We start from the raw sequence: 70,886 nt of genomic DNA, 5'->3' as shown, positions 1-70,886 counted from the left end.
GGCCCCTCCTTGCTGACGGTGTGAAAGGCAGTGCCCAGAGATGGTTTACTACCTCTGGATGCAGTTCGCACACTGGCTGCTGCCTCCAGGTTAGAGGTGGTGGCTATAAAGACAGCACGTGTGATAGGCAACTTTAGGCATGGATCGTGGTGATGGTGAAGCAGACAGTCACCATTTAACGGCCTTTACTATGTGCCACATATGGTATAAAGCACTTTACGTCATTATTTCATTTCATGCTTAGTGTCTATTTTTATTCCCATCTACCAGGGTAGAAATTGAAGTTCAGACAGGTTACACAATTTGCCCAAAGTCACAGAGCTCACAAGAAGCTGGGCCAAGATTCAAACCCCAGTCTGTTTGTCTGGAGAGCCTGTTCCATAACCACCAGCCTCCACTGCCCATCAAGCTGCCGTGTTCTCAGATTGTGTTGTCTCGTCTGTAGAAGCCGGATAGGACCTCAGGGCAGTTAGCTTGGGGTACTTATCTGAGTTCCCCTCTAGATTTGTTCAACAAACGCTTGTCAAAACTCCTCTGGGTCAGGACTTGCTCTGTGCACGGGGTACAGAGGGGCGACCCAGCCCAATGGGGGAGACAGACCCTGAGCAATCACAACTCAGTGGCAAGTGCTGGGATAGTGGGACATAAGAGGTCATGAGGACGCAGGCGTAGGCATCAAAATCTGATGGGCCTCAGAAATAAGCTTCCTTGGCAACAGCCAAAAACATAGGCTGTGGGGGAAGGCACATCCTTTGAAGGGGAAACTCCAAGCCAAGAAAACTGCATATGCAAAGGCCCAGAGGGAAGAGTATGGAACATTCAGGAAAACACAAGTCATTCAGGGTGGCTGCAGGGGACTGGATCAGGGAGTGAAAGCTGGAGCATGAGCAGGGGCCACATGCAGACCACAGCACTGAGAATGCGCTGGAGCCCGAGGGCAATGGGACACGCTGGAAAGATTTTAAGCAAGGAAAGGACTTGGCCAAATTTTATTATCTTTCTAAAGTAATAATAATAACAACAACAACAACAGCATCTATCACTTGTCCAGTACTTGTTATGTCTCAGCCATTCTTCTAATCCTTCTACATGGATTAATTCACTTAATCCTCAGTATAGCATCATCACTAACATATAACATCCCAGTTTACAGATGAGGAAACTGTAGCACAGAGAGGTTGAGTAACTTGTCCAAGGTCACACAGCTAGTAAAGTGGCAGAAATTAGATTTCAACCCAGATGATCTGGCTTTAGAGCCCAGGTGCTCACTCTACTGAACTCTTCTTCTAGGAGGCAGGGTTTAGACGTGTCTGGATGACACCAGGACCCAACACAGAGCAAAGTAAAGAGCAGGAGGTATCCAGGAACTCTGTGCTAGGCTGCCCAGCAAGTGGGCCTGGCTCAGGGAGAGGGACCCTGCTCTCCAAGCTGCTCCTGGCCCAAGGCAGTCGGTTAACTACACACATCCCAGCCTGCCTTGGACTCACTGCCGGGCGCCCGCCCACAGTGCAGTGAGTTCTCAGGGCAGTGCCTTATCTTCCCAGATTTCTCTGGGTTTTCTCCCAACTCCACTCTTCTGGAAGGTCTTTCCGCTTTGCTGCAGATCCTATCTCCCCGCGTGCTTCCCATTAGGAAAGCGATTAGCACTCATCCATTTGCATAAGCACATGCCCCCCCCCCGCCCCCCCGCCCCTGGACCCAATTGAGCCGTGGCCTCTGCTTGGCTGGAAAGGGAATCCTTCTGCAAAACCTGCCTGATGCCTTGCTGGAAGCCACTTGCCTTCTTAAGGTGCCTCATTTTCCTCATCTTTAAAGTGGGGATAATGGATTGGATGTTTCTGGGAGTCTGGGGAAGAATGGGTACATGTAAATGTACGGCTGAGTCACTTTGCTGTGCACCTGAAACTATTACAACATTGTTAATCGGATATACTCCAATATAAAATAAAAAGTTTTTAAAAAATTATGACATGCAAAAAAATTGAAAAGTGGGGATAATGATACCACGTACTTCACGGGGCTGTTGTGAGGATTACATGTGATGATATATATGAATAATATGTAATCAGTAAACAACAGTATAGGAGGTGGGGGGGGATATTACTATTATGAATGTTATTATCACTGCCAATCAAATAATCGTTGCAATTAAAGAGATACACATAGAGTAAAAGTTCAACTCTGTTGTAGTCATTCTGAAAATCAAAAAGGAACAAACCACATTAATCACTGACAGGCTACTACTTGGCAGGCAGTGAGCTGGGAGATTTCATATGTCCTCTCACCTAATTTTCACAATTTCTCTATGAGATAAGAATTGTCCCCACTTTACAGATGGGAAAACTGAGGTATAGAGATCTGAGGTCACTTAACCAAGGTTACATACCTTAGAAGTAGCTTAGAACCCAGGTCTACCTGGCTGCATAAGCTTGGACTTGCTCTACTGGACCATGCTGCTCCCCAGATCCAGGTCTCCTCTGAAATGCAGAGAAAGCAGTGAACATCTGTGGAGCTGCTGCCAACCCCAGTCCTAAGACTCATAAGAGAGACTGACAGGAAGTGTTGTTGTGCAAAATAATACAAATGACTCTTACTAGATGCCAGTGTTCATGAAGTCAATCTCACAACAACCCTATAAGGCAGGTTATCCCCATTTTCTTGATGAGGAAACTGAGACACAGAGAGGTGGAGTGACTTGCCTAAAGTCATACAACTAGTAAGTGGCAGAGTCAGGATTTGAACCTGGGTACTGTAGCTCCAGACCTTGTGCCCTTAAGCTTAACCTCTACACACAATACTAGAGATGCTGAGAGGTGAAACATGTCCCTGTACACACACACACACACACACACACAGCATTCCCAATGACACAGGCCACTATACCTCCTATGGCCCCACCCCACCTTCCACTACATTATTTCCAGGATGTCCCTAGATGAGAATATGTGGGCAGAGGTACACACCCGGCTACCAAGACACCAGGTTCCCAAGGCCCGCTACAAAAGGAGCCATCTCGGTGCACAGGCAGCCTCGGGGCACCACTTCCCTGTCAGGCCTTGCTGCTAGTCAAATAACCATGGGCCTCAGACTGTGATCATGATATGAGGACTTGGCGCTGCTTTCCGGTGCCCGCACTGTGGTCCATCTGTTACCCTTTAGAAGGGACTCAGCAGTCCTGGCTGAGTTGCTGGAGAAGCAGATGTGTGGGGCACAACTCTCCCTGCACACATCCCCAGCTTTCAGCTGTCTTTGAGGAGAGAAAAGCGCTCCAGACCTCACAACTTCCTCCTTTCCCCACGGGTCCTGGGTATCTGAGCCCTGCTCCTCTTTTCCAGGGACAATCTGGGAACCCAGCAGTCCTAGGAAATGCCAGCATGCCACCCATCCAGTGCCCACACCTCAGACCCTTCCCCTCCATCCTCAGCATCCCAGGACCCAGGCTCCTCCCAGACTCTAGGGGTCACCCGGGAACCCCAGCACAGCAGCTCCAGCACCAGCAACCCTTGTAGATGACAAAGGACTCCTCCAGGAACTTCACCTACTGGCAGAACCAAACAACAGACAGAGGCTCTGTCCACAAAAGGAGCACAGTTTGAAACAAAGAAGAAAAAAATAACTATTCTGCAGGTGGAAACACAACTGCTGAGAAAATAGCCTACTAAGTGATGAGCCCAGAAGCCCAGGCCTCCATCATCTAATTTATCTACTTCTTGCTCAGATCAATGCCCATTGGACAAAGAAGTCAATGAACTAAACTCAGCACAAGCTCAGAATTCTAGCATCCGAGTTCTGTCACTGCCTTTTTGTGTGACCTTAAGAAGAGCCTTCCATCCCTGGGCCCCTGTAAAATGAGGGGTTGGTCTCTCACCCTCCAAGACTGAAGGATACAGATGTCGAGGGCTCTGGTCCAGCATATCTCTGCTCTTACTAGCTCCAGATTCTTGGAGAAGCACTCACTAGGGTCCAGACAGGATCATAGAAGGTGGTTGCTCCCCCATCTCTCATTCCAATTTGCCCACATCTTGTCTCTTCGGTAAGAAAAAGGAAAGAGGCCTGACTCTGAGACAGGCTGCGAGAAGATTCGCAGGATGGAATGTATCTGCCAGGGGGTGGACCTGTTGGCTAGAAGCCCTCAACCTTGAGCCAAGCAATTGTCCCCTTAATTAAAGACATGCCCTGGATCACGGAGCAGCCTGTGGGGACTGACTCATTCACACTGGGACCAAGAGCCAGGCTCGGCTAAGGAGCCTGCTCTCTGGCTCAGGGGAGGAGGTGGACCTGTTTATGGAAATGACTTGAACTTTTCTTCCCCCGGGAAAAACAAATTTTTTTTTTTTTTTTTTGATGGAGTAAACAAAACAGAATTCTGCCATACTCCAAACCAAGAATTTCAAGTCTCATTCCAGCCTCCTTCCCTGGGTTTCCCTCCTCTGTGGGAGTATGGGCTATGGGGACAGTGAGGTATAAAGGGACAGAACTCCTCAGGTAAAGCTGAGACAGTCATGGAGAAGGATCTCTCCCCATATACATCCTCTCAGGATTTAGCCGGGGTTGAGATAAGCTGACCTCAGCATTCCTGCCCTTACTTTCCCTCAGGGACTCCCCAGTCTGACAGGGGAGACACAAGCCAGCCCACCCCTAAGGAGAGGGGGATAGGAAGCCCTAGCCCCACACACTCATGACAAAAGCATTGGCTGTAGCTATAGTCACAGATAGAGATGATGGGTCTTGTGGGAGGAGGGAAGGAGAATAAATGGAAGGGGGGGGTCCCTGCTCATCCTGTTCCCAGTGACCCAGGCAAGAGGCTTGCCAAGGGCCCCCTCCCACTGAAAGAAGCAATCAGGAGAACCACATGTATATTTGCATAATATTTGCATTCAATTTGCTTCTGATTTACATAAGTCCCTTAGCCTGGGCCCATCCTCTTGGACAGTTCTCTTGGTGAACATATCCCTCCTATCCTGGAAAGGGCCAGCTTTGTCTCAGCACCTCTGAAGGCTCCTCTCTTAGCCTGCCTAGGTCACCTGGGACATGGGGTAGGGGGTTGGGGGGAAGCTGGATTCCCAAGGATCAAGCATGCCAGGCTGGTCAGGGGCCTGTATAAGGACACACAGCTAAGACAGAGGAGAAGTGGGAGGAGAAGAGAGGTGCCATCAGTCTCCACATGCTACCTCTTCCCAGTCCCCCCTCCATCTCCCCTTCAACAAAGCACTGGGACAATTAGAACAGGGAGTGGAAATTCTGACTGGGGCAGCGAAATCAAGGAAGATTTCATGAAGCACGTATCTGAGCAAAGCTTTCAAGGAAGAGTGGGGTGTGACTAGGTAAATGGAGACCACAGCGGTGAGGGACAGAGATCATTTACCCACAGAGTGAGTTAGTTATTCATTCCATAGATAGATAAACAGATTGATTGATATTAGACAGGCAATAGATAACAGATAGGTGATAAATGATTGATAGAAAATAAACAGATAAATGACTGATTGATGATAAATAATTGATAGATGACAAATGATGGATAGGTGATGATGATCATGATAGATAGATAGATGCTACTACTAGCCCAGCTCTGTGCCAGGTACAAGAAGTGCAGTGATGGGTTAAGCATGCTCCCTCCAGCCAGTGAGACAGACAAGCAAGCAATTAATTAAAATTCAGAGTGGTGAGTGCTGGGCTAGAGAGATGTACAAATTGTTGAGGGAGCACAGAGGAGGGGACTGTTAATTCAGCTGGAAAAGGTGATGTGGAAAGATGCGAAAGAGACAGTGTCACAAAAGAGTGACATTTGAACTAAGTGTCCTGGAGGATAAATAGAAAGTCACCAACAGGAAAGGGCATAAGGAAGAGCAGTCCAGGCAGAGGAAATGATCTGAGACAAGGCACAAAAGTCTGGATAAAATACAAAAAGGCCAGGCAAATGGGGAGAATTCAATAAGGAGACAATAAGACTGAAATTCTGGAAACAAACCAGGCCAAGGTGGTCCCTGGTGGAAGGACAACTGAAGAGTCCAGAAAATCCCCTCTGAGCTAGAAAAGGCGGTTACAGATACTCTGTAGAAGGTACCTACAATTTCAAACAGACATTTCTAAATTGGAAGGCTGAGAGATTGGGGAGGCCACTCAGAGAACTGAGGGAGTTGAGGTGAAGAAACGAGAGAGATATAAAGAAAATGGTGAAGGATGGATGGATGGAGGTATGGTTGGATGGATGGAAAATTAAATCCATTATCTAGCATACCATCTTTATAACAGTGGGTGAATTAAGAGGTCTTGGAGATTTTTTTTTTTAATCTGACACCAAAAGCAAAAACAACAAAAGCAAAAATAAACAAGTGAGACTACACCAAACTAAAAGTTTCTGCATAGCAAAGGAAACCATCAACAAAATGAAAAGGTGACCTACCCTACCAAATGGGAGAAAATATTTGCAAATCATATATCTGATAAGGGGTTAATATCCAAAATATATAAAGAACTCATACAACTCAATAGCGAAAAAACAGTCTGATTAAAACTGGGCAAAAGATCTGAATAGATATTTTTCAAAGAAGACAGACAGATGGCCAACAGGTACATAAAAAGATGCTCTACATCACTGGGAAAATGCAAGTCAGGACCACAATGAGCTATCACCTCATACCTGTCAGAATGGCTATTGTCAAAAAAACTAAAAATAACATGTGTTGGTGAGGATGTGGAGAAAAAGAACCCCCTGCACTGCTGGTGGGAATGTAAATTGGTGTAGCCACTATGGAAAACAGTACGGAGGTTCCTCAAAACATTAAAAATAAAATTACCATTTGATCCTGTAAGTTCACTTCTGGGTATTTACCCAAAGAAAACGACAACACTAACTAATCTCCATCCCCATGTTCATTGCAGCAATATTTACAATAACCATGATATGGAAACAACTTAAGTGCCCATCAATGGATAAAGAAACTGTGCAATATATAGACATAGACATAGATATAGATATAGATAATGCAATATTATTCAGCCATAAAAAGAATGAAATCTTACCACTTGCAGTAACATGGACAGCCCTCGAGGGCATCATGCTAAATGAAATAAGTCAGACTGAAAAAGACAAATACCATATAATCTCTCTTATTATGTGGAATATAAATAAATAACCACGCTTATAGATACAGAGAACAGATTGGTGGTTGTCAGAGGTGGGGGCTAGGCGTGGGGAAAATGGATGAACTGTTTTCGGGGGCGGGTTATTGTAAATAAATTGAAAAAAATGGTGAGTGGATGGTCGTTGGTGGATAGATCAGCATACATGATGGAGGAAAGGCAAGAAGGAAGGAAAGCAAGGAGGGAGGGAGGGAAGAAACTGATTGCATAAGCAGTTGAATGTGGATGAATGGATGACCCAGGTGCAGGAGCGGAGTCTACTTGTCTATAAGGAGATCTAAGAAAAGTGAAGCTTGATAGAGAAGGTAATTTCTCACCTTGAGAGAGATAGAGAGACCTTATTGATAACAGTAATAGTAATAGTGATGATGAAAGTTTACCTTTGAAGACAGCCCTTAAATTTGCAAAGAATGCCTACATATTTTTGTCTCATTGAAAATTTTCATAGCTGTGAAGCTCAGGTTTGACATTCTAGTACTCCCTCAGCTGAGGTTGCACAGCCATAGCAACAGGATTTTCTGAACTGAAATTCAGCACACCTGGCCAACTCCAGCCTCTAGGGAACAGAGTGACAACAGAATGGAATGTACGACAGGTATCGTCCTGGGGAATCTGGGAGTGTGGTTCCGGTCCACAGCTGGTCAGTGACAGCAAAGGTCTGACCCACAGGCAACCTCTGGGTCTGGAGGTGGGTAGGAGTGATGAGGGTACATGAAAGGACAAGTGGGGGCGCACACACACACCCTAGACCAAGGCCACTCAAGAGATGTCAGTCCAGGTAAGTCTGACACGACCAGAGGCTGGCAGAGCGAACGGGGGAGGCTTCCTGGAAGAGGTAACACCTAAGCTAAGGTGAAGGATGGTGTCATTTGCTGAGACAGGGACACCAGAGGAGGAGCACTTTGGTGGATGGGAGAGGCGACATCAAGTTGGGAAATATAAATTCATTTAGGGACCAGTTGATCCTGAAGTCTTTCTGTCCGTGCTTTCGCTTGTGCAGATCTCACCACCTAATGGACCCGCCCCTGTCCCCTTCTTTCCATCTCCTCCATCTACCTAAAAATCTTCCCATCCTTGGAGCGTTCCAAGGGTGAGGATGGCCCGGTAAGGGGTGACCACGAATTGTGCCCTGGAAAAGCAAACCCGCAGCTGGAGAGGGTAGGCTGCACACACATCAAGCCTCCTGCCTGAGCTCGCATGTCTTCTTGCACGTCTGGGGCTGGCCCAGCTGCCTTCCCCTCTTCCTCTTCCCCAGTCAGTAGCCCAGCTGCCCACACTCCCCAGCTCTCCTGGCTTAGTTGGAAGGGATTCCTCTCTCCTCCATCCAGAAGAAACAAAGTTAGCTGTGTGGCTTCAATCAAGTCAGGAACCTCTCTGGGCCTCAATTTCTTTGCCTATAAAACAAAATTAATAATCCCAGCCCTGCCTGCCCCCCAGGACTCTGATGAGAATGAAGTGAAATGCAAATGGTCACCTCCTGAACATCTGTTAAAGGTAAACAGGTTTTCAATGTTTCAGTAGAAACCAAATACATAATTATATTAAGCTGATTTTTAATTTTCTTCTCTTTGCTCATGGTAGTTTTTAATGTTGTTACAGTAAAGAATTATTTATTTAATAACGTGGGAAAACTAAAGTTTGAAAAAGTAAATTCTACTTAGGAATGGAGAAAAGTTTAGCATTTTGAAATTATACACAGGCATTTCCTGTTTTGCTATTTCTTGTGATGATTCTCATTTATAGGTATTGTTATTGTTACCATCATCATCATCATTGATAATGAATATTTATCCTCATCTTACAGATGAGGAAATCCAGTCTCAGGAAGACATACTTGCCCAGACACATAGCCAGTTACTGGCTGAGCCAGCACCCAAATCTTTGGTCTCCAAGTCTAGCGATCTTTACATTACAAAACAAAACACTTTTATATGACATCTTCCCGATGTTGGCAGTGCTTACATTCAATTTTTAATTATCATGTGTGTTCAACTGCCACATATCTAAATACACATATGGTGAAACTTCAGCTATCTAGAACCTTTGATTAATGCATTATTCCAGATATCTGAGCTTTTGGACAGCTACAGATTTAAACATCAACTTTGTTTTTTAATTTTAATAATTCTTAAAAATTGTTCTTTAAAATATGTACTCTTTCCCTGACTTCTTAATCAGCACATACAGAAAGTAAGGTAACCTTCCCTAAAGCCCAAAGGCAGCCATTCTAATCCCAGCTGGACCTGAGTGTATATAACCTCATCATGTCCTTTCTCTGACCTCCATTTTCTCAATAATAATAATAATAATAACAACAACAACAACTAACATTTATTGAGCACTTACCACATGCATTGTTCTAAGGAAATATTAACTCACATAATTGTCCTAACCCTGGAAGATAGATGTTGTGACTCCTGTTTTACAGACAAAGAAAGGGAGGCACCAAGATGTGGAGCAACTTCCTCAAGGTCACGGAGCTGGCAGGCCATGGACTCAGGATATCAACCCAGGCAGCAAGGCTCTGGCAGTGAGACCAGGTGCTTGCAGCCCTGGCATGGAGGGCCTTACCCTCCACACCCAAAGAAGTGTTTGATGGGCACGGGTGCCAACCCCCAGCGTAGCCCAGGCTCCGGAGAGAGCGTATACCCTCTCCAGACACTCCACATGGTCTTCCACAGGCCACTGCAGAGGCTTCGTGAAAATTCCTCTTTCTTTTTCTCCCCAGCTCCCAGCTGTTGCTGCAGCTTCTGAAACTCAAAGATCCTCAGCCCTTCTCCTGTTGGTCCTCCAGCCCTGCCAGTTCTGAACTTTATACCTTCAGCCTTTTCCTGGCTGTTGACAAATGGAAAAAAAAATCATTCTCAGGATTGATGTGTGTGTGTCTGCCCACAGAGGGAAAATGACATTTTTGTCCCTTCCATCAACACCCAGTTGCGTAACACCGGAAGAGACGAGGGGCTGGAAAGAAACTCAGGAAGGTGGCCGCAGCCTCCTGCCACACATCCCCAGTCTGCCATGGGCCACGCAGCAAACCCCGCTGCTGCCCTATCCTTTCCCCTGCCCTTCTGCAGGGAATCACTGCTGTGGCCTCAGACCCAAGCTGGAAAATATAGCATTCCTGCCCACCTTCTAACCTCATCGCCCACAACTCCCCGGCACACACTCTATTTTCCAGACAAACCAGGCTCCTCATTGATCTCAACCCATGTTTCATGCTTTCCTACCTCTGTGCCTTTGCCCACACTACTTCCGCTCCAGGAATGCCTTCCCTTCTCCTTGCCCTGTGTCCAAACCCACCATCCTTCCAGGCCCTGCTGGGGATACAGAGATGAATAAGGGAGATAGGGTCTCTGCTCTCAAGATAGTTATTAAAAAGTGATTGTACAATTGCAAATGGTGAAGAGCCTTCGCTGCTACACCTGTGCTCACATCCCCTCTGCCCCAGTGCCACCACCATCACCTGGCAGTGCTCAAAAATACCGTCAGTCTCTCCTTCCACCACTGTCTGCATTTAACGGAGATTCTCTTAAACCTTTAAGGCCTTCGACCAAAGCCCACTTCCTCCAGGTAATCTTCCAGAACCCCACTGTCCAGATATAATCATTCCTCCTCTGAACTTACTCCTTGCTGGTTTCAGTGGACCTTCTCTGTGGGTAGCCCTGTGCTGAATCTCATGATTCCATTTACACAGTGAGTGTAACCCCTGATCCCCACGATCTGGGGCTTCTGACCACAAGCCCTTTCCACTTACCCCAGTGTGCCATACAAAGACCAGGATGGTCTCCGGGTGCCATGTCGAGGCAAGGTTTGGATGCATCCAGTGAAGCCAGGATGTTCATAGGGCCCATCTGATTCTGTAATGTGCAAGCCTGCAATGTCTCAATGTTGACTGCACAGACTGAAGTCTGTGCCGAGCAGTGTCATTCTTATGGTTAAAGTCAGATCATTTATTTTTTAAAATTTTGCTCAAAATTATTATCTTGGGTAGTGTTCTGAAACCTTTTCAATAGTTTGTAAGGGGGCTACTTGACAGACAAAACACCATAGGGCGGACAGACGCAGCTTCAAGCAGCAAAAATCACCTTGCCATTGACTGGCCCCAAAATTGTTCAGGAATTGGAACAATGAAAATTTTTCATGAATGACTGCTGTCCAAAGATAATTTGGTAGGACAAGGTAACACAGTGAGTAAAAGGCCAAATCAGGGTAAGGCCATGTTCATTTTAAAATAAATTTAAAAGGAGGTGAAAGATAAATCAAATTCTGTAATTATGACAAGCACTGAGGAGGGGACTATATCACACAAAGGTAATGAAAATCCAATATGAGATGCAATCGTGTCCCAGAATTCTTGGAGAAACTGTTCAGCTTTCCTGGGGTGTTGGCTCCTCAGGGGAGTTAAGTGCCCTGCCCTGTTTGAAACAGGATGGATGGGAATGTGAGCTGGCGGGAAGTAGGGAGGCTTGGCCGCTGAGTGAAGTGGTGGCATAGTGTTGCTGCCAGCCCACCATACTCTCCTACAATGATCCCACGAGACGACCACCCAGGCAGCCGCGGGGGGACTGTGCACGGGCAACCATGTGCCACGCTGAGGATGATCTGCTCTCCTTGGCCAACTGCTTTAGAAGCCACTGTCCCGGGTGGCAAACCTTCATCCCACATCAGAAGGGCAGGTCTCGTGGTCCAAGGACTCACCTCCCTCAGTAACTTGTGCTTGGAACACTCCACACCCATATCCACAGGCAGAGAGTGCTCAAGACTCATCCAACAGACCTATGACCGAAGGTCCAGATGTCGTGGAGGAACAAAACACATCTGGAAGCCAAGGCTTCCTCTAGGATGGAAATCTCTCTCTGGCTGCTTCCAGCCAAGCACCTGTCCAAGACACCATCACCACAGACAGGACTTCTCACAGGTGAATTCAACACACAAAAGCCAATAATTGGAAGAGAAGCAGGACCGCTCACAGGAGCACTGAGAAAGTGGTCCTTCTTGGCGCTTTCACTTCCAGGGCCTGGGTTCAAAAGGGGAACTAAAGATCCCGCAAGCCAAGTAGCATGGCAAAAAAAAAAAAAAAAAAAAAAAAGCTAAAGAAAAAAGAAAGAAAGAAAATGGTCCTTCTGAAAAATGGAAAGCTGTAGAAAGTCATGGTTATTATTTTAACTATTATCACGATTATTAACTTGAGGAAGAGGAGGAGAGAGATTCACTGCATCCTTACAAAAGAAAGCAAATAGTCTGGTGACAACCAACTGCCTTGAGCCCTGGAGAATGGGCTGCTGGAGAACCTTCCATCGTCCTGGGAACGCCCTTCCTCAAGGGGTCTGACCAGGAAACAGTTAACATGGTGCAGGAGGAAGCCAACAATAAAAGCTAAGCAACCACAAGACCTAGAAGGATCTTGTGATAACTTTCCATAGAAATGCAGGAAAAGACACTATTGCTTACAATATATGATAATTATATCAAGTTGTTCTGAATAAAAACAAACATCTCCAAGGGTATATATAGTTCAGAGCGTGCTCAGAAACCAGTGCAACTGATGCAATAATTCCACTCTCCCAAAATCAAAACAGGATCTCAGAAAAAGTAGAGGATAGATGAAGCAAAATGTTGATAATTATTGAAACTAAATGATGGGTATATAAGAGGTTCATTGTACTGTTCTCTCTGAAAATGTTCATAAAAAATTTTGTTAACAAGTATTCTCAAAAATTCAGAGGCCTGTGACAACTACTGCTCCTACTTTTTAAACACTGTTGAAGTCTTTGTCGTTTAGGAGACTGTTGATTCTTAGAACTACCCTCTTTTGTAGTACATGCAAAATAAAGATTCTTATGTAATTGCAGAAAAAAAGAAGGAAGAGAGGGAGGGGAAAGGGGGGAGAGGGGAGGAGGGATGGGAAGGGCAGGACAAAGCAGGGGAGGGCATGGCAGAAAGAGCTTGAGCTTCCACAGGAGCTGGACCCAGTTCCCATCGCACCTTTAGCTGTGTGACCATGGGTAGGTTTGTGATACTCTCTATGCGTCTATTTCTTCTTCCCGAAAATTAGGATATTGTCCTCCACAGGAGGAGGCTATATTTAAGTAATAGATGTTGAGGCTATAATTAAGTAATAGATGTTGAGTATTCAGCACATAGTAGGCACTCAAGAAATCCTGACTATTACTACTTAATAACTCTCTGTGCTTTACAAAATAGGTACATTCAGGAGATGCTATGCTTTACAAAAGAATTCACCCCAGGGTCCCTTTAAGCTCTCAGCCCTGCTAGCGCATTTTAAACGGGATTGAGTTTGCAGGAAACCATTTACACAGGACTTTTCAAGAACGCAGCAGCCAAGGCACTAATAAAGGCAGGCAGATCTACAGAGAGAGCTCCCTGGGCAGACTCTCTCAGATCCTGTCCAGCAGGATTCTCTGAAAGACTGGAAACTAAAAAACATCTTCTCTGAAAACCCACAAAGACCCACGGGCTGCCCTCTGAGAAGCCTTTTTTCCATGCATATTTGGAAGGGCTGTGGTACCTCCAGTTACGGGTCCAGGCTTACGAAGACAATAGTACTAGGCTAACAGCATTGGTTAATGTTTATTGAGAGCTTCCTATGGGAGGGCCACTGTGTTCATTCCCATGCATTATCCTACACAAGGCAGTAAAAGCTAATGTCTCTATAACTTCAAGTGCTTTCAGATGAAAGAAGTTCCTATAATTCCTCACAAAGATCTCTATTGGTTGTTTTTTTTTTTTTTTCCGGTAGAGAAACCGAGGCACAGAGTAGGTAAGTCATTTGCCCAAGGTTACCCAGCTGTAAATGATAGACTATCAGAACCAGTCTAGCTCTGAAGTCCACCCCGTTACAGACCCACTGCTCTGTGCCCCGAACCCCCTCCCCACCAGCACTCGATCCAGCAGAGGCAGGACTGTAGGGCAGAGCATCCCTGCAGGAGGCACTGTCCCTCCCTCTGTCCCCTCCCTATCTCCCTTAGCCCTCCGCAAGCTGTTGTCAATTGCACTGAAGTATTTACAGCAACCAGCGACCGCTGACACCTCTGTCCACGTGGGCTATAATTTGATGCTCAAGCTGTTAAACAGCCACTTTCGAGCGCTGAGCTCTTCATACCTGAGTGTCTCTCCCAAGAGCCAGGCTGGCTGCCTCTCAGCTTCTCCTGATGCTTGCACAACTCTCCTGCTGGCCCCAGGCGTGCACACACGTGCACGCATGCCAAATAAGCCATCACACACAGACACCCCTCACACACACAATTACCATCACAAACTGATCCGAGTTCGCTGTTCAGGACACACCCACCAACACATGATATGTATCACAGATTCCCAACCCACCCAGTTCACACCCCTCTTGTCATCAACACTCAAGACACTACACGGATAATGGCTGAGGGTATTCTGTGACTGCTAGTAATGTCCACCTCATACCCAATTCCATGAAATATGCCCTCCCTGCGTAATTATTCATGGGAAAATTATCCACACACCCAACTCTGCATTAGTGTGACCAGAAAAATCCTGAATAAATTTTTTTTTCACGTACTTGTGCTAAATACAGCTGTCACTTGGATGTACCTGTACCTGATCGTTGTTTTATCTAAGTGGTGGCTGTATAGGGCGTTCATTGTACTATTCTCTCTGCTTCTGCGTGTGTTTGAAAACGTTCCTCCTGGTATGTATATCTAAACCCCTGACTACATCTGTGTGTCGGTGCCTGTGTGTGTTGTGGGACGGGGTGGGGCTGAGGGGTGTGCATGTGCTCTCACACTAGCACGGCTGCCTCTCTCTGTGTGTTTGCACAGAGCAGACCCAGCGCTGTGGCTCTGTTGCCAGCCCTCTCCCCAGGGAGTCTTTGCAGAGTAGGGTTGCCCTCTGCATAACTATCCAAGAGCAAACACATCAGAAACCAGATCCCCTCGCCGCCCCCATTAATGTAGCAATTGGGGGAGGGGCATTCTGAAAGAGGCGAGGGAGCAGGGGATACAGGAGAACAGAGGAAGGAACTGGGACCCGTCAGTCCAGAGGAGAACAGATTCAGGAACACGTGCTCCTCTGTAATCACCAAGAAGATGGTCCAGAGCCGTGGACACTGACCGGTTGAGGGTCTGAGGAGGACACGGGCTTCCAGCCCCTTGGGAGCCCTCCGGGGTCACCAGATCTGTGAGGACAGGGGTCAGCCTCAGCCCCCTTCCTGGAGCTGCTGAGGTAGGGTGCCTAGGAGGCTCCAGGGGATGGAGGCAACAGAGTGAGCCTGAGCTGAGAAGCCCCGCAGAGCTGTCTCCTGACAAAGGAGATTCAGACTGGGCGCAGAGATCCCGGAAAGATGAATGGGTAGAGAAAGAGAGGGAAGAAAAAGGGAGGAGGGAGGGGAGAAGGAACGTCTGAGTAGTATGGGTGAGAAGACTGAGGCCCAAAGAGGACCCAGGGCTGAGCTGAGAGATAAGGGGCAGGAACTCTCGCAGCAGGAGCAGATGAAAGGACCAGGGTCTCTCCAGCAGCCTTAGCAAGCCACTGATGAAAAGCAGGTGCTGCCCTACCTGTGCAAGCTGCTAGAGTCCTCAAGGAAACCTCCCTGGGGTCTGGACCATGCAGAGGAGGGGGAGGGGTGAACGTACTTCCCTCCGCAGACCCCGCCTGGAGGCCCAGGGAGGAGCAGGAAGCCGGTGAGAGGGAAGAAAAAAAAGACCTGCCAGTAGGGGAGAGGGAGCAAAGGGACCGGTGGAGTCGGAAGATCAGAGTTCAAGTCCTGATGCTGCTATTTCTGGTACAAACTTGCAGCAGCCCTGCAACTTCTCCAAGTCTCATCTGGAAAATACAGATGCCTATCCCAAGGCCCCATGTGGACCAAACGAGACAATGGTGATGGAAATGCTTTCTAGCGAGGTCTGTGCACCTCCTCATTGTCGGAGATGCACAGCAGGGGAGAAGCCATGAGACAGAGCGTAGAGATGACAGAGAGCGATTATCTGCCAACATGGAGATTTTATTCTTAATACTTATGTGTGCTGATATGTCCTGCCTCATCCCACAAAGGATCTGAGTTGTCTGAGAGGGAAAAAAAAAATCACTGACAGACTGACTGAAGGACAGATGGGTGGACAGAGGAATAAAGACAGAGGCAACAAGAGGGCAAGAGACTTCCAAGGGGAAAAGGTCATTCCTTCAGACATTGAACCTTTCCTTCCCAAGCACCTTCTATGTTTGGTTTCAGATGACCTTCCCCAGATAGAAGTGTGACAAGGTCAGTCTACTCCTCTCCCTATTCCTTCTCCTCCTGCCTACAAGACCAGACACTATTTCCCAGCCTGCCTGCAGTTAGCTGGAGCCGTGTGACTACTTTCTGGCCAAGGGAAATGGTCAGAGTGATATTTGACGCCTGCAGAACTGGCCCTTTTAAAAATTCCCCCCAGAATTCTCTACTCTCTCTCCTCCTCTGCTGAGTTCAGAAGGTCCAGTGGAGGATGCCAAGCACCTAGAACAGGGGTCCACAACCCCAGGGGGTCAATTATAGAATCTGTCATGTGGGAGCTCCATAAATTTGGATGAGAAAAATTTTACCTTTATTTTTACAAACCTCCAAACTGAGATTCAGTATTTTATTCGATTACAAAGAGAGGCAACAAACCACGGTGCTATTCCCCATACCTGTAACGGTGCCACCCATAGAAATCACAGATATTTTTCTATATCATGTTAAGTGGCTGCAGAAATATCAAAAGGTCATTTATGCTGAAATTGTACTATTAATCCCTTTGCTGTTTTCTATTTAACTTGTTACATTGTTATTATTATATCAAAATTTTAGTGTATTGTTTTATCACACATTCTATTGTGTCAAAAAATTTTTAAATATTTTGATACTTGAATTTCAGTATAATTGGTTGCTTTTGTAGTCCTGTGAATTGGATTTTATGCGTTGAAAAAGCTTTATTCTTTTTTTTTGGCTGCGCCGTGCAGCATGTGGGATCATAGTTCCACGGATCGAACCCGTGCCCCCTGCAGTGGAAGCGCTGAGTCTGAACCACTGGACCACCAGGGAAGTCCCAAAAAATCTTTATTCTTAAGGGTCCATTGGCTTCACCAGTCTGCCCAAGGGGATCTAGGACACAAAAAAGATAGGAACTCCTCCCCTAGATAATGATGGAGCCCTTAGAGGGAAGTCCCTGGGTCTCTGAATGACTCCCCACCCACTACCACCACCACTGATCTGACATTTGGATTATGAGATGACTGAAAAATAATCTTTATTTGTTAAATTACTAAGACTTTGAGGACCTTTTATAATACAGAGGGGACTCCTCGTGACTCCAAGAGGAGTCCAGGGCAGACCTCTCCACTTAAGTTAACTCTGAACTCACTCTTAGCTCTCCTAAATGCCCTTGCTCATAAAGGATGGAGTGCCCTGGATGCCTTCCCCTCATACCCAAACTTCTACTGTCCAAATGCTCCCAGACTTTCAAAGCCCAGCTCAAACGCCACCTCCTGCAGGAAGTCTCCTGGGCCTTCTCCCCCTCCCAGAAGTCCCTTGCCCCTGAGCTGAAGCACCGAGAGCTAGCAACATCAGACTGTGAGCTTGCCCAGGGGTAGGACGTTGGATAAATTCCCTTCCTGTCCCCCAACCTACACCCACCCCTACAGTGGGCCCAAGCCAGGGAATGCCCAACCATGGTAGGGCTGGTAAATGTTTGCTGCATGGGAAGCAGATGAGTGGTCAAGGAACTGTCTGTTTGATTCAGCTCTACTCCCTTATAACCTGGTCCAGGTCCACACTGTGTGCTTCCTTAAGGAAAATGGGGGGAAGGGGGAGGAAGGCACTAGTGCTTTCCCACACTGGGGCCCCAAGTTCCCTTCTCTTGAGATTATTTCTGCTCAGTCTGGATTTCCAACCAATACATTTTGTCCTCTAGGTCTCTGTAGTTTGGGTAGCCAGATGAGACTAGAAGTCATGAAGGAGTTAAAAACAAGAGGAGTCGGATGAAAGATACCTCCTGTGGGTCCCAGCTGAGTCATCCTCTTTGTCTCACACCCTTGAAATCCACTTCCTCTTGCCCACTCCCTTCTCTCCCACCCCACCCTCACCCTCAACAGGCACTTGAAGCCTCTGGCCTTGGACAGGGAGCACTCATCTTCTCTGTGCAATTCTGGAAGCCCAGACCTGCTCCCCAGACAGCTGCTGCACCATGGGAGAGTGGGGATGGCGGGGAGTGACTCTCTGGTCCCCTCTTTCAGAGGGTGCCTCCCAGCCCAAGCTCCTTTCAGCATGGAGAAGAACTGAGCTAGAGTCCAGGCCACCTTTCTCCCTTCAGGTTATCTTGCTACACTGCCACTCAGGGGCCCCCAGGCCCTGCCCTGGATACTGCTGTGCCCACTTCTCCCCCACCACACAGGGCACCAGAGACCATTACTGCGCTATGAAGGGTCAAACTTCTGAATAACATTAACTCCACTTGGCTTTGAGCAATGTGACGCATTTTTGGAGCACTTCCACACACACATGGTTGATTCATTCACTCGTGTGCCGGGCCTTGTGTCATGTGCTAAGAACACAGTGATGCACTGGATTCAACTCCTGCCCTCAAGGAGTTCCCAGTCTGGTGAAGGAGGTGGAGCAGTGAGCAGAAAACACTCCACAATAAGTTCTTTAAAAGCACCAGGCGTGTTAGAAGCACCGGGGACAGGATCTCACACCAGGCTTGGGGGATAGGGGTCAGAGAGGATGGAAGGCTTCCTGGAGGAAGAGACACCTGAGGTGGGATTGAACCAGGTAGAAAGGGGGAGAAGGGACAATCAGATGCATGAACCATAGAATCACTGGCTCTTGGGCTCATCAAAGGGTAGACTCAGACTCCTAGAATAATTCTTCTAATAAACAACCATTTATTGTGCCAGATGCCATGCTGGGCAAAGAGATCTCGGAATCAAAGGGATCTCATATCCCAAAGCCAGCCTGGCTTCCATACCCTGCTCTTGAGGGGCAGACTGCCTCTTCCAACTCCAAGGGCCTGAGGAGAGGAAAAGGGGTCTGAAGATGCCTTGGGTGTCAGAATGAAGGGTGAATCCCTCCTGATGGTATTAAAGGATCTCTCGGGGATGGACAATGGCACACCAGGAGGGGATCCTGGCTCCCTGCAGATGCAGTGACTGGTAGCCCAATGGTCAGAGCTCTGTTGACTGGAGGCAAAGTCAAACAGGATGGAGTTTTGGGTGATGGCCACTCTTGCCAACAGGTTCCAGCCTGGCAGAGTGGGGAAGTGATTCACCTCCTCAATTACATCCTCCAGCTAGTCTCTCGCAAAGTCCCAGGTATCTTCCTTCAGAGCCCATATTACAGTTTTAATTAGATATGCACTTGTCTGTTTCTTCCTCTCCTCCGCTAGATCATCACCACCTTAAGGCCAGTAACAACATCTGTTTTATTCACCACTGTATGCTCAAGCACCAAGCAGGTAATAAGAGACTTGTTGAAACAAATTGAGACTGATGAGTGGATATGGAAGGACATTCCAGCAGATGAGGGGTAGCCTGGTGATAAGCTCATTTCATTTCACAGAGAGCGGCACTGGGTCCAGGAGAGGATGGAGTTGCCCCAAGATAGAGCTGCCAATGTATATGGAGGGGTGGGAGGGCAGGGAGGATTGTTGCAGAGGTGGGAGCACAGACACAGGAAGGCGCTCAGAGCCCTGGCCCCCGAGATGCCCCAGCCTCCACGGAATCAGTTCCCTGTAGGAAGCCCCCCTCCGCACCATCAGCCACCTTCACGGCAAGCCCAGCCTTCTCTTCAAACGGATGTCCCAGAATCGGCCTATAGAGCCAGAGGGGGAAAGGATGGAGCAGCGACCGGTGTGGAGGCGGGGGTGGGGATGAGGAGCCCAGTTTTGATGCCAGAGCTAGGGGACCTACGACAAGGATTGGACAGCTTCAGCACCTAATCTGTGCGGAAAAGCCTTGCGAGCGAGAGCACAGAGCCACCCCGGTCAGCCCAAGAACATCCCGTTAGCACTTTAGCACGGATCGGCCCGGGTCAGTGCAGGGTCACGCCTGTTAGCGCAGGGTCAGGCCCGCTCAGAGCTGGGTCGTCCCCGTCAGCGCAGGGTCATCCCTTTTAGCGCTGGGTCGGCCCGCTTTAAAGCAAGAGCTTCCAGGTTTGCAGAGTCAGCCTCTAACGGAGGGTCAGAGCGGGCGGGGCGGGGTCACCTCGGTAAGCGGTGGAAAAGCTCCGGGTACTTTGGGGCCAGCGGCGCCCCCAGGTGGCAGGGCCCCGCCGGCGCTCGGATCCGGGTCGGGGAGGGTTTCAGGAACCTCTCGTCTTTCACATTCAGGTGGGGAGCCTCGTGGACCCAGGCCCCTGGCCTCGCCCTGCAGGAAGTGCTTTGCTTCCCAGTGTTCCTTACACGCATCTTTGGGGCTCTTTCTGCTCACAGCATTCAACTGCGTGCCCGAGCGTATCTGAGAGCAAGAATCCTAGATGCTGGCGGAGAGCAGACAAGTCACCGGGAAACTCCAACCCCAGCTCCAGGGGAAGCGACCACGGAGCCCGGCCCTTCCTCTCCCGCCTCTCCCCACTGCCTTGGGTCTCAGTCTGCGGGCACACATTCTGCGGACTTGTCTCTGAGACAACGGTCCACCCCCAACCCCCAGGCTTTGGGTACTTCCCGCTACGACCCCACACACTCTGAAGTTCTCAAGTTTGGCCTGGGACGGGACACTGGGGAAGAGGCAGAGCACAGCCCGGTTCCCAGCCCGGCTTTGGAACTGTTCTTCTCACACCGCGGGCCACCTACACTGGCTCCAGTCCGTCCAGCCCCTCTCCCACCTCCTGCTAAACACAGGAACTCACCCAGCGCTTCCCAGAAAGGGGGGCGGGGTCTCTGCGTGAACAGAGACCTGAGCAAAGGGAGCTGCGGGAGAGGCTCCCGGTCACTTTTTGGGCCAGCCTCCTACCCCCTGCCACCCTATCCCGATGCCACAATGGGTGGGGCTGGGAGCTCAGCAGGCTGCCAGGTAGGCTGCCAGATGGTGACTCACCTTCACACTCACCCACATGGTCCACAAAGGAGATAGGATTATGCAGAATCCAGGGACAAAGACATACCTGGAGACTCGGCCACCCCCTATGGCCCTGGTAGGGGAGGAGAAGTCACAGGGTCTCGGTTGGAAGTTTCTTGGGTCCAGAAAGGAGGGAGCCAAGCCCCTCACTCTCCTGCCCCTCTGTTCAATGGAAGCCCTGAGGTGGCCACCTGGACTGTGTCTCTGGAGTCCCAGCACAACCTGTGGCAGGCCAGCTCTGTACCATCCTGCACCCTCGCTGCAGAGTGATAGCTGAGGGAGGAGCAAGAACTCCTCAGCCGACTAGAGGGAGGAGCTGGGCAAAGTCACTGACCCCAGACGGGGAAGGCGAGTCCAGGCTCACATAATCCAGCTCATTTCTCACACAAAGAAACTGAGGCTCAGTGAGGGAAGGAAGGACTGGCCCAAGGTCACAGAGAGCACTGTGTCGAGAATCAGGAATCCTCTCCCCTCCTCCCCTTCTCTGCCCCCAGTATTAATCATCTTCAGGGTAGGTGCTAAAGTGAAGACTGCAAAGGAGGGGAAAGAGCCATCAAAGCCTGGTATCTTTTAGGGGTCAGTGTAACTCAGAACTCCTATGTGCCCCTGTGGGCGCATGCGTGTGCCCCAGCCACACACACACGCGCGCACGCGCGCACACACACACACACACACACACACACACACACACACTGGCCTACAGTCCACCAACACCCTTCAAAGCCCTGAAGCTGGGCCAGCACATCCATCCTGATCCAGGAAGGAATGGTTCCAGCCAGGGCAGCCTCAGGCCTAGATGATCCAGATTTTGTTCAGTTATTCTCCAGTGTGTGAAAGGTCTAGATTCTGATGGGACATGGGAAGGAAGGCTTAGAGTAGCCAGGTGGATGGACTAACTGACAGATTTGCCAACAGACTCATAGAAGCAAGGAGGGAAGGATGCTACTGCCTAGGAAAACTGAAGGGAAAGAGGCAATTTACTGGCAGACTCTGACCATTCCCACTCCCCTTCCTCACAACCAAGCTGCTGCCCGGAATTTGGCTCAGTCTGGAGCAGGGTGAAGGACTCAGCTGCCTGCCCCAGACCAGGGACCCAGCGGAAAGCTGAGCACAAGACGCTCCTGCTCACCCACACTCCTCCCGACTGCCACCTCGTTCACTTAAGGGCAACCTATCTCATGCCCTGATTTATCCGGATAATTGTCTGCTCTCCCACACCTTGATCTCAACATTCCTCCAGTCCTGCCTCTGGGAAGAAAGGAGAATTCAGAAACATCCATAGTGCAGACAACACTTAAGATTTCCCTAGAGTACCAGGGGAGATGCTGGGTTTTTAGTTCCCTCAAAAGATCTAGGGGAATAATTATTGATGCCGGTGCATAGAGGCTGCAGGCTCCAACTTTACACCTGGCATCCTGCTGAGCAACTTTGGGCAAACCCCATCCTCACCCCTCCTCTAGACCTGTTTCCCCATCCATTCAATGTTAGCCTTGGAAACCTTGCAAGCTCCGGTGTTACCGGCTCTACAAACTGTACTTGCCCCCTTGCTGCAGGAGATTAGTTTCCTAGGAATGGAAGGGAAGACTCCAAAGCACCTGGGGACTGCTGACCAAGTCCCTGTGTGCAGGCTGGAGTGGGGCGGGGGCATCTCATGGCACCAGGCAGGAGAGCAGGTCAGAGGCCAGACAATGGAGCCTCTTAGCTACTCTGGAACAACCTGGATCTACCCATCTAAGGCAGGCTAAAGGGACTGGACACCAGCGGGTTAGGGAGGAAGCGGGAGCTTTGGGTGGAGGCTAGCCTGATCCACTGCTGGTCCGGTCACTGTGCCCCTCAGCACCTTCACTGGCTGCTCCGCAATCCCAGCTTTGTCTGCAGTGGGGAAGGAAGTAGGGAGAAGGTGGGCAGGTCTCAGTCTTAGGTAGAAGAATAAGGGAAGAGGCTCAAAACTGAGGCCTCCTTCCCACCCTCACAGAGACCCATTCCTAACCCTTCCACTCCAGTCCTCTGCACCCACATCCCCCCAGCCTCTGCCTCTGCCCAAGGAGGAGGGACCACACTCTCACACTCACAGTGATACAGTCACAAATATATGTGCTAGCACACACAAGTATTCAGCCCCAAGCAGTCACCCACACAGACACGTTTCCTCTCACACACAAACATATACACAAACACAGACCCCAAATACCCAAAAATCACATACACATGGACTGTGATACCTGGATACCATCATCACAAAGTGGAAAGCTACCATCCTTAACCCCTAAAATACCAAACATTTTTTTTAGCCTCAAATATGGTGAAAATCACTTCTTTTGCCTTTTCTTCAGTTCTCAACTATCGGAATTAGACTGCATCTAATGACACTAGGCACGTGTTTGCTGCTTGTACCTCCAGTACAATGTCCAGCACACAGTAGGTGCTCAATAAATATTAGTGGAACGAAGGAGCCAGAGAGTTAAGAGATGTCCAGGGTTGGAGGCAAATTAACTCGCTGGTGTTTGATCCTTACCAGGTACCTCCTCAGACAGGAAAACTGTTCTTCACACAAACTGAGCCCTGACGCTGGCCTCACACTCTTCAGATGGTCAACAGAGGGAGGAGGGATGGGGTAAGTAGATCAGAGGCCAGAGCTGCTGCCTGGGGCATCAGAACCCAGAAGCGGCCTCACACACAGTCCATCTGCCCTCTTGTTGCTGTATCGAAGACTCATGGGTTTGCAAAAGGACCCTCCGAACGGTCCTCTGATCCTCCAGCCTGCCTGGGGCTCCACAAAGCATGGCTGGCTGGGGCGTTGGGTGGTCCAGTCTGCAAGGCCATCCTACCAGCGTCTCCAACCCTGGAATCCTACTCCTTGTACTGGGAGCCCAGGTTCTTGGATCTACTCGCCGGCTCTGCAGCTGTTCCGCTGTGTAATCTTGGTCTGGTCGCTTCTGCTCCAAAGCAGTAAGTGGAGCCACGCGGTCCTCAGGACCCTCTAGGCTCCTGCCATCTGGGTCCGAGGCTAGTTTAAGCGATAACCTCACTAGCTGCCCTCTGACTGGAGTGACACGTGGGGATGGGAGAACTAGCTCAAAAAGATTGGATATTTACAAGGAATTCACAGTTGAGACGTGAGCCCGCAGGGCCCTGAAGACGCAGCCCGGAAGGAAGGCGTGGACTAGGGTATGTGTGTGGGGCGGGGGAGAGGTGATTTCCCCCCACCCGGCCGGGACCTGCACATCTGCATCTGAATGAGATGGGGGGACTAGTCAAGGAGTCCTAACAGCACCGACACCTGCTGGGGAAGGGGACACAAAGCAAGGGCCCTCTGTAAGGGGCGACGAATTAATTTGGACAATAAGCCCCGCTCCGGTACCCTCAGAGGCCCCCACCGCGCCGCACATACACTGTTTGGTAGTATCCACACATCGTTTGAAATACGCTTTTCAGGGCTGCGGTGATTTTTAGGAATCGAAGGGACTGATTTAAATGTCTTGTTCCCCCAATAATTCGCCCTTTCCAGTCCTAAGATCCATGTAACCGCAATTCCCAAGATACTTCTGCCTGCGTAGGCAGAAGTGCCCCGGAGGTGAGACCATCCTAAGGCGTTTTCCAACATCGGGGGAAACGAGCACAGACCCCCAAGGCCCCGGCTTCCCAGGGCGAAACGCTCAGGACCCCTGTAGCAGCTGCTGTGAGCATCTCCCCAGCCGCCCAGGCGTGCGGAGTCTGACGCGTACCCCTCGGGAGCCGAGCATCTCCGAATAACTGGGCGGGAAGGAGGCGGGTACGGGCTGAAGACCGGGGTCCTGTCGACCCCCTGCAGGAGGACGAAATTGCGGCGAGGAGGCTGGCGTGGCCGGGAGGAGGGCACCAGGCTCAGACCCCTGACGCGTGGAGAAAAGCAAAGGCGCAGACAACGAGCGACTTCCGCTCTGAGTCCGTGTGGATCGAAACGAGAGAGCTCCGCAGACACCCAGGACTCGGAGCTGAGAGCCGAGCGAGGGTCAGAAACAACCCCGAGGGTGTCGGCGCCCAGTCCAGCCCGGGGGCGCAGGCACCAGAGGAAAGCGCCTTCCTTCCGCCGCAGTCCGAAGCCTCCGGGGCTCCGGAGCGGCCCCAGCCTCGGGCCGCCCTGCTTCTCCGCTACGAAAGGAGGCGGTGCCCGCTCCGCCCTGCGCCGCACCCACTAGCTCGCGGAAAAATTCGTTCCCTAAACCAGAGCTGGGAATCTCAATCCTGCCTACATCTTTCTATATTGGTACGTCTATGCCGACCTTAAAGAACAGAATAATTCCGCTCCAAAACTCCAATTAGCATTTGTTTTGCTCTCAGATGCCCTGATACACGAAGCGCTAAGGACGCTGAATTATCCTGTACGACCTCTGCCCACCTTTAGTTCTCTTTCACCGTTTCCCCGGAAATCTCAGAGCTCCAGCCCCAAGGTCAAATGTGAGCTCGGTCTCAGCATCCCGGTTGGTCCTCCTGGATGCATCACCAGGCCCCAACCCAGACAACCTTTTGAACCACGTATCGGAATAATTTAGGCGCAAACCCAAACGCGCCTCGCTTCTCTTGGCGGCATGCGCAGCGTTTGAGTTAAACTCCGACTCCGGTCCATAAAGACCCTAGTCGATCTGCCTCCTCACACCGCCCCCCTAAGCTTGAAATCCTACGAGGCACGCTCCACACGCAAATCTTTTCTCCCTTTTTCTTGCCGGGTCCCTCGTTTAAATAGCGTCGGCGCCTTTATTCGCCTGACCCTAAGCAGAGGAAAACCCGCCTGATCATCATTGTCTGGTCCGCGACCGGCCCCACCCCCGCCCCAATCAGTGTCACAAAACGCCCCTTTCAACAGATTCCAAACCCTCTTCACCCGGGCTCACCGAGCCTTCAACTTCATTAAGTGCGCGCTACGGCGGCGCTGGAGGAGGCGAAGTTTAAATAAACCGGAGCGGAGAGGGAGGAGGGGTGGGTTGCTAGTTGAACGGGAGAGGGAGAGAAGAGTTTTTGAAAAGGGGAAAAAAGTCATCAGGGGAAAAGCGCTTTGTAACCGCGAAGACGCGCCCGCTGTGGCGAGAACAAATTGGATATGGAGGGGAAGTGTCCGCCCCCACCTCAGCTCCCGCTCCTGGGTGGTCCGGGGAGCCCCAGGAGAAAGAAAGATGGGGAGGAATCGGCGGTGAAAAGAATTAACCACTCTAATTGGGCTGCAAGAGAGAAATGGGGAGAGGCTCACCGATGTGCCCCGATCACCCAAACAAAATACCCTTCAGTAAAATAAAATAAAATAAAATAAAAATGAAATAAAATGTCTGCCTTTAGCCTTGGCTGAAAGACGTATGTCAAAGTTTGAGAATCAAGGCTGTTCTCAGCCATAGAAAGTAAATCTGCAAGATGGGGAAATTCTGCCCGGAAAAACCCCCTCCCTCTTCTGTGGCCTCAGGCCTCCCGGCGCCGGATGAAAAGGAATGAAATTGAACGAAATTGAACGAAATGAAGTGAAATTGACCAGTGAAATTCGCCAATTTTCTTCCCTTTTAAACTGCCCGCTCTCAGCAGCACTCTCTGAACCCCAAGCCGATTTCTTAGCATTTTTTTTCTCACCTGGAGACATGAAGGTGTGCCCTGGATATTTTCTTATTATTGTCACCGATCGTTGTAGCTTGCGGGGGCTGAGGCTCAGCTGTATCCACCCAAACAGCCAGGGAACCCACAAGAGCCGCTCCAGATGGAATGGCCTATTTCTCCTCCCAGGAGGCTGGCCTCCCTCCTAGGTAAGCCGACTTACACTGAACACCCATCCTTATGCACCCAGAGGGTGGGAGGGAGCCACTTACAGAACCTCTCCGGTCTGGGGGAGAAAAAAAAGTCCCAGGACTCTACCATACAAACGTGCAATTCCCTCAGCCTTCTCCTTGCCCCTCCCTACAGTCCAGGTCCCAGGTGGGTCCTTGCCAGCTCTTAATTAACAGGTTCCCAGCCCACACAACCTGAAGAAGTCCCGAATTCAAAACACCCTCCCTTCTCCCCTGCCTTCAACGGTGCACATATCTCAACAATTCTTTTCTAGTATTTTTCAAGGCCAGTAATTATATCTGGCCCAGATCTGGCCTTCTTGACCCACGGGGAAACCGGGGTCTGAATCATTGGTCTGGGACCCCAAAGCTCCCTAGAAGCCCCTGCCTGGAAGGATGCATCTCACTCTTCCCCAATCCTCTTATTTCTCGCTCTTCCTGACGCAGACCCTCTGCCACACACATCTACACCAAGCAATAAGCATAGATAAATTCACACACACACACACCCTTCACAAAGACACACTGAAGAATCCAGAAGGATCTACTGCTTCTCCTGGAAGTAGCAGGTGTGGAAATATCTCATCTATCTACACCATCAGATATGAATTCTGGCTGACTTAATTTTCTCTCTTCTAGAGGAGAAACAAATTGGTGTCTTTTACTTGAAGCTCCAACCTACTATCTGGAAGTGACATAGTCATGGAAAATGAGACCGTGTAAGCTATAAAGTGTTTTACTAAGGGCAAACACATGGTCATATTCAAATGTTCAACCTTCCTCAAGTGAAAAGAAATGAAATCAAATTCAGCAACAGAAGTCAATGAAGCAGCCAGCCAGAGGCCATTATCCCAGTATCAGCAGACATTTCCCTTTTCACCGTTGAATCTAACCTTACTTCTCCTGGACTATTCAATAAAATCATGGGAAGGTGGCTCCCTGCATTCAATCTCCCTCCACTCCTGCAGTCTCTCATCAAGATGGAGGAGAGGGCACCTCACCTCTGGCAGAGGGGCTGCATTTAACATACGTGCCTCGAACCTTGTCTCAGTTGGGGAAGGGGTTAAGAGACTTAGGAGTCCCAACCCCTCTTCCTCAGCCCTGGCGTGTTCTTCTCACCCTGATCCTGATTCTGACCCTCTTCGTACAGGGTACTCTGTCCTCTACCTCTTCCTTCTTTCCTACTGCTCCTAATGCCTGAGAATCTAGTTAAAGCAGCCTGTATGGCTTCTCCCTGTCTGCCCCTCTCAAGTTCTCTACATCTGGTTCTCTGACCCTTTCTTCTTCCTTCTCTGTCTCTCTGTCACTTGTTTCCCAACACTCGCCCCCAGCATGTGTCTATTTTCTGTGAAGGCTGAACTGCCTCTCACTGCACCTCCATATTCCTCTTTTTCTCCTATGACCGCAGTTGAATGTTCAGAGAAAAGAGCTAAGTAACCATCTTTGTTTCACCCCAAGCCTCACCTCTCACCCAACACACTTGCAAGTCTGGCCACTGGGAGTTCCAGGCACAGGGCTTATGGAAGACTCCAGCCAGCCCAATGGCTTTGCACTCAACTCAGGCAACAGGTTCCAGTTCTGAGCATGGCTCAAGGGTTGGGGAGGTTTACCTTAACAGAGCAGGGCCTCACGGACTCTCTCCCTTAGTTCATAGTGCCCCTCTAAGCTTCTCGGGCTAGAGGAGAGAGGGGTTTCACAGTCTCCAGTTCAGGCCTTTCACTCTAACTGTTCCATGTGCCAGGAGTGGGAGGGGGTGGCAGGGGGGAATGCAAAGAAGGCCCTACAATGGCCAGAGAGAGACCTCTCTCCTCTTAGGGACACAGAAAGAGATGGTGACAGAGAACAGAAAACACAGAGACACGTTCACAGACACACATAGAAATAAACACACAAGATATCCTGAAATACAACCAACGCCCCTGCAAAAAAAGGACAAAAAGCAAGGCTACATGACAACCCAGACAAACACAAACAGAAGCTCCATAAAAGCCCCCAAGTATAGAAGCACAGAAAGACTTACAGGATATGCATCAGTAAACACTTTCACTCAAATTGTACTTAATGGGTAGATAGTGTCCATGAGCACGAGGCACCCTGATCAGCCCAGGCCACGCTAAAGTCTAAACTGGAAGATGAGAATCCCCAGGTGCATTTGAAACAAAGCCTCTCTGCGGAACCCCAGGCAGAAACCTTCCTGTGACCAGAGCGAAAATGAAAGCGCTGGAGGGGTCACAGCCTTCCCAGAATCCTGGCCCCATTAACAGCCAAAGGCCAAGGCCACATTGTCCCCTGTATCTGATAAGCCCAAGCCCTCCTCTGCCTGCCTGGGCTGCTCAGGGCCCTTCCTCACTCCACTCTGCCTAGGAGTCCGGGAGACCCCGGACTGGGAAAGGGGAGTGCAGGCAAGCAGACAGAGCTGGTGACTGCTGGAGTTCACATACATTTATTCAATTGACACCAATGGGGAGTCGGGGGGTTGGGGGGAGACAGGTTTTTCTTTTCTTCCACACAGACCATCAGACAGTTTCACAGAGTCTCCCCAAGTGGAGAAGTCTAAATCAATGCACACCCAGTGGACAGAGAATGCAGATAGCAGCCCGCTGTACAGATATTTACACATAATTACAGGACCCCTGCCACAGGATGTGCCCTGGCCGCACCCCCGCCTCTCCAGTCCCTGACCCAGACCCTCCTCTCCCACCCCAACCTCACTGCCTTTAGCTACAATAAATATCCCAGGGCCTGGGACGTAGCAGATCGCTGAGAGGGCTGCTGACCCTGGATGGCTGGACCCAGCCGGCCACGGGAAAGGAGTAGAGTTCCTTCAAAAGCGCCCCAACACAAAAGAGGGAGGATTTTCCTCAATGGAGAGGGATTCCGGGATTGCGCAGGGATTGTGGAGATCCCTCGCTTCACCTGTCCGTTCACCTTCGCCTGTGTAGACATTGCTGTAGGCTTCCAAGAGAACGAAGTTCCTTGGAGAACAGCAAGGAAAAAAAAAAGTTGAATTTTTCTTTTAAGCACAAAGCAGATAATAGGTGTCTTTAAATTATAATATTGGACAATCAGGGCCTCAAAGTTGGGGAAGGAGTGAGGGAGAAGCAGAAAGGGAGACCTCTCTGCGAAGTTGGTGTTTCTGGCGGGATCTGCCGGGCCTGGGCGGGCACCTCTCCGGGAAAGCATTCTTCCGGGGCTGCCGAGAGGCGCAGAGACTGGGGAAAAGCGAAGACTTCCCCCTCCCCCTTTTACTGCTCAAACTGGAATGGGATCATGGCTAGCGACCTCGTCGCAGAGACTCGGGCCTCTGCCTGAGCGACGGAGCCCGCTTCGTCCCAACTATCGGAGAGATTCTGTGCGTGGAGCCTGAAGTGCTAAGTCACGCGCGCCGGCCCAAGGTCTGGAGACTCTTCATAAATAGACTCCCTGAGTTCCGCTGCGACCGCAGGAGCTCTCGGGAGAGACTGAGGAGTGCGGGCTTAAGTGGCCCAGATCCCGACACGGTCAGAAGTGGCAGCCACTGAGGCCTGCTACTTTGCCGGCAAACGGGGGCCCTGAGGACAGGAGCGCGTCCCCGTGGTGCGAGAGGCGGATGTGGCCGGCCACTGGAGCTAGGGCCGGGGTAGTCAGCATGGCCAAGACCTGGGCCTGACCCCCAGGACCCGCCGCCGCCGAGAACGGCGATCCCGGGGAGCCCTCGCCCCCGCCCGGGGGTACTGCCCCGCCGCCACCGTGGCCCATGATGTGGTCTATAGAGAAGGAAGGCCTCTGCCCGGCCCCGGCGCCCCCGCCGCCCGCGTCCGTCTTGAGGCCCTGGCGCAGGAGCGCGGTGCCTGCTGCGGGAGGGCTCAGGGACGCGGGGTAGAAGGCTTTGGCGCAGCCAAGCTCCGCGCCTAGGAAGGCTGGCAGGCCTGAGGGGCCCGGGCCCGATCCTGTGCCCGGCGCAGGGGCCGGAGCCGAGGCTGCGCCCGCGAACACCGAAGCCGTCGGAGGTCCGGGTGGAGGCGCCGCGGCACGGCCTGGGGGTACCGACAGCTGGCAAGGTGCAGCGGCGGCGGCGAAAGCGAAGGCGTGCGGGTGTGGATGCGGGTGCGGAGCCGGGCCCGGCGGGGGTGCGCCGTAGGCCGGGAGCGCTAGCCCGTAGCCGTAGCCGTAGGCGCCGTAAGCCGCGAAGCCCGGCAGGAAGGCGCCGGCGTCCCCCGCCGCCGCAGCCCCGCCGCGCAACAGCAGCTCAGGGTGAGGGTGCGTGTGTGGATGCGGCGGCGGTAGCGGCTGCCGCTTAAAGCGCTTGCGGCGCCGCAGGAAGCTGCCGTTGTCGAACATGTCGGCCGACTCCGGGTCGAGCGTCCAGTAGTTGCCCTTGCCCGGGTTGCCCGGCTCGCGGGGAATCTTGACGAAGCAGTCGTTAAGCGATAGGTTGTGGCGGATGCTGTTCTGCCAGGCGGGGAATTTCTCCCGGTAGTAGGGGAAACGGCCGCTGATGAACTCGCAGATCTCGCTCAGCGTCAGGCGCTTCTTGGGGCTCTGCAGGATGGCCATGGTGATGAGCGCGATGTACGAGTAGGGCGGCTTCACCAGCGGGCTCCGAGTCGCCGCGCCCCCCGACGGCGGTCCGGGCCCGGGCCCCGCCGCGCCCCGGGCCGCCGCCGTGCCTGGCCCTGGGCTTCCCGCTGCGGCCGCCGCCCCTCGGGGCGCTAGAGCGCGGGGCTCGCCGTCCGAGCAGCCGCCGGACTCCTCCTCGTCCTCAGCGGCGTCCCCCTCGGCTTCCTCTGGGGGAGGCTCGGGGCCGTGGGGGAGTAGGTCCCGGGGGGCGCGGGGTCCGGAACGGGCAGGGGGCTCCCCCCCACCGCTGCCGCCGCCGCCGCCCACCACGTCTATATCTGCGTCGGCCTCGGACAGCGCGGCCGGGGAGCTCTCGGAGGACATGATCTCGCAGCAGCAGCTGCCCAGGGTCATGGTGCCGCCGCCGCCACCGCCGCTCTCCGGCTCCGCTCCGGCCGCGGCTCGGGCTCCGCCGCGCTGCCTCTGGGGCGAGTGTGTTTTGCGCGCGGGCGGGGAGGGGGCGGGGGACTGCGGCTGGCAGGGAGGGGTGTCCCCCCAGCTCCGCAGCGCCCCCTCGTGGCCCACTCGGCCGCTCTCACCTCTCGATGAGCACCCGACTGGGGGCGGCTCTCTCCGCTGCCCTGGGAAACCGAGCGGGGGCCTGCGCCCCGGGCGCGGGCGGAAGGAGTTGAGGCCTTCCCTTACACAGCCGGTTTCGGCCCCCAACCGCCCCCCTACCCCGGGAGGGGAGGTCGGTAAATTAGTTCCTCCCGCCTGGCAGCAGCCTAAGGCGGAAGAGCGCGAGCCCGGGGCGGAGCTCCCTGAGCGGGGTGGGGCGGGGGCGGGCGGAGTGCCTCCGCGGAGGGGCCCGGCGGGAACAAACAGCCGCCGCGGCGGGAGTGCGGCTCGGGTGGCTCGAGGCGGGTCCTCCTTTCCCCGCAGATCCCGCAAACTCTCCACTCTCTGGGGCCGTTGCCTTCAGTGCGCTTAGCCCTGGATGTTAAGGTTCACGCAGGCTCCAGCCGGAGCTGGGAGTAGTAGCGACAGTCCCCACCCATCATCTCCCCAAGGCAGCGCCCGGGCCAGCAAGGCCGAAGCGCAGTTGGCGCGCCAGCGGAGCCTGAGACGCCCGGACCAACGCCGCCGGAGGGGGGCCCGAAGGAGCCCGAGCGGCTTCCGGCCCAAGGGCAGTCGCACTTGAGTGATCGCGAGGAGCACACTTGGCATTCTCAGCCTCGGGCCTCGGAGAGGTGAGAGATTCCGGCTGCGCCCCTCTCCTCCCCTCCAAGGCCGGGACCCCGCCACCCATCCCGTCGCCGCGCCGCGTGGCTCCAGACGCGGCAGTGTGTGCGGGGAGACCCGGGGAGCGCTCCGCCTGCCCGTCGCCCGCTTCCTAGAACTTTTCCGGGGCGCTTCGGTTGTATTTCGGGAGCGCGGACCGGTCCATCGCCGAGTTTGCCTGTATCCGACCTTTTTCTGTCTTGGTATCCGTTTGTCTCACTCAAGCCCTGTAACTCTGTGTTTCGCCCTCGGTGAATCTCTGCCTCTGTTTCCTGTGGCAATCCTGCATTTATCTGGATGTCTGTTCGTGGGTCCGAGAATCCCTCGCTCGATTTCGTCGTTTCTCCCACCCCCAGTCGCACTGCAGGGCCACTAGCCCTCCTCCCCACTCCCCCCTTTTCTGGCCGGTCTTGCAGGCTCTACAGACAGGCAGCAGGACCCCCACCGAGACGTCCGTCAATGAACCCTGATCTCAACGGCAAGCCAGTGTTGCCTTCATCTCTCAGGATCCTGTGCACACGGTGTTGGTCCTGTGCCCTTTTTCTCGCCAGCTGGGGTCCTGCCCATAGTCCTCCTGCTCCCCTGGCCTTCCTCCATGAACCCAGCAACCAGTAGCTCCAGCTCACACTGGGCCCATCTCAACCTCTGGGGGTGACAGGGGAGATGGGCACTGGACGTGGTCAAGTACTGAGCCGATGGACGGGCTGCTGCCCCGACAGCGCCCCGCCGTGGTCAAAGCTCGGGCATGCGAGGCGCGAGACCCGGCTGCGCTCAGCTGCCACAGGCTGTAGGACAGTCAGCAACTTACTTCCCCCTCCCAGCCTCAGTTTCCTGCTCTGAGTAGAAGTTAAGAGCCCCTGGCGCCAGGCTGCTGGGATCCCAGTCCTGGTTTCACTACTTACCTGTTCTGTAATATGTTGCTATAATTCTTTGTGTCTTTGTTTCTTCCTCTGTAAAAATGAGGTTAAAAACAGCCACCCCCTGACAAATGTGTAAAAGTAGCCATATCACTCTAGGCTACTTACAAAGGAGGGTATTGAAGGCACTTTGCAGACTCTTGGGGAGAGAGAAAGGGGTTAGGGGTGCTATAGTCTCCCACCTGGATCTCAAACCATGGTCTAGCCCTGGACTGGGTTACTGCTGCTATCTAATCCTCTCCAGTGCTGAATTAGGTCCTCTATAGATAAGTGCTGGGAGTAGGGTGGGAGGGGATTTGCAACCTCTGCAGGCTGTATCTCAGCAGAGTCATGTGAGGGTGGATGAAATCTTCCTTTCACCCAACAGTAGTCTCCAATCTAGTGTATTCCACAGGTGGAGCAACAGAAGCCCGCGGTGGGCGGGTGGGCGGGTGAGGACTCAAGTCTCCTACAACATGATAGAGCATGGCCAGGTGCACCCTTGTCGTGGAATCCTCATGATAGAGTTCTCCATCCTCTCCAGCCATCCGGCTAGGAGCAGAAGAGAGTGGAAGGCAGGTCTGGCTGCTCATATCCCGTGAGAGCAAGTCCACTGGGCACCCCCTTCTGGGACCTCAGACCAAGGGGATCCACCCAGTATGCTGGGTCTGCATAAAAAGACTGTCCTTGGGGAAAAGGAGAGGTCCAGTCCTCAAACCATTGTCAGGAGATTGGACAGGGACTAGCGGCCCTGGAATCAGAATTTCCTAGGTGATAGGTCCCTCCAGGGGGAAAAAAAAAGGCCTTGGAGAGAAGTATTGACATTTTGCATGAGTCCAGATAAACTCACATACCCGGCGGTGCTAGATTTAGCAGATTTATTTTATCTGGCAAACTTACGCACACCCCAAGCTTGCTCATCACTACATGGAGCTCTCTCTGACACTCACCATCCACCACATACACACCAGCTCCAACCCAGCTCAGCTCTGCTAATGTCTAAGTAAATGGAGGGAAGTCAGCATTGACATCATGCTTCTCCATCTCACTTTCTAAATGTCTTCATTTCTAAAACGGCAAATGTGAACCAGTAGCTTCTTTCTCTGCCAGCACTCTCTCCTGGTTCCCCATGCTCCAGCACCCTGCCCAAGTTAAGGGTAAGACTAGCTGAGGCATTTGTTGCCCAAATATCCTGGTTCTTGCTCCAGTCAGGACTCTTAACTTCTCTATAGAGCGGCTGCAGCCACCGGCCCCCACCTCTGCCTGGCCCTGCTGCATACTCCATGCTGCTGAGACCCAGGTTAAGGAAAGGGGACATGGCCCCCCAACCCATTCTGCAAGGTGATTCTTAAGAAATCCTCCAGATGCTTAAAAACACCCACAGTTTTATAGGAGTGGAAACTGAGGGCCAGGAGATCCAGTGACTTGCAAGGCTTTTGAAGGGCCCCGAGTTGAGTTGGGCCCAGATGTCCAGGCTCCCAGTCTAGAGCTCCTCTATCCAAATAACTCTGCTTAACCCCTGGACGAGCTCGACTCTTGCCTGGGGAAGGGTGTTTCTGGGACCCTCTCATTCTTCCCAAGGCTCTGGGCAAATTTGTTTTGAACAATGCCAGGAGTACATGCACTGGAGCTGGGAGAAGGGCGACCCGGTATTCGGGGTTCGTTTAGGTTCCTGCCCGTCTCCCGTGGCTCCAGGCTTTCCCGTCTGCAGGCTCAGCCTCTCTGACGTCTTCGGGTCGTGTGTGCGTCCCCGGGTGAGTCTGTCACTCCGCTCCGCGAAAAACTGGGTGCTCTCCCAGAAGCCCGGGCACCAGCACCCATGCCTGCAGCCTCCAAGAAGCACGAGGCGACAGATTTAGCAGGTCTTGGTTACAATGTCACTGGTAGTTCCCAGTCCCCCTCCTTCCTCTATCTCACTATTTAGCCATCTCCCCTGAGCAGCTCAGAAACGATTGGGAGGATGCGTTTGGGGGGCGCCTGTTCAGGGGTTTTCCACTCCAAAATGTTCGGAGCACCGGGGAGAGGTTGTTGCCTGTTTATTGCGATGTGTTGCTGTCAATGGCGTCCCTCCCCTTAGGCTCCTCCCTTCCCTTCTTTTACTCCCTGTAGACGTGCTGTTCTCCTCGCCTCGCGGGAAAGGAGAACTCTCGGATGGTTATGAGAATGTAATTAAGTCAATCGCGAAACCGGCCGAGCGCGGCGCTGAGCTGGCTGGAGGCGGGGGCGCGGCGCGGAGATTTCCCTCTGCCTTCCCAGGGTTCGAGGGCTCAAGTGCAGCGAGCGCGGAGGTCTGCCCTCGGTGCAGCCGGGCTGCAAAGCGCCGCCTGAGCCGGGCAGGGGACCCCACGCCTGCACACTTCTCTAATTTTATTCACAAACGTGGCCAGGCTCAGGCAAAGCGACGAGACCCGCGCAGCCACCCCCCCTTCCCGTCCCTCCCTGTGGCCGCAGTTCTGGAGCAAGACGGTTTTTTGGCCGCAGCGGGTTCATCTCCCGACCCCTTTCTCCTCCAGATTTTCGCCTGCTCAAAGGCGATCGGCTCTCTTGGCCCTGAGTGGGAGGCGGGAGACTCCAGATTGTGTGACCTGCAGGGGCGAACTGCAGGCGGCGGGGCTCCCCACACACAGGAGTTCAGGGAGAGGCCGGCCCCTCTGCGAGCACGGAGACGGCAGGGCCTCCGCGTGTGCTCTTTCACCCCCGGGCGCGGGCTCAGGGGTCGGCGCCTCTGCGGCCCCGCACAGCTCGGATACCCTCCACCTCCTGGAGGAAACGTCTTTCTCTTCTTCCAGTGTGCACGGCCACCGCCCCCGGGCTACGTGGTCGGGACCCCCGCGAGTACCCTCCGGCCGCAGCACTGCACGGTCGCTGCTGGACCAGGGCGCCTCGGAGCATGTGCACTCTCGTTCGTTCGCGGGAAGAGGGCTGCGGGCTTAGGAGAGGGTGAAAACAGCGCGGCTCCCAAACCGCCCGACTTGGGGCGCCGGCTTCGCAGCGACCGGGGCAGGGCAGGCCCCACACGCGTGGGAGATGTGCCGCCGGGCCAGGGGAGTAGGGGACGCTTCCAGGTGTGTCAGAGCGTGGGCCTCAGGTCAAAGTGCCCTGCTGTCTACGTGCGTCCTGGGTTGCCGGGTCCGCGCGCGTGTGACTGCCCCTCCGGGCGACGGTGGCTTTGTGTGCCCAAGTACGTCCCTGAGCGACTGGCGCCGGTGCCGAGTTCTCCCTTCACGACCGCACATCTGTGACGGGGACAGCCCTGGAAGGCTCGCCAGCCAGGCCCACGGCTCCACCTCGGGGCCTGAAGGGGTGCGACCTGGTCGGGGGCTGCAGACCCACTTCGGGCCACAGCGTGACCCCGGCAGGGAAGGAGGATGTGAGAATGCGAGCCTGGGCAGGGGGCTGGGACAGTGGCGAGGAGAGGGAGGAGAGGGTACAGGGGCTTCGTGCGGAGAGCCAGGAAAACTGCAGCGGCCGCCTCCTTCCTACCCATTCCTCGCCGCCTGCGAGGGCAGCAGTGCCTCGGGAACCGGACGGCCTTTCGCAGACCGGAATTGGGGCGGCGAGGGAGGTGGGGGTGTGCAGAGCCGTCCGAATTCGGTCCCCTACCCTGTACACACGAACGCAAACACACGCAGTCATGTTTAGCCTTTCGGAGCCCCCGGCAGGGTAACTGGTGAGGCCGTAAGCCCCCGCGCGGGCGGGGAAACATTGCCGGGCCTGAGCCTTCCGAAGCTGCTGCGGAGTCACATAAGCCCCGCAGAAGCCGAGCGAGGGGACCAGCGGGAGTTCTGGCCCTGCGGCGCGGACGCTGGTGACGGATTCCTGGGAGACAGCGACCTCTGGAGGAACCGCGCATCCACGCAGAGAGGCAAGAACTGAACGACCGTGTCTGGGACCAAAGCGCCCCTTCCCCACCCCACTCCTTTGGCAAAGTCACCCAGAGACTCATAACCTCCAGACTCCTCTTTGCGCATGCTTGCTTCCTTTCCCAGCCTGTACCCAGGCTTCAAATCCTGGCTCAAATCCCGCCTTCTCCAGAAAGAAGCCTTTTTGAGAGCCCAACTCATCTTCCCCTCTTCCTGCTCTGAGCTCCTCAGAACCTAAAGCCTGAAGCCTTTACTCCAGCAGTACACTGCACTACACGACCCACCTGCTTCCTGCCTCCCCTTCACCAAAGAAACCATTAGTCCATCCACTCCACCCACCCTTTGCATTCCTCACTGGATGTGCTGTTTTTCTTCCCCACCCCACCCCACCCCACCAGTAAATAAAGAATGAAGTCATTTATCCCAAAATTGGACTGTAGATTTTCAAAGTTCCTTTCCCAGATGGGGAAATTGAGACCCAGAGAGCGGCTTACTTGCCCAAGGTCACACAGCAAATTGATTGCAGAGGTGGAACCAGATCCCTAGTCTCCCATTACTCAGCCCAGAGCCCTCTCCATTTCATCGGAATGGGGAGGGGAAATGCGAGAAGGAACTTGTGTGTGTGTGGCAGGGTGGGGGGGGGCGTGGGGGGGGGCAGGGGGTGGGTTCCTGTTCCAGGACCGGGCAGTAAGGAAGGAAGGGAGGGCAAAGTTGCCCTGGAAGGTCAGACTCTTCCTTCCCCCAACTCCCAAACCACTTTGAAGGGCTGCATATTTCAGGGGTTGGCTGAGTGTCTTACATCAGCAGGCACGTCTGCTGGAGGCTGCAAACAGCTTCAATTCAGGCAAATACCACCCTCCTTCCTGCCAGGGAAAGGGGGAGAGGGGGCATTAATAAATACCCAGAGGATGCTTCTGAGATCCCAGATCAGCAGGAGGAGGCCTTCTGGTGCTTGCAGTTAGAAAGTTAAAGGAGAAGCTGTGGGGGGGCGTGGATTTGCATGTAATTTGTATAAGGCTCCAGTGATACCTGCCTGGCAGCCTGAGGTCTCCTCAGAGATGCTTTCCTTCTGGGTAGCATGTGCTTCTCTGCACAGGCTACCAAGCAGCCTGGCCCCTGCCCGCTTGTCCAGCCTCATCGCCAACCCCTGCACTACACTACCTCTGATTTGCTTTTTCTCACCTCTTCAGCTTTGCATGCAGTTCATTCCTTCCTGGCTCATTCCTCCTAATCCTCTGTCCATTTCAAATGTCAAGTTTTATAAGCTGCTTCCCCCGATAACACCCCACACTGGCCAGGCTGTGAGGGGCTCCTGCCTCTGTGCTCACAAAATGCTAATTCCCTCTCTTGTCATGGTTTGTTTTCTAGTCCGTCACCCTCTGTAGACTGTGAGCTCCTTGAGGACAGGCATTATATTGTCTTCATCCTCATCTTTCCTTCTCTACAAAATGGGGACAATAATGTACCTACCTCATTTGTTGTTGTGAAGATTAAATGAGATAATGCATAGAAGGCACTTAGCCCAGTGCCTGAAACTTTGAAAGAAGCTCAATAAATGTTTTTTATCATTATCTTCATCATCATTAAACACTCTACCTCCTGCCAGGCACAAAATCCAACACATAATAGGTACTCAATTAATGTTAACTATGTGGAAACGTGAATGAATGAATGAGTGAATGAGTGCGTCATACAACATACTTCTCACTGTCTGTGACTCTAGATAAGGTTGTATCTAGCTTATGTCATCAACAGAGATACGTGTTCTCTAAGGACAGACATTGTTTCTCCCCCATCAGTCCCCATCCCTGAAGGGAGGAGAATGTGTGCCCCCATCAGAGAGAGTTATTCCCTGGTCCCTGACCCCAGCAGTCACTGGATTTCTCTCTCATGCTCTCTACCTCAGTTTCCTTCTTTTAAAATGGTTCTGACCAATCAAACCAGCCAAACCCTGCCAAAGTCTCCCAGGGGCTCTCCATTGCTTATGAGACAAAACTCAATCTCCTTAGCATGGTGAGCCGAACATGTTCAGTTTTGAGATGTCCCACCTCTCTGTTGGGTAACACCTCCCCTCCTGTATTCCATGTGGTCCTGATGGGACTGTCCAATCTCTGTACCCCTCACACTTACCTCCAGGAGCAGACAGGCAACCTGGCTGGATCAAACATAGCATTGCCCGTCCAAGGCCCGGTGATAGGTCTAGGCAGGAGTAAGTGACCTAAGCTGAGCCAATCACTCCTTCTACAAGATTCGATATATAGACTCTGAGACGCCAGGATATAAGGACTCTGGGGCTCTGGGAGGGGCGCTTCTCCTTTTGGATCAGAAGATTAGCACGTAGGCCTAGCTGCCAGCAACCATCCTTCCTGTCCTCTGGAGAGTGCTGTTTGACAGCCCATCCACAGAAGAAAACACCCTAAAGGGACACAGTTTAGTAACAATGTTGAGTCCTCTGGCTCTGCCTGAAACTAGAACCCTTAGACTTCCCAGATATTCTAAAGATATTCTCCTTTTTTGCTTAAGGTAGGTTGAATCAAATTTCTGCTTGTTTGAGTTTAACTTCACAAACAGCAGAGCCACAGGAAAGAAGGATCCTGGGTTCCTGAGACCATTGAGGTGCCATACCATCCTGAACTGCCTGCACAGACTTTTATGTGAAAAGGAAACAAACTTCAATCTTGGTTAAGCCACTGTTGTGGAATTTTCTTTGGTAGGCGAGGTTCGGGGGGAGGGGTGTCTGTTACTCACAGCTGAACTTAACCCTAATTAATACAGGGAGGGGTGGGGGAGTGTCCCATAGACATAAAGGCCTGGTCTGGGGTGTTAGCCTGGAGAATAAAGGGCTCGGGGCTGACACAGCTGCCATCTCCAAACCTCTGCAGGGTTGACCTGGAACACAAAGGCCAAGGCAAAAGGGAGCCTGAAGGTTGTAAAGAGACTCAATTTCTGTGACTCCATGGAAGGAAAAAATTCCAACAGGGCTGTCCCTCAGAGATTCGATCTGCTACTTTGATGGTAGTGAGCTCCGCATCACTGGAAATGCATGAGTAGAGGCTGGATAATCACTGGGCAGGAATCTTAGAGGCATCCAGGTGTAGCAGAAGGAGTACAGGTCTTAGAGCTGGGTTTTAATTGAGCTCTCACCACTTATTAGTCTCAGACAAATAATCTCTCAGCCTCTGTTTTCTCATTTGTAAAGTATCCAGATAGCTGGGTTGGAGACAGAGACCAAGGAAATTTCCTAGCGCTACCTCACAGGGATTCCTGAGACCTAGTACTCTAGTTGGAGCAAACTATGAGTCAGGAGGCCTTTGTGAGGTTCCTCGCTCTCTTCAACCTTGACATTTCTGAGCATGCCTGCTCCAACCTGCCAAGAGAATGCACCTCCCCCTGGTTTGTCCATGAGACTGGAGAAGAGCAGTTGCACCTGAGTCCCGAGGCCTGGGATCTCCCAGTCCTGCCCCTTTCTTCCTGTGTAACCTCTGTCCCTCCCAGGTCCTCAATATCCTCATCTGACATGTGAGAAGTGCATCTTCTGTTCTGGACAGTCTGGATCCAGAATCAGGGCTCTTTTTTTTTTTTTTTTTTGACTGCATTGGGCCTTCATTGCTGTGTGCGGGCTTTCTCTGGTTGCGGCAAGCGGGGGCTACTCTTCGTTGCGGTGCACGGGCTTCTCATTGCGGTGGCTTCTCTTGTTGCGGAGCACGGGCTCTAGGCACGCGGGCTTCAGTAGTTGTGGCACACGGGCTCAGTAGTTGTGGCACACGAGCTCTAGAGGGCAGGCTCAGTAGTTGTGGCACATGGGCTTAGTTGCTCCGTGGCATGTGGGATCTTCACAGGCCAGGGCTCAAACCCGTGTCCCCTGCATTGGCAGGTGGATTCTTAACCACTGCGCCACCAGGGAAGCCCCAGAATCAGGGCTCTTAACTACTGTGCCCTATCTATAATTCCAAATGTGAGCAATTACCATTCACAGCAATACTAATTATCATGTTTCTGCACAGCCTGGCCTTGTCCAGGTTCTTTCTCATCCCAGCCCAGGTCAGCCCCAAATGGCGCGCTATCTGCCACATGAGCTGATGTCACAGGTCTGAGATGACCCCCAAGGTTCCCAGGCTGTGGAGGGACTTGCTTTCAGCCAGGAGTTTGTCTCCCCTTAGTCACATGCTTGCCTCTCAAGGGGCTCTGCTTGATCTTCCCTTGTCCACTCTGTCTCACAAAGCAGGGGCTACTCAGATTTGGGGGATTAAAAGCAATGAAATGGGAAATCCGAGGCCAGAGAGGAGCAGATCTTAGAACGTGATTCTATGATCGGGAAAAGGGAGTCATGACTGGAGCCCGGATGGGGAGGACCAGGAGGGGAGATGGCAGCATCTGTCAGGAGGCCTGGAGGCTGGAACAGTAGAGATCCAAAGAGCTAGCTCCCTGCACCTGTCAGTGATGCCCAGGGCTTGGGGGCTAGAAGGGAGAAGGGGCCATCACCTTGCACAGGTTGATGGCCAGAGCACAGACCCCACCCAGGTGGAGGTGGCAAGTGCCCGGCCTTTCCAAATCCAGAGGCCAAAGCATCTGCGGGAAGGCCACTGGGGAGGAGGGCAGTGAGGGTTGAGAAGGTGAAATTCTGACCACAGTCTCTAAGGGTCCCTTTGATAAATAAAAGAGGACAGCTGCCAAAAGAACCATTGTGAGCACACAGGGAGGTTGGTGTCTTGATAAGGGGTGTGTGGAAATGCACTTCTAGGAAGTTTTCCTGCAAATATACCTGCACACATGATATATGTACGAGGTCTCATTTTGGCTGGTTTGGGAATGTCAAAAGGTTGGAAACAATGGAAATACCCATCAATAGTGGGTTTATTAAGCAAATAATGGCACATCTACATAAGGGAATAGTAGGCTGTGTAAAATAGAATAAAGAAGTTCTTTATGTATTGATTTGGAAAGAGTTCTAAGATATATTTGGGGTTTTTTTGTTGCTGTTTTTTGGTTTTTTGGCCATGCCACGCAGCATGAGGTGATCTTAGTTCCCCAGCCAGGGATGGAACCGTGTCCCCTGCAGTGGAAGCGCAGAGTCTTAACCACTGGACCACCAGAGAAGTCCCCTAAGATATATTGTTGAGTGAAAAAAGTCAAGATACATGACAGTGTAAATATTATGCTTCCAATTGTTTTTTTAAGGAGAAAATAATGTATATTTGTTTTGTTTTGTATATGCAACAAAAATATCTAGAAGGATGAATTAAAAACTAATAACTGATTACCTGTTGGGGCAAATAGGGAACACAAATGGAAGAGAGACTTTTCACTGAATACTCTTTTAACTTTCAAAGCCAAGTAAATGTATTGCCTATTTAACAATTAAATAAGTACTTTAAAAGAAACAGTGGAATAATTCCAATAAATAAGGCTGAGTGTGCAGCACATAAGAGTAATAAAAACCATTACTGTGCACTGAACAGTTTCTCTGGGCTCCAACCTGAGGAAATGGTTGGTGGCTGCAGTGTGGAAAGCAGGGACGTCAGAGCCCCACCTAGTGGGCACCTGTGAGCGTTGGCCTGCCGCCCTCAGGCAGAGCATTAGGGAGTCTGGAAGCTAGGACCCCAGACTTCCTTTCTTCCTTGCCCTCCTTCTCTTCTGTTCCCAGCCCTCTGTCTTTGGGACCTCTTGGTCCCACGTAAATGGCTTTGGAAGTAGTCAGACTTTTTCAGTTTGCCAGTCTGGACAGGGATTAGGATGGAGGAAACGGGATTTCATAGGAACTGGAGCAGCAGACTCTCCCCTCCCTTCCTTCAAAACCCAAACCAAGCTCACCTCCTCCAGGAAGAATTCCTTGTGAAACTCACCAAGCCCCAGCCCCTCCTCAACTCAGGGAGGTGGTTTGATGCCCAAGATGGGGCTTGTGTCTCCCTGAAGCAGGGTCCAGACCTCTTGTCTCTAATTCTCTTCATCCTCTAAACCCCAAGTCCAGCCTCTAGACAAGGGATATCTCAGGTGTGCCCAGCCCTGGCCAGGCTGTGCCCAGCCCTGGCTAGGCTGCCCAGTGAGGGAGATAGTGGACAGAAAAGACACAGACCCTGTCCTGGGAAGCCCCCAGCCGGGCGGGTCAGAATATCCTTACCCACGGTCGCAGTGGCTTGATTGGTTACAAAGGCCATCCCACCCAGGCAGAGAGGCCAGGGCACATTCCCCCTGTTTCAAAGGAGCCTGAGGCTGAGCTCAGGGCAGAGACCCAAGCCAGTGAGTGACCAAGGTGACCTAATAGCTCCCTCATCTTGTCAGCACTCTGCACACTATATTGTCACCCGCCGATACTTGACTCTTCTGAACAGGGCAGTGTCTGATTCAGCTCTGAGTCCTCAGCTGGGGAAGGGCACACAATCAGGGAGCTTGGAGAGAGTTGTGAATTGCTGTGAAGGACAGAGAAAGGAAAGGCCTTGCCTAAGTGTGTGACCTGGGACTAGACCCCAGGTTTCTGACCCCAGCCCAGCACGCTTTCTTCTCTTTCCCTCTTACAGAGTGGATCAATCCTTTGCACCTAGGACTGCTCACCTCACCCACTTTCCAAGCCCTTCTACAATGGGTCAGCATCAAGGGCTGCCAAGAAGAATGGGGGAGGACAGAAGATCTGGGAGGGCTTCCCAGGGGAGGTGGGAACTACAGCCAGTTTTCCTCTTCTAAAACAAATCACTGGGCTCCCCATGAGCAAGTGCCTTTCAGCCACCAGAAGCCACCCCCAGCCCAAAATAGCATCCAAATGGATCCTGGCTTCCTTCCACTGATTTTCTGCTCAAATCAGGTGCATACAAGGTGGCCAATAGGTGGCGCTTTTGTCTCCACAAAGTTAATGAGGGGAGAAGGGGGTAGAGAGAGAGGAGTTCAGGGAAAGGGGAGAGAGAGGGGAAGTGTCCAAGAGGGAGGAAGTGGAAAACTGAAAGAAAAAGGAAACCAGAACTTGTCATTTGTCTTGGAAAAGTAGCTTTCAAGATCAGGACTGTGGGTGTGAGTTGGGGGGGCATGGATATTGGGGTGAGCTGAGGAACTTTATTGGTGTCTGGGGCTTCCCATCTAAGTTTCCACCTCCACTGGCCTCTTTCTCAGAGGAAGAGAATGACTTTGGAGTCAGGGGAACCTGGAGTCCAGTTCTGAATCAGTTACTTTGCAGCTTGACCTGGGTAAGTCACTTAACCTTTATGAGCCCCAATTTCATCATCTATTAAGTGGAGCTAAGAATTCTAATAATACCATCCTGCATTCCAGGAATAAACTGTACTTGCTTGATTGTGCATTTTTGTAATACCCTACGGGCTTCAATTTGCTGATATTTCATTGAGGAACTCTGCATTTTCTTTCATATGTGAGAATGTATTTTGCATGTTCACCCCTTCTTTATCAGTTGTTTTTTAAAATAAATTTATTTATTTATTTATTTACTTATTTATTTTTGGCTGCACTGGGTCTTTGTTGCTGCATGCGGGCTTTCTCTAGTTGCATGGAGCGGGGGCTACTCTTCGTTGTGGTGCGCGGGCTTCTCATTGCAGTGGCTTCTCTTGTTGCGGAGCACGGGCTCTAGGCACACAGGCTTCAGTAGTTGTGGCATGCGGGCTCAGTAGTTGTGGTTCGCAGGCTCTAGAGTGCAGGCTCAGTACTTGTGACACATGGGCATAGTTGCTCCGCGGCATGTGGGATCTTCCCGGACCAGGTCTCAAACCCATGACCCCTGCATTGGCAGGCAGATTCTTAACCACTGCTCCACCAGGGAAGTCCCACTTGGTGATTTTTTAAAGACAGAATTGAATTAGGGTTTTGTTTTGTTTTTTCAACACCTCCCAAGGTGTCAAAATTCTTAAGGCACTCTATGACATGTAGCTTTCCAGACAATGAACTCTGTAAGGGCATAAACACTCTTGTATTTATATCTATATTGGCCTCAGAGCCCAGCACAGGGCCTGGCACACAGTAAGCCCTCAATGCTGTTGAATAAAGGAAAATTAAAGAGGCATTTTTGAAATAAAATCTTTCTGATTTTCCAGTTCAGTAGTGACCTTTCTAGTATTTCTGTGCAGACATTTCCCATCTTGTCCTATTTCAAGATCCCAGGGACAGAGACCTACATGGTGGGGGCAGGAATTGAATTCAGAACTCAAGAAGCACTTCCTGGCTTCAGTAAAGTAAGAAGGGTCCTCACTTTCCCTTCCGTGGAAATTTTTTGGATTTAGAAGGAATTTTTCAAGAAGTGCTGTGAGGCAGGAGGAGGGGCTGTAACACCATTTGGAGCAGAAGAAAGTTTGCATTTTCATCTCTGTGGAGCTCTACTCCTTAGAGAACTGAGGGCAGGACCTTCGATACCTGTTGGGCCCCAGGGAGGGGCAATTTTCTTATTGGACCAATGGGGACCTAGTCTCCACCTCCACCTCTTTCACCTCTTTCAGCTCTTTTGCAGATCACCACGAGGACTAAAAGTGAGAATGGGTAAGAAGGTGCCAAAGTACTGTCAACCCAATCATTATTCAGTAAGTCAGGCACAATATTAGACACTAGGTGTTCATTCACTCAGTCAGTCAGTCATCAAATATTACGTGAAGGACCACTATGCATCAGGCAAATTAGATCTGACTCTTGCCCACAGGGGTTAATAGCTGAGGGAGCGGGGTCTATCCAGGGCATTTCATACCAGACTGTGCATACCTACTGCCCTACCTCCAAAGAGGGCCTTCCCCGCCTTCTCAGATTTCCTGAACTGGTCTTCTCTATGAGCTGCCTACGCTCCATGTTCACCCTCAATCACTGCCCCGGAGGTTTAAACTCTTGTATCTAAGAGAGGAGCACCAGGCACGTCCAACATGCAAATCACGTTCACCCTGGGCTCAGACACACTGATCCCCTCCCCCACCCTTCCCCACACCTAATCCAGGCCCTACTAGACTGAAAACCCTGGGGCAAAGGAGCTTGGAAAAGCCTGATGCTTAGCATTTGGGTCAGCACCAGAGACCAGGATAGGGTCAAAGGCCAACTCCCTCCCTCATGCTGCAACCTCCTGGTCTCTGCTCAGTGCTGCCCTGTCCTTGGTGCTGGGGACAGTCATGAGTCAGGTCAGGTCCCTGCTGCCCCAGCTCCCAATCCAGCAGGGGAGGTGAGACAGGGGCCATAGTTGATGGTGCAGAATCAAGCTTCATCCAGCGGGGCATGTATGGTTCTGCAGCCTGGTCCCACTCCTTTAAGTAGGGAGTAGACTTTTAAACTGAGCCCCAGCCTTGGCACGGTGCCTTTCCCCCAGAATACTATGCATATACTAATCACCCGGGAATTTTGTTAAAATATGGAATCTGATGATTCAGTAGATCTGAGTTAGAGCTTGAGATTATGCATTTCTAACAAGCTCCCAGGTCCCTGGGACCTGGACCACAGTTTGAGTGGAAGGCTCTAGAGCTCTTGTCTCATTTCTCTGAGAACTGATTGGTAATGTCTCTTCCCCACGGATCCATAAGCTCCTTAAGGCAGGGATCTTGCCCATTTGTTTAGTGATATATTCCCACTGCTTGGCACATTCAGTAAGTCCTTGTTGGAGGAGTAGCCAATGCTCCCTTATCCATGGGAGCTGGGAATAATCCCACACAGCAGACAAACCCACTGGCCAAATACACTCATTTGCACGCCCCATCTCATCTCTACCAGCCTCCGCGGCAGGTGGTGGCATTTTACCAGGCCTACTATGTGCACAGCTATGGCTTAATCACATCCTAATCCTACTTCATGAACCTCTGCCTAATAACTCACAAGGGGCTCACCCCATGTGGTGACCCAAGATCCTGAGCAAAGCTCCCCCACTGCCTCCCCAGACCACTCCCCCAAGTCACCAGCCGACACACCGGGCCCAGAGGAAGGTTTCTTCTTTCTTTTTAATTAAACTAGTTTTAATTAAAAATAATAATAACCTAACAAGTCCCAAGTTTTCCAGATGGTGGGGCAGCCCACTAACTCCCCTTGCAGTCAAGGAACCTCTGGTGCTGCTTGTCTCAGAGATGAAGAACTGTCCTCAGGGTCTGCAAGAGCTCAGCCAGGTGCGTCTGTGTGGAAGGGGAGCACTGTCCCAGTAAGAAACCGAGAACGTACAGATAACTGGGGGTGCAGGGACAAACTTGTGGGGGGATGAAGGGACAACAGCAAGGGAGTCATAAACCCAGTCTGACCTGGGTTTGACTCCTTGTCTTATAAAAACACCAGGGAAGGTTAAAGAAATGAGGAGCCAGTCAGGAAGTGGCTTGAGATAGAAGGTCTGGCTTCAGAAGGCTTGGAGTTCACCAGAAACCCGAGGTGAGGGCTCACAGGTGGTGATCCAGGGTCCCCAGACGTGGGACCCAAAAGAGCGCTGGCGGGTGGGGGGCGTGCACAGTGGAGGGAGAAGAAACGGGGGCCTCACAGTTCGCGGTGGGGAGGGGGGTTCAGTCCGGTGGAGAGACGGCGGGAGGCTCCCCAGAGATGGGGGGGGGGGCAGAGACAGATGCAACAGGTGTGCTCAGTCCATCAATCAGAGCTGGGAGCTCCGAGGTGCGCTCCAAGCCAAGGGGGCAGAGATGGGGGCTCCCAGGCAGCGCCCCTTCCCGGGGGAGAGGGACCCGAGCCACTCCGCCGGGCTGGAAGGGCTCACAGGTAGCGCTCCAGCCCCGGCGCGTAGCCCGGCGGCCGCAGGTAGGCCTCCCCCGGGCCGAGCGGGCCGAGCGCGGCCGCCGGCCCTGCCAAGGCCAGCAGCGGCTCGACGGGCAGCGGTCCGGGGCCAGGACGCGTCGCGGGCAGCCCCAGGCGTTCGGGCGGCGGCGAGTAGAGTGGCGGGGAGGCGGCTGCCGCGCAGGGCGGGAAGGCGGTGTCGGGCGCAGCGCAGCAGGGCGGCTCGGGGGCGCCCAGCCCCGCCAGCTCGGGCGGCAGGCTCACCAGGCTGTCGACGCTGAAGAGGCGCGCGGGCGGCGTGGAGCCCGGAGCGGCGGGAGGAGGCGGCGCGAGCAGCGCGGGGCCGGGCGCGTAGGGCGCGTAGGGGAAGGGCGGCGGGCCGGCGGCGGGCGCGGGCGGCGCGGCAGGGAGCGCGGGCAGCTCGGCGCGCTTGAAGCGCTTGCGGCGCCGCAGGAAGCTGCCGTTGTCGAACATGTCGGCGGCCGCCGGGTCGAGCGTCCAGTAGTTGCCCTTGCCCGGGTTGCCCGGCTCTCGGGGCACCTTGACGAAGCAGTCGTTGAGCGTGAGGTTGTGGCGGATGCTGTTCTGCCACTTGCGCGGGCTGTCGCGGTAGAAGGCGAAGCGCTCGGTGATGAAACGGTAGATGGCGGCCAGCGTGAGGCGGCGGCCGGGGGCGTGAGCCAGCGCCATGGCGATGAGCGCGATGTACGAGTAGGGCGGCTTCCCGCGCTGCAAGGGCCGCCGGCGCCGGCGGCCCGGGCCCGGCGCTGGCGCAGGTTCCGGCTCCCCGCGGCCCGCGGCCCCCTCCTCGGGCTCCGGCCCGGGCTCGGCTCCGGCAAGCGGCGACGGCGGCGGCCCCGACGGCGCGACCGAGGGCGGGGCCGGGAAGCCCGAGAAAGCGGCCGGCGGCTCCATGTCGCTGCGCCCAGGCATGAGAATGTGGCGGGCTGCCCGAGCTCTCGGAGAGAGCTGGGGCCGCTGGCCCGCCTTATATGGACACGGCCCCCTCCCCCTGTGCCCCAAACCAGGGGCGAGGGCTCGGACCTTCTCCGCTGGCCAGCGCCTCCCCTCTAATTTGCCTTCCCAATCCTCTTAGGATGCTGACAATTCTCCCCCATCCCCATCCCCATCCCCATCCCCACCCCCAACATTTCACCCCTCCCTTGGTCTCGTCCCTTTGGGTCAGTCAGTCCCAGACCCAGCCTCATCCCTTCCTCATCTCCATGGGGTCAGTCCCTGGCCCTGGCCCCATCCCACCAGATTCCGTCAGCTCCCTTCCCTTTCCGCTCCTCCCTCAACCTCCACCCCTTTGGCTCAATGCCAGTCACAAATCCACCCATTCAGAGCACTCTCTGGGCCCCCTCCCCATTATGCTTCTCCCAGCCAACTCCTGTCCCCTCCATCCTTCTCTCCTAGTCCCCTCCCGGTCCTTCCAACCCCAGCTGGGGCAGAGATGAGAGCCGCACAGGGCCTCCTTGCTAGCCCTCAGCATCCTGATACTGTGCTGGTCGGGGAGGTGCCAGGCCCACCCTGGGACATTAGGCAATGGAGAAAGGTACGGTGGGGGAAGGGGAGAGCAGGAGGCCGGCGTGTCTCAGGGGAGGATGTTTCCTGGCTCCAGGGTCAGCATCTCCGCTCTCTGCTACCTCCCCCACAATCTTGTCCCATCCAGGCCAGCATCCTTTGAAAAAACAAAATCGTGAAAAGCGGTCCAGCTAGCAGATTTGGGAACTGGAGGACTGACTACTTTAAATCAAGAGCCCCCTAGAAAATCTGTAACTTGGAATTGCCTTCTGGCTGCCTCTTCTCCATGCATCTTCTCTTCTAGAAAAAGGGCTCCCTTTCTCACACACTCATGTCATGCACACTGGGAAGATGCACAAAACACAGCCTGCACAGCGCAGAGTTCCAAGGAGCAGTTACTGGGTCAGAGAGTGACCCCCAAGTGCTTCCACAGACTGGAGGTCTGAGGGAGCTGCTTACTGTCCCAGAAATGCCAGACTCGCATCTCACTGGGGAAGGCGGGGTGGTCTTAGTCTTTATTAAAACCTGGCTCTAGGAAATACCACCACCCACCACATGGTTCAGAAGAGATGCAACCCTGAGCCTATTTCAGGAAACTTTTCCAAAGTGACAGGAAAGCCAGACCTGGCTTGGAGGGAACTAAAGGATGAAAGAGCCTTGTCTTAAAGAGACTTGTCTGTCTTAGAGATAGGCAAGTTCAAGGGAACAGGGCTGGGAGTAGGTAAGGCAACTGAAGTGGCCCAGATTTAAGGGGCCTCTCACTCTTGGGGTGGTGCAAGTGCAGGGTTGGCATTTGAGAGCCGACCAGTTCTGACCCTGATGTGGAGTGCCCCTGGGTACAGATGATCAAAGCTAGCTATAGCAGCCAGAGGGCCTAGGACTTCAAATTCCAAACTTGAAGCTCCAGGACTCCGCTCTCCCAGCTCCAATCTCAGCTGATAATATACCAGCCAGCATTACAGAGCATTGTGTATGTGGTAAACACTTATGCACATTAGCTCACTTAAACGTGAACACCTTGAGAGGTAGGTACTATTAATACCCCTATTTTGCAGATAAGGAAACTAAGGCTTTGAGAGGTTAAGAGACTTGTCTAACCTGACACAGCTAGTAGGTGGCAAGTGGGATTAAACCCAGAGTTCAGTGCACTGGCACCAAGACTAGGAACACCGTAGCGTAAAGCCAAGACTGTAGAAGTAATTTACTCTGGAGGCCTTCCAGCTCTCACGACTTCAGCTGCAAAGTTGATGCCTAGCCTCTCTGCTGACCTCCAGGTCAGCACGTCCAAGTGTGCATTGGACATGACGCTCAGCCTCATGCACCCCCGACCCCATCCTCCTCCCCTCCCTGCATTTCAAATCTCAGCCAGTGGACCCCTTGCCCCTCACCACCCAGATCAGAAATATGGACACCATCTCGGGCTCTTACCTCCCCCATCACTGCAATCTGCAAGTGCTGTCAATGTCAATTCCACATGAATCCAAATCCGTCCTTCCTTCGGTTCTCTTGGCCTCATTAGCCCACATCATTCATCGAGCACTTCTGTGCTAGGCCCTTTGCCAGTGCTCAGGGGAGACAGAGGTGAAGAGACTCACAATGTGATGGAGAGATGGACACACAAACAATTACAACTCGGAGAGAGGCAGGCAGAGGGGGCTGTAGAAGCAGAGAGGAAGGAGAAGATGACACTCGGAGCTCTAGAGACAACCCCTCCCCCACGCCACACTCACAGCAGTGAAGAGTCAGCCTGGTTTATACACAAACAGACCTGACCTCAGTACCCTCTCCACCTTGCATCCTACTGCCTGACACAGGCCTTAGGAGCATAAGATGGTACAGTTGCAATGAACAGCTGACCAAAGAGGAAGGCAAGACAAGCAGCGGCAGCAGCAGGGAACCTGGCTCCAAGAGCCGAGTGACCTGGGCTGCCGATTGCTCATTTGAGCCGCAGTTTCCTCACCTGCCAAAGAGGAACAGTAATGGACCCTCTCAGCGTTGTTATGAGGTTCAAATGAGATCATGTATGAAAGTGCCTGGCCCACATTAGCACCTGGTAATAGGAGATTTCCTTTCTACTACACACCTGGCATGTCTGGTATTAAACCAGGAAGGGAAGGAGAGAGGCAGAGCCAGAGAAGTGATTTCAGAGCCTGCATATTTTCAACCAGGTGTAGCAGAACCCTGAAGCTAGACTCAGGCACAGAACCAGAGCCACCATCTTTCTCACCTTCCCTTAGGGCTGAAGCTCCCCTTCCAGATGCCTCTCCCACAGCCTCCTGGGGTAGGGGGCGGGTTGTGGAGAATGGCTCTTATTACCTCCCCTGGCAGACTGCAGTTTTCTTATACTTTCAATTTTCCAGTCCATGTGTAGAGACTGGGACATAGTATATGTTCAATAAATGATACTGAATGTGTGGTTGGCTGTGCTACTCTTGGGAAGGGTGGGGGCAGGGAGCTGGGCCAAGGGGGTGAGAACCCAGACTTTTCCAGTTCTCTGTGTCTGCCTGGCCCCCTCCATTGGGCCTGCTTCCCGGAGCCAAGCAGGCCGGTGTCAGGGAGTGGCCCAAGGGCTAATCCTTGTTTTCAGCGTGGCTGGGCCCTCTTTTCACAGGCCCTGGGCCGGACGGGATGCGGCTGAGCATCCGGGCATAAGATGGCCAGTGAAGGCGGCCCCTTTCTCATGGGCCTGGATTCCAGGCGGCCCAGCGTCTGAGTGGAGCCCCTGGGGCGGGAGGAACACAGTGGCTGGGCTGGGCAGGCCTTTGTCTGACCACGTTGGGTGGATATTCAGGCTGGCAGGAGGGATTAATGGCCAGGGATTGGCCCTGGGGCCGGCCTTCCCACTGCCCTTTGGAGGCCAAAGGCCCAGGTCAGGGCACGCAGTGTTGATGGCTCCCTAGATAGGAGTGGAAATTCCCACCCTGTCCAAAGCTGTTAGCGTCAGCCCCCAAGGCTCCCTGCCCCCAGCCCCACCTCTACAGAGGCACCATGAGCCAAGATGGGCTTCGAGGCAAGGAGCAGAGGGTGGGGGACCGAGCTTCCCAGCCACTCCGCCTGGGAGAGAGGGCTGAGGCTGAAAGTCATTTCAGGTCCTTGCCCCAAGATTCACAGCCACTCTAGGAGGGCCCCCTGACTGCCTCTCCAGAGCTCTGGAGAGAAAGAACTATGTTAACCCAATGAGGGTTCAAGGGACCAGCCTGAGCTGTCACCAGACCCCATCAGGCTTCCTAGAAAGTTTCTCAAATACCCCTAGTCTGAGACCACTCTAGAGCCATTTATTCCTAAAGCCCCCCATCATAGCGGCCACAGAACCCATAGCCCAGAGGCTGCAGAAGGGGCTCAGAGACACCCTCACCTCAAGCCCTGCCACCCAGGGATCCCAGGGGCTGCTGCAGGACCTCCCCTCTCTTCCCAGCCCAGAGCTGTCCAAGATGGTGGTCCTTCCTCAGAAGCCTGGGGCAGGGGCTTCGCTGGTGGTCCAGTGGTTAAGAACCTGCCTTTCAATGCACGGGATGCAGGTTCGACCCCTCATCGGGGAACTAAGATCCCACATGCCGTGGGGCAGCTAAGCGCATGTGCTCTAGAGGCCGCGCGCTGTAACTACTGAGCCCGCGCACCACAACTAGAGAGAAACCCGCGTGCCCCAACGAAGAGCCCTTGCGCCACAACGAAAGATCCTGCGAGCAGCAACTAAGACCTGACGCAGCTAAATAAATAAATAAATATTAAATAAAAAAAAAAAAGAGGAGGAAGCCTGGGGCAGACACTTGCAGCCTGGCGAGGGGGCATATTGGGTGCCCATTCTGGTGTGGCCTTTTCTAACCAGGCTTCTGCTGAACTAGGGATGAAAGCAGCAGCCCCAGGCTTACCCGCAGAGCCTGACCGCTGCAGTGCTCTCTGGGCTGGGGGGCCTGCGCCAGCCTCGGGAAAGGGAACAAGGGCAGGCCTGACTCTGGAGAGAGCATCAGAGAAGAACCCAGGAGGAGGTTGCCCCTCTCGGTGCCTCTTCATACCTCAAGCACTTCCATTCAGCAAACCCTGAGGATCTGTGTCCAGGCTGCCCTGGGTCCTGAGTCAGTGATGAATCAGACTGTCCTCTCCCTTCACTGTGTGGTCAGTGTGTGATGCGGGCAGAGAAGGGACTGCAGGGGCACAGAAAAGGGAGCCCACCCAGCCTGGCAAAGACAGAGGGCTTCCTGGAGGGTGTAGAACTCCAGCAGCAGGGGTGGGGGGCGAGCAGGCCCAAGCTGGATGAGGGCTCATTCTCTGTGCCCCATCCCATCTCATCACTGCACTTACCTCACTGACTCTCCATGTGTCTGTCTCCCACACTAGACTCTGTACACTTTGAGGGCAGGTACCATGTCTCACTCATATTTGGATCCCTAGCACGTAGTGTAGTGCCTGGCACAAGTTGATGGCAGATAAATGTGAATCAGATGGCTGGAAGGATGGCTGGCTACCAGGACAAGAAAACCTCAGGTGCAAAGGTCTAAAGGCAAGAGGATATAGTCCATTCTGGGAAGTGCAAGACTTTCAGTGTTTTTCTACTAAAAATTAGATGAGCTAATATGTGTAAAGTTCTTAGGACACTGCCTGGAACATATCAATACTGTGTGGAGCTATTGTAGCTGTTGTTGTTTTTCTTGTTACTATTATAGTTCACTGTGGCTAGCGTAGAGTGTCAGGGGACTGAGACAAAGAAGGTAGATGGAATCAGATTGCAGATGACTTATTTGCCAGGCTAAGAAGATTACTTCTTTCTAGAGACAACAGGAAGCCTTTGAAAATTTTTCAGCAGGGAAGTGACAAGATCAGATTCCTTGTTTAGATCAGTGTGACAGCAGAGAGACTGGAGAGTGAAGAGGCTGGAGGCTAAGAGACCAGATGGGAGGCTGAGCATATGATGCCATGTGAACCGAGGCTCTGCTTCTGCGAAAGCATCAGACCCTTCACACCCATTCACTTCAGACCAGGGCAGAGAGAGGGCCTCCAGCATCCATCTCAGATGGTACCTTAAACCTCAACTTTGTCACACATCCAGGAACTGGCCATCACCCTCTCCTCCTTTCTCTCCCTCTCTGACCACCTCCACTCACCAAGACCTGTTGGTTCTCAGAAGTTTCTCTCAGTTGTTGTCTCTTCTCTCATCCCTCTGTCTCAGTCCTTGTTCAGGCCAGTGTCAGTTCTCGCACTGCCGACTGCGGTAGCCTCCTGGCTGGGACCCCTACCTCCCACTCCGATTCCTTCTCTCCTCAGCAGCTGGAGCAATGCCTCATCGGTTAAACACGTGCAGTGGCTCCCCATCAGCTCAGAAGTCAGCTGAATCCTTAACACGGCTGGCAGGGGCCGCACGACCTGACCCACCCAAGGCCCCACCGCCTCCTTTCTCCCCCGTCCCCCTGTACCCTGTTTCCCCCTCAGCACACACACACGTTCTCTACAGAGGCACTTTCAGCAAAGTGCGAGGTCCTCTCCCACTCGGAGCCTTTGCTAATTGAAGTGATCAAACCCGCTTTGCCAGCTTTGGATACAAAGGCAGTCTCATTTACTTTTCCAGCCAGCCCCTCGATCTCCTAAGACTTTAATTAACGGGAAGGCCCATCTTTCCCTCTGAAAGATTCCACCTAACCTGCCTGGTGGACTCCTCCTTGTCCTTTGAGAACCATTCACAGAAGATATCATTTTTTCCTCCGGAAAACATTTCCCCATTTCTCCTTCGGCAGGTAAAAGGCCCACCCGCGCCTCTGGCCTGACTGAGCCTTAAGCACGTGCTCTGCGTTTGCTTTCCTCTGTGCCCACTTCATCCCTGGACCCTGTGCCAGGCTGCAGAGCTGCACTGCTCAGTGAGCATTGTTGAGTGACTGACTGACTACCTTGCTGAATGAATGAATGAATGAATGAACGAACAAACGAACAAATGACCACAAGTGTCTGGAAAGGGAAAAGATCCCTGTGCCTGATTTCCAGCTAGGAATCTGCCTCCTGCCCTTGTTGCCTCTCTGCTCAGCTCCGTGGCCCTGGGCCGAGACCCCCAACGCAGTCCTTGCCTCTGCGAGGTCCAGACTCGGTTCAGGCTCAGACGCAGACAATGTTGGTGCAGCCCTGAGCGTGTAATTCCAGCTGCTCCTAAACCACACACCTGGCATCTGAAGCATGTTCCATGTCATTTGGGACTGTCAGCGTTCTGCCATCCACCTCACCTGCACCCTAGGCAATCTCAGGGCCCTCGGGCCTCCCTGCTTCTCATTTCCAGGGTAGCTGAGGGCGAGCGGTGCTGTCAGCCAGGCCGGCTGAGCCAAGGGAGTCGAGTGAGTTAGAATCCACCGCTCATTCGCTGTGTGATCCTGAGCAAGTTGCACAGCTCCTGTGGTCCATGTTAGACACATAAACCCAGGGCCTGGAGAACTCTGAGAGGACCTGGGCCACTGATTCCCAACCTACAGGCCCTTTAGCTAAAACAAGGCATCTGGAAACCACGTGGCACCCCGTGCTGTCTGTAAAGAGGACGCACAATGTATCTCACACACAGGTATGAATGCTTTGCAAATGGATGTCGAGGATGCTGTGACTGAGAAATACCCACAGTGAAAAGCTTTGTGGTCATTTTAATGTTTAATCCATCGGTGGATACTAGAAGCACAACTACTATCTTATGGAGTAGCTGAGAGGTTTTTTTTTTTTTTTAATTATTTATTTATTTATTTTTGGCTGTGTTGGGTCTTCGTTTCTGTGCGAGGGCTTTCTGTAGTTGCGGCAAGTGGGGGCCACTCTTCATCGCGGTGCGCGGGCCTCTCACTATCGCGGCCTCTCTTGTTGCGGAGCACAGGCTCCAGACGCACAGGCTCAGCAGTTGTGGCTCACGGGCCCAGCTGCTCCGCGGCATGTGGGATCTTCCCAGACCAGGGCTCGAACCCATGTCCCCTGCATTGGCAGGCAGGTTCTCAACCACTGCGCCACCAGGGAAGCCCTGAGAGGTATTTCTTAATCCCCATTCTTTTTTTTTTTTTAAGATTTTTTTGATGTGGACCATTTTTAAAGTCATTTTTTTGTTTTTTTGGGCTGCACTGGTTCTTTGTTGCTGCACGCGGACTTTTCTCCAGCTGCGGCGAGCGGGGGCTGCTCTTCGTTGCGGTGGCTTCTCTTGTTGCGGAGCACGGGCTCTAGGCGCGCGGGCTTCAGTAGTTGTGGCGCAGGGGCTTAGTTGCTCCTCGGCATCTGGGATCTTCTGGGACCAGGGCTCGAACCCGTGTCCCCTGCATTGGCAGGCGGATTCTTAACCACTGCGCCACTAGGGAAGTCCCTTGATCCCCATTCTTAAACTACCACTTTAGTCCAATATACCTTCTTCAGAGTTTTGGATATTGAGGTCCAGGAAGGGGAGAGACTTGCCTAAAGTCTCAAAGCAAGTCAGTGCAAAGCCAGAAATGGAGCCTAGGACTCTGTCCCCCAGCTCCTCCTTCTCTGCACTTATTCAACGGTATTTACTAGTACCTGCCTGTGGCTGACTCTGTGCTGGGCACCAGGGAGCCAGTGATGGAGAACCACGGTCCTATCCCGAGGGGCTGACAATCTCTGTCAGGGAGAGGAGACACTGAACAAAGACTTTATCCTAACTCCTCAAAGAAGCCATGGGAGGACTGGAATCAGGAAGTGATGTGATAAGATTGCTGTTGTCTAGTAATCACTGCATTTGCAATGTGGATGATGGACCAGAAGGGTTTTATCATTTAGGGTGTTTTGGGCTTCAAGTACAGAAAATCTCAACTCAAAGTGATTTAGGCTGTAGGGAAATGTGTTTTCTCCCTTACAAGAAGGTCAGAGGCAGGATACAGTTAGGGCTCTGGCTCCCCTTTTCTGTGATTCTCTTGGCTCTGTGGTCCCTCATGGGTTGGCTTCATCTTCAGGCTGGCGACAGATAATTACAGCACCCAGAACTACAACACTGAGTTCCAAGTATCCAGAAGAAGAGAGGTTGTCTCTTTCTCTGCCTATTTCTTAGGAGAGGAAAGCTCCCCTCCCCCCACTCCAATGTCTCCTCAGCTCTCATTGGCCAGAGTTGGATCACTTCCCCACTCCTAAACCAATCACTGGCAAGGAGGAATGAATTACAGGTTTGACTAGGACTAATCAGAACCTACCTACTCCCAGAAGTGGGAATGGGTCACTTTCACATGAAGTGGGTTGCTGTGTGTTAGAGAGTGGATACTGAAATAAAACAGTTCCCTTAAGAAGGAGGAAGGGACAAAGTCTGTTATAAAGAGAGAAGCGAGGAGGCTGGAAGCCCAGCCTGGAGTCCACTGAACAGGGCAGCTTCTATAGAGCACTCGCCTCTCTGCCTCGGGTGTCTGCCTCCCTACCTGGCTCTCAGCTCCTTGAAGGCAAGGCCTGGGACCCAACCTCTTGTGGATCCAGGCACTGGAGTCACCAGAGAGGAAGAGGAGTGGTTAGAAGAGCCAGCGTATTCCCACAGTAGCAGGCACAGGCTCTCATTGAGAAGTGCCCCCAAGCAGGGGCCAGAGGAGAACACCCTGTGAAGGATCACCTGGCTGGGTGAGCTGGGGCAATCATCTCGACCTCCCTGAGCCTCAGTTTTTCCTTTAGAGACCTGGGAGATGGTGTTCTTGCTCTCTAGCCACATTCACGTCCCACAGAATCTTCCTTCTCTATCACCTTGGATGAGCCTCAGCGTGGGGGATGAATGAGGAGGGGTTAAGAAGAGGGAAAAGTGGGAGACGGGCAGGTAGAAAGACTAGAACTGGAGTGCTGGAGCTGGCTCCCACCAGCTGGTGAGATTAGCGCATCTCCTCCCAGCACTGCTTTCAGTGACATGTTGGTAGTTTGAAATCAGTCACGGTGGGAGGGTTTACACCAGAAATTGACAAATGCTACAAATCAGAAGCTACTCCCTTCTACTCCGTGCCCCTCCCCCTAATCCAGCTGTTCAACATTCACCAGCCCACCACTTGGCAAAGCACCAGTGATTAAAATAATAAAGCTCAGACAAGACCGAGACTCTCCTTTGTGGCTGTCGGAGGGCTCCAGGGAGGGAGGCCCTAGAGGACAGGGCCCCGGGGGAGGGGGAGGAGCAGGCATTGACCTGTCCTTGCTCTGGGACCCCTTAGCTCACACTCCTGGAACCCTGTGTCTGTGTCCAGCACTAGACCAGAGCCTTACAGAACATCCCTAACACAGCAGCTCTGTGAGCCAGACCTGACCACTCCCCGCCCCCCTCCATTTTATCCTGAGTTCTAATACTTAGTTCTTATTATTTGATTCAGTAATTCCCCTGCTAGGAATTCACCTTGAGGGATGTGCTCACGATGCATGTTCATTCAGGGATGGTCATCACTGTGTAATTTATAATAGGGGGAAAATTGAACCTAATGTTCTGCAGTAGGTTTGCTCTGTTCCTTGAAACATTGGGCAAACGTTGAAAGTAGAACATTTTTGAGGACTTTTTAATGACACGAGCAAATATTTTTGATATAATGTTAGATATAAAAAACAGCATACAAAAGTCACACAGTATGGTATCAATGTTTATGTATACATACATAGAAAAAGAATGGGAAGAAAGTACACCACAATATCAACAGTTTTATCTCTAGGTGATAGATTGGGGTCATTTTTCTTTCTTTCTCTCTTTTTTTTTAGAAATTAAAACTATAAACATTATTCACCAAGTTTTGCTCTTGAGATATATGCACTTTGCCGTGTTATGTGCTAATACCTCATTTAAAAGTTTTTAAAATTTATACATTTGATACACCAGAAACCAATAGCAGTTGCCAAGGTAGAAGAAAAATGGTGTGGTTATAAAACAGGAGTGAGAGGAAGGCATTACCAGGGATTGAACCCAGGCCCTCAGCAGTGAAAACACAGAGTCCTAACCACTGGACCACCAGGGAATTCCCCCATTTGCATCTCTTGAATTGAAATCATATGAATGTATCACAAAGACGGGTTGATTACATATTTAAAAAATAGAGAATAAGCATTCATGAGTTCTTTAACAAGAGAAAAAAATGTTAATTTCCAAAACCATCCCCAGTTTACAGATGAGGGTATGGAGGTTCACAGAGGTGGGGCAGCTGCCCAGAGTCACCCAGCCAGGAGGTAGTTCCAAGCCCAGGGCTCATCCAGTGGCAGCCATCGCCGACTGTGTTTGGGGCTTCAAGTTTACAAATTACTGCTTCCCTATAGACTCATTATTCATTATAGATGCAGAAGCTGAAAATACTCAAGTTTAGAGCTCACCTCCCTCACCCCACCGTCATCTAGAGCGTTGGCTCCCAGCTTCCCGCCTGGCACCCTTCTTCCCCCACCGCACCAGGCAGGCAGGCAGGCACAGCCTCCACAGCAGTCTGTAAGGCAGAGATCCCCTAGACTGCCCCTCTGAGGCCCAGGAGGGCAATCACTTTCCCCACCCCAGCCCACCCCAGCCCACCATATGTCTCCCTAAGGACTAGAATCCATGGAAAAGTCTGGAACCTCAGGCAGGAAGAAGGAAGGGCTCTCCCAGAGACAAGAAGCAGCATCTGGAACAGTTTCTGCTTTGGAGCAGGCGTGCAGTCATTAGGAGGGCTTTGGCATGTTTGGGGGCAATAACTGCATATTTTCTCCAGGGTGCATCATTAACCGCTTCTGCTCAGAATGTAATGAGTGTGTTTCCTATGAGGTGGGGATGTTTACACTCCTCCCAGGCCTGCCTGGGCTGCTCTTCTGTCATCTGCTTGGCCTTAGGCTCCAGGCCTTCCTATTTTTAGATGGATCCAACAGCGTTAGGACCAGCCGCTGAATGCAACTGTGAGCGTGGATTTCGTGATGGGACCAAGGACCAATGGGGCAGCCTACTAGGGGAAGAATCATTCATTCCAGGGCTTTACTGTGGTCAGAAGTCACTTCTTTTCATCCCTGTTCAAAGACTCCACCCTGGGGATTTTCCAAGCTTTAAAAAGTGGAGTTTTTTCTTGTTTTCCCAGAAGTTACATAGGTGGAAAATACAAATAAGGTCATCTCCTGTGTCCCCTCCCCTCCGGCCCCAGGCAGCTACTTTCTCTCATTCTCTTTTGGACCCTTACAAAGGCAGGTTCTTCTGCCTGGAATGCTCTTCCTCCTCTCTCCGCGCCCACCCCCATCTAAAAAACTCAGCTCCCGCCACCTCCTCCAGGAAGACTTACAAATGAGGATATGTCTCCTTCTCTGACATCCCCAGTTTTTGTGCTTCCCTCTGTCACAGCCATTACCACACTCAGTACTGAATGGTTGCTTAACTCCCTCCCCTGCCTAACTCTGAGTCTTGAGAACCGAGGATGGGAATTATTCCTTTGCCAAGAGTCTCAGTGTCCAACATAGGGCCAGGGACAGAATAGATGCACAAGGGATGCTGACTGACTGACTAATTGATGGAAAGAATAAATTAATGAACATAGTAATAGAGCATCAGAGATAAAGGGGGAAGGATGCAGCCCCATTATTTTTTTTTTAATTAATTTATTTATTTTTTGGCTGCGTTGGGTTTTTGTTGCTGCTCGCGGGCTTTCTTTAGTTGTGTTGAGCGGGGGCTACTCTTCGTTGCGGTGCGCGGGCTTCTCATGGCGGTGGCTTCTCTTGTTGCGGAGCACGGGCTCTAGGCGCACGGGCTTCAGTAGTTGTGGCATGTGGGCTCAGTAGTTGTGGCTCGCGGGCTCCAGAGAGCAGGCTCTGTAGTTGTGGTGCACGCACTTAGTTGCTCCGCGGCATGTGGGATCTTCCTGGACCAGGGCTCGAACCCATGTCCCCTGCATTGGCAGGTGGATTCTTAACCACTGTGCCACCAGGGAAGCCCCCCCCCCCCATTATTTTATAGATAAGGATACTGAGGCTTAGAAAGGGAAGGGAGAAGGTATTATCAGGAGCTGTTGGTTCATGGCAAGGATGTAACTGGATTTAGTGATGTCTGGAACCAAGTACTCAAACATCCTCTTCATGTCAGCATCACTTTTCCAGACCACTTTCCCCACAAGGTTGGGGACCTGGCTGTTGGCAAGCTTCCTGCTCTCACAATTCTGCAAACAGAGACAAAAGGGCAGCAGTTAGAAAAACACCCCCGAGAAGCACTTTGAATGATCCAATTTGGGACCCATGCTCACTCCTTGCAAATCACTATCAGAGGATGGCAGCCCCCAACTAAAGGAGAAGCAATTCTCCCAAACACATGAAGGCATCACAGTCATGACCCTTGGGGGAAATCACTGTGAGCAGGGCAGCCACCCCAATTTAAATCTACGAGTCACTAGTATTTCTTGAGCGTCTCTGTACCCAACCCTTGTAAGATATTTTCATGTCCATCTCTTACAATAACTCTGTGAGGTAGATATCATTATCCCATTTCATAAATGAGAAAACTGAGATTCAAAAAGGGTAATTGGCCCAAAGTCCAAGAGAGTTAGGGAGCCCAATAGAACACTTAGACCCACCCTCCTCGGTGTACAAATGAAGAAACTGCAACCCCAAGAGGAGGGTAGGGACTTGCCTGAAGTCACAGAGTAGGTCAGTGGGATAGTCTGGAACTGGAATTCATGAGCACATAGTCACATTACATTATTAGATACGTAACAGGCATCTTTGGGGTATCTGCTCTGCTCATGACAATTCCTTTCTCTCAGAACAGACCACTCACCAACCCCCAGGACTGTGAGGAATGACTCCCAGAGGGGTAGCCTGGCAGCCGTGTTAGCACCATGTGACCCCATTCCCCTACCAAAGCTGACTGGGCCAGAGTGGGACACCTGCTCCAATTGGTCCAATCACCCTCTCTTGGAAATGTGGAGATTCTTTCCACATGGCTGGACATGATGGGTGCTGTGAACTGTCATGTTTTCCCCCATCTGATCACAGGGGCAGAGAAGGCCAGTCTGGGAAAAGAAAAGAGCAAAGAGGCAGAGATAGAGGTGGGGAGAAACCCCCCCCCCCGCCCGGGGTCTTGAGCTAGGTCAAGTCCTTTCCTGCGTTAGGTCACTTGAGTCCCTTGTAATCAATCCCCCTTTCTTTGTTTAAACAGACTCTAGTGGATTTCTTTTTTTTTTAATTAATTTTTATTGGAGTGTAGTTGATTTACAATGTTGTGTTAGTTTCTGCTGTACAGCAAAGTGAATCAGTTATACATATGCATATATTAAACAGACTCTAGTGAATTTCTTGTTGTGAAAATAGCATCATTCTACAGCATGTGACAAAGCACCTTTACTGAAAAGGGGTCATTGAGTGAAGCCACATGGTTACTTCAGGCATTTCAGGTGATCTGATGAGGAGGCCACAGTGAGGTGGAGTGGTTAGGAGGGCTTCCCTGGAGGAAGCAGGACTCCTCTGTCCTTGAAGGATGAGATGCATGTAAGCAGGGCGAGGAGAGGCAGGAGCACATCCAGGGGACACTTGAGATGATGCAAGAGAGGCTAATTTGAAGGAGTCGAATGTAGGGCCAAGCAGGGCAGTGAAGTAGCAAACAAGAAAGACAGTGGTCTTCTGGTCCCCTAGGAGCCATCCAAAGCCATCCGAGGTGTCCGGCGGATGCAGGGAAGGATTGGGAGGCATTAGCCCCTGGGAGGGTTCCTCAGGGCTGGTTACAAACCGAATCGCTGTGGTGAAAGCAATTACATCACACCTGTGCTCTAGGCTGACATCAGGCATTTTGCCATCTCCTGCCGGCCCCTCACTCTCCCGCCTCTGTGACTTTGCGCAGTTCTACCAGCCTAGGAGCCCTTCCATCCAATCTCAGCCCAGCTTAAAGGCTACCTTATCCCAAAGCCTTTCCTGTCACCACCCTCAATCCCCAAAGTGTAATCCAGGTTTTCTTTCTGCAGGTTCCCTCTTGGACCCTCTACTGTGTAGTTTATATAGTAATTACCTGTGCAAGTATCTGTTGTCCCCAATAGAATGTGAGCCCTGAGGCCAGGACTCAGATCTGATTCATCGCTTCTCCGTTGCTTAACACTGGAGCCGGCCCACAGTACGCGAGAGTTTGCCACACGCCTGAGTGTAGCCGCTGTCCACGCTAACCACGGGAAGAAGTGATGTGTTTGCTGCCTCCTACCAACCTCCCTCCCCCACTTACCAATCAGGAGAGAGAGCAGGATGTGAGTGAGCAGGGATTCGTCATCCCATGGTGGGGGGCGCTGTGGAGCCGGGAGCTGTGTGTGGATATGCGTGTGCGTGTGTGTGTGTGCGCGCGAACAGGTGTGTGTGCGCGCAAACACGTGTATGTGTGTGCATGGGTCTGTGCTGGGAGCTCTCTCTAGGTTGTCAGTCAAGGAGGGCTCCTCCCAGAGCCTGGCAGTTGGCAACACTAGTTGTGTCACTAGCTTTGTCAGCCATCCCCCACCCCAAGCTTCATTCTAGTCACATGGTCCTATGATGGGTCAGCAGGCATCGGCCCGGAGGCTGATGGGAGATGTAGTCAATAGCTCCAAAGCCAACCCTGTTTGGCCCGGAGCCCAGGAGGGGCTGGGGCTCAGCAGAAATCAGTCTAATCCTCTGTCACATGCTGCCCCCAAAGGTCCTGTTCATGTCTGTTAACCTGCAGTTGACATTCAGGTTGATTAGATGCTTCCCTTCCTCATACTGCTCCCCAAGGCTGTGAGGGGCCAGGAGAGAAGGCGGAGCAGCTATTTGAAAAGAGACTGGATGTTGAAAAGTTCAACAGAGAAGAAAGGGGCTGGAAAGGAGCTGGCACTCACCAAGCACCTACAGGCTCCGGCTCTAACAAATATTTCATCCCTTCCTCCCGGCAGGCCTAGTTATCCCTTCTCCAGCCCACAGACAAGGAACCTAGTGCTCTGGCCCTGAGGTGGCTTGCCCCAGGGTGAGTGGCTGGGAAGAGGCAGAGGAGAGGGGACTTGAACCCAGTTTGCGGACGGCCGCCCTCTCGTCACAGAGTCCCGTTGCCTTTAGAGGGTCTAGAGGTGGCACCCCAAACTTCTCCAGCACCTTTTCCTCCTGAAGCTTTGCGGCCCAAACCCTCATCACCCTACATGTCCAATCCTCTCGCAAACAGAGGATTTTTGCGCCAAATTTCCGCCAACTGGCCTGTCTGGCCTGTGGTCAGATCACCCTCATTCCACCTGCCGCGTTCCCGCCAGCGTTTACCACAGTTGAGTCACTTAGTCCTACAGGTGACTATTTGCCTAACGTCTGCCTCTGCCACCAGACTCTAAGTTCCACAAGGGTGGGGGCTTTATCTTTTTCTCTGCTCTCTCCACATGGTTCATGGTTCATTCACTCAACAGATATTTATTGAGCACCTACCATGTGACAGCTGCTGTGCTAAGTGTTTGAATATAATCGTGAAAAAAAAAAGACAAAAACCCCTGCCCTTTGGAGCTTACCTTCTAGTGTAGAGAGACAACCAGCAAATCTTAGAGTGGACTGTATCTCAGAAGGTAATGAGCATGACGGACAGAAATAAAGTTGGGGAGGATAATAGAGTAGGGGTGCAATTTTACGTAGGGAGGTGAGGAAAGGCCTGGAAGGAAGTGAGGGAGGGAGGCATTTGGATATACTGGGGAAGGGCCTTCCTGGCAGTGGGAATAGCAAGGGCAAAAGCGCTGAGGTGGGAGGGTCCCTGGTGTTTTCCAGGAACAGCAAGGAGGGCCAGCGTGGCTGGAGCAGAGTGGGCGAAGGGCGGGACATGCGAGCCGTGCAGGAGCCGCCTTCCCTTTGATTTGGACAGTGATCTGATTCAGGTTTTAAAAGCACCACTCTGGCTACTGTGGTAAGAATTGGTAGTTTCTGATGCACGTCAGGGATTTAATAGATATTTTTGAATGAATGAGTAGAGGAGAATGAGAGGGAAGAAAGAAAGGAATTGCTATCGAGGGGAGAAGCTGGAGACGCAAACCCAGAGGACAGTTCTAACCTTGACACTCAGTGATTCTGAGTCCAGTTATGAGGCAGTGAAAGGCAAGAGACTTCTGCTGAGCTGAGTGTGAAGCTTCTCCCTGCCAGGCTACCTTAGTAGATGTCCTGGGAGGTCAGAACACCTTGTCGTGGGAGGTGTGCAAATCAAGATGGATGGCCTCAGGAGAACCTGAGAGCTGCGGCTTTCCAGGGACTAGGGACAGCCTGTGTTCTCACCTCCGCATCTCCCCTCCCCTCCCGTCCTTTAGCTCAGACGTTGCTAGTGGGTGCAGCAAGATTCCTCTCTCTCCTCCTTGAGGACCTCCATCTGACCCTCAGGGATGTCAGGCCCTCTGGCATTTGGTCTACCTTCCTTAGGCAATACCAATGACAAAGAGGTCCAGGGAGCAGGCATGTGAGGAAACACTGCTGCCGAGCATTTGGAGCCGTATTTGCTTGGGCCAGGAGGCTGTCCAGGGTGGCAGGCTCTCTGTGGGCAGAGTCCTGGATTCCAGGGAGCCAAGGCCAAGGCAGGCCAGGAATTCCTTGCCTTAATTTTTGCCTCTAATTCCTCCCAGAAATGAGGCATGTCAGTCCTCAAATTCTTGGGTTTTTACGAGGCGATTATGGTGATTACTGTAAATCTCCCGTGTGTTGTTTTCAAAGGGGCAATTAAGTGGAGGAACCAGGCACCATTTTCATTTCTCATTAAGTGATTAGGGTTTGTTTGGCAAATCCCAACATCTGTGGCCAGAGGCAGGCTCTGCCGAGCTTGACTTGGGCAGTGCACGGCCTCCACACACGGTAAGCGTCCAGCACTTCCCTTCTGCCCCGGCTTCTCCTAGCGTGAAGGAGTTGGAAGGAATCCTTTCCGTGTGCAGACGAGGAGACTGAGGCACAGAATGGGAAACCAACCCACTAATACCGCGCCACTAGCAAGCTCTAGAGCCAGGTTCTGCCTCCCAGCGGGGGACTCCAGGCAGTACACCATGCTTCCTACCTAAAGAAGGAGTTTTCAATAAACTTGTTCCCACTGAGGCAGCTTCGCTTCTGGAAGGAGCAGTGAAGGTTCCGTCTTTAGCATGGGGTCATTTTCCCACCTGATTGTTCTTCCCCCTAGAACCACCACCACATCAACAAAGTATAGCCTATAGCCGACGCTGTTGGTTGCCCAAACGACAGCGATTCCCAGCCTCCTATTCCTTTGCCTACCTCCCACTAAAGAGGCTGTACCCAGCCTGTCCAGTGGTTAGGAGAGGCTGTGTGACCCAGTTCTGGGAGAACTGAGTGAGAATATGGGGGATTCTGCTGGGTGACTTCTGGGTAAGATATTCCTCCCCCTTAAAGTCACTCAAGGAGAAAGACTTTGGTCTGTACTTACTTCCTTACTTCTGCTTTTAGATGTGGTTGTTTGTAATGATGCTCGAAGTTGAGAAGGCCATCTTGTAACTTGAGGCTACAGGCGAGAGGAAGAAAGCCAACTGTTCCAGTCATCTTTTACTATGTAACAAATTACCTCCCCAAATTCAGTTATCTTAAAACAGCAACTAAGTATTATCTTTCACCATTCTGCAGGTTGACTGGGCTCAACTAGATGGTTCTCACTTGAGGTCTCTTATGAGGTTACAATCTGGTGGAGGCTCGGGCAGGAGTCATCTAAAGGCTCACCTGGTCTGGATGTCCTAGATGGCTCACTCACATAGCTGGCGGTTGATGCTGGATGTCCAGGGAGAGCTCAGCCAGGGCTCTTGACCAGGACACCTGCACATGGCCCCTTCATGTGGCTTGGGTGACCCCCAGCATGGCTGCTGGTTTCCAAGGGCAAGTGTTTCAAGCACTAAGCATTTTAAGAGGCCCAGACAGATGCTGCAAGGCTTATGACCTGACCTTGAAAGTTCAAAATGTCATTTCTACCACATTAATATTGGTTAAGCTAGTCACTATGGCCAGCCCAGATTCAAGGGGAAGAGAATTAGATTCTACCTCTTTTTTTTTTTTTTAATTTTTATTGAAGTATAGTTAATTTACAATGTTGTGTTAATTTCTGCTGTACAGCAAAGTGACTCAGTTATAGATATATACATTCTCTTTCATATTCTTTTCCATTATGGTTTATCACAGGATATGAATATAGTTCCCTGTGCTATACAGTAGAACCTTGTTGTTTATCCATCCTATACATGCTAGTTTGCATCTGCTAATCCCAAACTCCCAATCCTTCCCTCCCCCACTCCCCCTCCCCTTTGGCAACCACAAGTCTGTTCTCTGTAAGTCTGTTTCTGTTTTGTAGATATGTTCATTTGTGTCATAGTTTAGATTCCACATATAAATGATATCATATGGCATTTGTCTTTCTCTGCTTGACTTACTTCGCTTAGTATGATAATCTCTAGGTCCATCCATGTTGCTGCAAATGGCATTATTTCACTCTTCTTTGGCTGAGTAATACTCCATTGTATATATATATACCACATCTTCTTTATCCATGACTCCACCTCTTAATGAAGGCATGGCAAGGTCACATTGCAGAAGAGCAAGTGGCATGGGAGATACTGTTGCCTCCATCTTTGGAAAATGTAATCTACCATACCTACACCCTGAGGACGATGATGTGGAAGATGGAAAGGGTCATGGTCCTTGTTACCTATGAGCCACCACACAGCCTCTGGACTTAAGTAAGCAAATAATGTTCTAAAGGTTTAAGCAAGAGTGAGTTGGATCTTCTGTCAAAGTCCAGGCCCAGGGGCAGGGGTTGTAGTGCAGAGAAGCAGCAGCCGCTCTCCAGCCACAGTTGGGCCGTCTCAGTCCTCTGGGAGAGTCACATTTGTGCTATTATCATCAGTGAGTAACATGGGAGCATTTTAGGGCCTCGAGGCATAGAAGACCCGCACTCACACCTGAGGTAGAACTTCCCTAAACTACGCCCTAGAACTGAGATCCCACCATTCACTCTTCATTTGTTAGGTCTGAACCAATGGGGACTGTGTTCTCTGAAGTTCTCACCCTCTGACAGGCACCTCAGAGTAAAGGAGTTTACGGTCCTTTCCTGAGGAGGAGAGAGCCTTGATGGGTGAGGAAGAGGTGCCTGGGGCTAGGAGAGGAGAGAGTGTGCACAGGAGACACACTTGGAGGACCTCACAATTGGGCCAGTGCTGTAATTAGAGGGATAATAAGGAAGAGCTTGGGCTGACATGTCCTTGAGGATGATAAATTGACTGCTTGTTTTATGCCCCTTTTGCTTGAGAGACTTCTATTGATAAAATGACTATTAAGGAATACAAAGGATGCAAACCACAACAATAAAGATAATGGGTGAGGTAACCTCAGGAGACAAGCTATTACAACAGAACAATACAAAGCAGGTGGAGGAGTGGTAACTGATGCAGGAGGGCAGAGAAAGTCTTAGGACAGAGTGTTCGGAGAGGAAGATACAGCCAAGGAAGGAGGCAGCCTGTCTTGGCAGAACCAGCAAGACACAGAGCTTAAAACAGGGGATTAATTAAAAATCGACATTGGACAGTCTCTCCTCAACCCCAGGCACAGAGCACCAAGAGGTCAGGGTCTACTCTCCAGGGGGAGATCGGGGGGTGGGGGTGGGGGCGCTTCTGGAGCAATCTATTGTCCCCAGATGAAAGACCTTCATGTTCTGGTATCGGGGTGGGAGTAGGGGAAGCAAGTCCTCTACTATAGACTGACTGACTGCCCAGTCAACCTGAGGCATGCACACTAGTTAACAGCAAGCTCTTTAGTTCTTCATTTGTAAATATGAATGGACAGCCAAGGATTACCAAACATTTGAGGAAAGCCACCAAACTGAAAGAGTAAGACAAATAAAATGACCCCAAAGGAAATGGAAATAATGCAAGGACCAGAAAAGAACTAAAAAAAAAAAAAGAAAAAGAAAAGTTCTACACTCAATAGAATCCTTATAGAGATTCAAGGAGACAGTGTATCCATAAAATAAAAACTAGATGGCATGAAGAAAAAAGAAACAACCAGACAACAAGAGAGAGCTCTTGAAAATCTAAATATATATTTCAAATTTTAGTAGGTTTCAATGTTTTCAAGTTAAGGAAATTTCTCAGAGAGTGAAATAAAAAGATAAGAAGGTAGAAAATATGAGAGAAAATATGAGACATAAAGGACCAATACACGAAGTTAAAAATCTAACAAATGGGAATTCTAGCAAAAACAGATAAAAATGGAGAAATTATTTAAAAGTTACCTAAGAAAATTTCCCTTGAACAAAGTTCACAAAGTCTCCATATTAAAAGAGCTCAATATGTGCCCCCAAAATGAATGAAAAAATGATCTGCCCTTGGGTACCATATCCTGACTTTTTAAATACAGGGAGATAAAGAGAAGATCTAAAAGCTTTCAGATGGGAGAAAGATAAAAATAAAGAAAAAAAGGTCACAAAGGAATGGTAATCAGAGTGACTTCAGAATTCTCACAGCAGCAACACAGGATGCTAGAAGTTAGTAGAGAAATGCTTCAAAGTGCTGAGGGAACATAGTCGTATGAACCATCAACTATACAGATACAGTAAAGACATAGGGAGACACGCCAGGAGAATATTTACATCCTATGCATTCTTCCTCAGGTGGTTACTTGGGAGGGTGTGGGTGTGCTCTAGACAAACATGGACATAAACCATGAAAGTGGGAAACATGTTTCAAAAAAGGGTGGACCCCACACAGAAAGCTGTGAAAGGAAGTTAAAGTGATGGATGTCCAGCAGGCTTGGACACGAGCTGATCACATTACAGCATGAGAACAGAGGGCCTTGGAAGGAAGTCTCTGGGGAGAGAGGAGGACTGGATGAAAGAGAGACTGGATAAATATGAGGGAGAGATAAAGGCAGTTAGGAATTTGAGGAAAAGAAAAAGGGGTGTAAGTAAGAATATGCAATCTAGGAACCCCCGGATCTGCAATGAACGATGATAACACAATTACATGAAAAACACAGTTTATTAGTTTCTAAGTTTTCAGATGCATCTATAAACAAAGCATAAAAGACTCGCTTGACCAGCTGGTGACAGAAGAGGAAGTCAGGGGTTTGAAGCGTGGGGAAGATTCTGTCTGCCTTTCTTGACTGGAAAATGGAGGGGACACATGGAAAGGATCTGAGCACAGCCTCTAGTGCCAAGAGTGCCCCATGACCAACAGTCACCAAGGAAACAGGAATCTCAGTCCTACAACCGCAAGGAATTGACTTCAGCCAACAGTGTGGAAGCTTGGAAGTGGATTCTTTCCTGA

General features: G+C 51.7%; 2 protein-coding genes across 2 annotated transcripts; both read right to left on the bottom strand.

Moving 5' to 3' along the window:
• Nucleotides 1-29,414: 29,414 nt before the first annotated feature.
• Nucleotides 29,415-32,363, bottom strand: FOXD2 (forkhead box D2). The gene has a single exon (XM_059922141.1). It carries the CDS (start codon nucleotides 31,938-31,940, stop codon nucleotides 30,489-30,491), a length of 1,452 nt encoding a protein of 483 aa, XP_059778124.1. The 5' UTR covers nucleotides 31,941-32,363; the 3' UTR covers nucleotides 29,415-30,488.
• Nucleotides 32,364-48,207: 15,844 nt separating this feature from the next.
• Nucleotides 48,208-49,161, bottom strand: FOXE3 (forkhead box E3). Its single transcript, XM_059898249.1, has one exon. The coding sequence runs from the start codon at nucleotides 49,159-49,161 to the stop codon at nucleotides 48,208-48,210; it is 954 nt and encodes a 317-aa protein (XP_059754232.1).
• Between the last annotated feature and the right edge of the window lie 21,725 nt (nucleotides 49,162-70,886).

The sequence above is a fragment of the Balaenoptera ricei genome, chromosome 1 (assembly GCF_028023285.1).
Source record: "Balaenoptera ricei isolate mBalRic1 chromosome 1, mBalRic1.hap2, whole genome shotgun sequence".
Lineage (NCBI taxonomy): Eukaryota > Metazoa > Chordata > Mammalia > Artiodactyla > Balaenopteridae > Balaenoptera > Balaenoptera ricei.
This window is presented reverse-complemented; position numbering and strand designations above follow the sequence as displayed.

Excerpts from the sequence above, each read along its gene's own strand:
- FOXE3 (XM_059898249.1), bottom strand. The coding sequence starts at position 49,161 with ATGCCTGGGCGCAGCGACATGGAGCCGCCGGCCGCTTTCTCGGGCTTC.
- FOXD2 (XM_059922141.1), bottom strand. The coding sequence starts at position 31,940 with ATGACCCTGGGCAGCTGCTGCTGCGAGATCATGTCCTCCGAGAGCTCC.